This window comes from Numenius arquata, chromosome 1, assembly GCF_964106895.1.
Source record: "Numenius arquata chromosome 1, bNumArq3.hap1.1, whole genome shotgun sequence".
NCBI classification, from domain to species: domain Eukaryota; kingdom Metazoa; phylum Chordata; class Aves; order Charadriiformes; family Scolopacidae; genus Numenius; species Numenius arquata.
The window spans coordinates 20,751,240-20,821,908 of record NC_133576.1 but is presented as its reverse complement, the minus strand read 5'-3'; the positions used below and the strand labels follow the sequence as shown (position 1 = coordinate 20,821,908).

Genomic DNA, 70,669 nt, shown 5'->3' with positions numbered 1-70,669 from the left:
CGATTGGCCTTCTGGGCTGCAAGTGCACACTGCCTGCTCATGTCCAGCTTCTCGTCCACCAGCACCCCCAAGTCCCTTTCCTCAGGGCTGCTTTCTAATACCTCATCCCCCAGCCTGTATTTATACCGAGGATTGTTTCGGCCCAGGTGCAGAGCCCTGCACTTGCTTTTGTTGAACCTCGTGAGGTTCATCTGGGCCCACCTCTCCAGCCTGTCCAGGTCCCTTTGAATGACATCCCGTCCCTCTGGTGTATCCACACCGCCACACAGCTCGGTGTCATCTGCAATCTTGCTGATGGTGCTCTCAATCCCTATGTCGTTGTCGTTGATAAAACTGTTAAACAGTCCCGGTCCCAGCACGGACCCTTGAGGGACACCACTTGTCACTGCTCTCCATCTGGACTTCAAGCCATTGACTACCACCCTCTGGGTGCGACCATCCAGCCAATTCCTTATCCGCTGAACAGTCCACCCATCAAATCCGCATCCCTCCAATTTGGCAAGCAGGAGGTTGTGAGGGACCGTGTCAAAGGCCTTACTGAAGTCCAGGTAGATCACGTCCATAGGTCATCCCTTATCTACTGACCTAGTCACTCTACCACAGAAGGCCACTAGGTTAGTCAGGCAGGACCTGCCCCTAGTAAAGCCATGCTGGCTATCTTGCATCATCTCCGTGTCCTCCATGTGCCCAAGCATGGCATCTAGAAGGATCTGTTGCATGATCTTCCCAGGCACGGAGGTGAAGCTGACAGGTCGGTAGTTCCCAGGGTCCTCCTTTCTACCCGTTTTAAAAATGGGTGTGATGTTTCCTCTCTTCCAGTCCGCAGGGGCTTCACCTGACCGCCACGACTTTTCAAATATCATGGAAAGTGGCTTGGCAACTACATCAGCCAGTTCCTTCAGGACTCCGGGGTGTACTTCACCAGGTCCCATGGACTTGTATGTCTTCAGGTTCCTCAGCTGATCACGTACTATGTCTTCACTTCCAGTGGGAGGGACTTTGTCACCTTGGTCGCTAACCTGTGGGCCATCAACATGGGAGCTAGGAGGAAAGGGGTTGCCAGTGAAGACTGAGGCAAAAAAGTTGTTGAGAACTCCTCCTCATCCGTTGATACAAGTTCCCCACTGTTGCTCATCAGCGGGGGTACGTTTTCTTTGACCCTCCTCTTCTGGTTAATGTACCTCTAGAAACCTTTCTTGGTTTTTTTTTTTGCATCCCTTGCCGAATTCAGTTCTAGCTGTGCCTTGTCCTTCCTGACCTCCTCCCTACACAGCCGGGCAACATCCCTATACCCTTCCGAGGGTGCCTGTCCCTTTTTCCATTTTCTGTGTAGCTCCGTCTTGCCCTTTAGTTTGACCAGCAAGTGACGGCTCAACCATGGTGGTCTCTTGCCCGCCTTGCCCAGTTTCCTACATGTCGGGATTGAGATCTTCTGTGCTCTATAGAGAGCGTCCTTAAAGATCTGCCAGCTTTGTTCCGCTCCCTTGTCCTTGAGGGCCATTTCCCACGGGGTCCTATTTACTAACTCCTTGAAGAGTTGGAAGTTTGCTTCCTTAGAATTTAGACTCCTAACTGTGCTTCTCGTGGGCTTCAAATTTCTTAGGACAGTGAACTGCACTAGGGCGTGATCACTGCAGCCCAGGCTGCCTTCAGCTTTGACATCCCTGATAATTTCGCTAGCGTTTTTGTGACCAACAGGTCCAACAATGCATCTCCTCGAGTAGGGCTGTTAATTTCTTGTCTCCAGAAGTTGTCATCTAGGCACTCTAGGAGCTTCCTGGAGTGCCTGCAGCCAGCCGTGTTGCTTATCCAACAGATGTCGGGGTGGTTGAAATCCCCCAGCAGGATGAGAGCCTGTGACCGTGATGCCTCCTCAAGCTGGAGTAAGAAGGCATCGTTGACAGGCTCCGCGTGGTCAGGAGGCCTGTAGTAGTCTCCTACCACAAGGCTCCCTTTGTTGTCCCGATGCCTAATTCCTACCCATAAGCTTTCGACCTGTTCATGGCTATTCTTTAGCAACAACTCTTCACACTCTAGCCACTTCTTTACATAGAGGGCAACACCTCCACCCTTTCTGCCTCCCCTGTCCCTTCTGAGCAGCTTGTATCCATCGGTGGCCGCACTCCAGTCATAGGATTCATCCCACCACGTTTCTGTGATGGCAACTATATCATAGTTTTCCTGCTGTATAATGGCCTCAAGCTCCTCCTGTTTGTTGCCCATGCTGCGTGCGTTTGTGTAGATGCAGTTCAGCTGGGCCGATTGTCTTGCCACTCCTTGGGGGGGGGGACGAGCCCTATTTCCCACACGACCATGTTTAGTCCCTTCTGTAGTTGCCAACCTATTACTTCTCCTTATGACTTTGCTACTGTATGGAGGTTGGAGGGCCTTGCTCTCACCCCATCCTTCCAACCCTGATGTGTCATCCTGCCATTAGGGTCCTGAAGCATCTCTCTTGCGAGGAAAGGCTGAGGGACTCGGGTCTTTTTAGGCTGGAGAAGAGAAGGCTGAAGGGGGATGTGATCAACACCTATAAATACTTAAGGGGTGGGTGTCAAGAGGAAGGCACCAGCCTTTTTTCAGTGGTGCCCAGTGACAGGACAAGAGGAAACGGGAACACACTTGAACATAAGAAGTTCCATCTAAACGTGAGGAGGAACTTCATCACTTGGAGGATGGCAGAGCACTGGAACAGGCTGCCCGGAGAGGTGGTGGAGTCTCCATCTCTGGAGACACTCAAAACCCGCCCGGACACGCTCCTGTGCAACCTCCTCTAGGTGCACCTGCTTTGGCAGTGGGGTTGGACTAGATGATCTTCAGAGGTCCCTTCCAAGACCATATCACTCTGTGATTCTGTGATTCCTCCCGAAGCCGTAATGCTCGCGGTGGCCGACATTAGCTGTCCTCTGCTGGGAGCGCACAGCTTCCTGCTGGCAGCGTTGGCCGAGTCGAAGCCTTGCGTCTTTTCTGTTGGTTCTTTGGTGTTATTAATGTTCATTATCTGGTCTTATTCTAGGTAATCTGTTTCCATGTCAGGCCTTGGACCTCCTCGTTCTCAGGATCCTGATTCCCATTCCCGGGTGGCGAGGGGTCCTCAGGTAAATAGAAGACTTGTCTGAATGACAACAAAAGGTAACAGAAGGCTTGTCTGGCCGACAATCAGTCGTTGTGGGTTTCTCAAGGGGTCACACTCATCCCTGGGAGGTGTTTGAGGCCAGGCTGGATGGGGCCTGGAGCAACCTGGTCTAGCGGGAGGTGTCCCTGGCCACGGCAGGGGGGTTGGAACCGGCTCATCTTGAAGGTGCCTTCCAAGTCTAACCGGTCTATGATTGTATGCCAAGAGGAAAGGGCCTCCAGTGGCGCATGGGGAGGTTCAGATCGGATATCAGGATACCGGCTATTGCCCGAAGGGGCTGTCGAGCCCCGGAGCAGGCTGTCCAGGGAAGCGGTGGAGTCACGGTGCCGGGAGGTCTCTCCAAGAGGTGCAGGCGTGGGGGTGAGGGAGAGGGTCTAGCGGTGGCCTTGGCAGAGGGAGGGTTAGGGCTGGACTCGACGAGCGGCAGGGTCTTCCCCAGCCGCAATGAGTCCCTGCTTGCCAAGGGTGTGAGCTTTTCCCAGGCGGAGGCAGGCAGGCAGGGAGCTGGTTTGCGTTGTGTAGTGGGCAGGAGGCGGAGGAGGGGCGGGAGGCGGGTGCGGGTGGGTCGGGGTCGGGGCGTGGGGGGAGCAGAGCGGGGTGCGGGGCGGTGGGGGTGGTGCGGGGGGTCGGGGCGGGGGAGGCGGTGGCGGGGGGGGGGGCGGCGCGGGGCGCTGTGCGGGCTGTAGGGGGCGCTGTGCGCGCCGAACGCGGGTGGGTTCCCCGTAGCCGAGAGGGCTGGCCGCTTGACAGGGGTCCAGGGGAGAATCGGGTTCGAGTCCCACCGCCGCCTTTTCCACCCCGACCCGACCACAACCTCCCTCCGCACGCTCCCTTCTTTTTCACACACACCACCACCACACCCCTCCCTTCAGCAGCGGGCCCGCCATTTCCCTAGGCTTCCTTTTGCTGCTCAGGTACTTGAAGAAGCCCTTCTTACTCTCCTTGACATCCCTTACGTTCATAGACTCATAGATCGGTCCAGGCCGGAAGGGACCTCCAAAGGTCATCTAGGCCGACCTTCCCGCGGTCAGCTGGGACACCCCCAACTAGACCAGGTTGCCCAGGGCCTCGTCGAGCTTCACCTTGAATATCTCAAGGGAAGGAGCCTCAACCACCTCCCTGGGCAACCTCTGACGGTGTTCCACCACCCTCGTTGTAAAGAACTTTTTCCTAATATCCAATCTAAATCTCCCCTTCTCCGGCTTAAAACCATTGCCCCTCGTCCTGTCCCTGCAGGCCTTTGGAAACAGACCCTCCCCAGCCTTCCTGTAGGCCCCCCTCAGGTACTGGAAGGCCGCTACTAGGTCTCCCCGGAGCCTCCTCTTCTCCAGGCTGAACAACCCCAGCTCCCTCAGCCTGTCCTCATAGCAGAGGTGCTCCAACCCCCTGATCATTTTAGTGGCCCTCCTCTGGACTCGCTCCATCAGGTCCATGTCCTTTCTATATCGAGGGCTCCAGACCTGCACACAGTGCTCCAGGTGAGGTCTCAGCAGAGCAGAGGAAAGTGGCAGAATCACCTCTCTGGATCTGCCGGCAACACTTCTTTTGATGCAGCCCAGGATGCGATTGGCCTTCTGGGCTGCAAGTGCACACTGCCTGCTCATGTCCAGCTTCTCGTCCACCAGCACCCCCAAGTCCCTTTCCTCAGGGCTGCTTTCTAATACCTCATCCCCCAGCCTGTATTTATACCGAGGATTGTTTCGGCCCAGGTGCAGAGCCCTGCACTTGCTTTTGTTGAACCTCGTGAGGTTCATCTGGGCCCACCTCTCCAGCCTGTCCAGGTCCCTTTGAATGACATCCCGTCCCTCTGGTGTATCCACACCGCCACACAGCTCGGTGTCATCTGCAATCTTGCTGATGGTGCTCTCAATCCCTATGTCGTTGTCGTTGATAAAACTGTTAAACAGTCCCGGTCCCAGCACGGACCCTTGAGGGACACCACTTGTCACTGCTCTCCATCTGGACTTCAAGCCATTGACTACCACCCTCTGGGTGCGACCATCCAGCCAATTCCTTATCCGCTGAACAGTCCACCCATCAAATCCGCATCCCTCCAATTTGGCAAGCAGGAGGTTGTGAGGGACCGTGTCAAAGGCCTTACTGAAGTCCAGGTAGATCACGTCCAGAGGTCATCCCTTATCTACTGACCTAGTCACTCTACCACAGAAGGCCACTAGGTTAGTCAGGCAGGACCTGCCCCTAGTAAAGCCATGCTGGCTATCTTGCATCATCTCCGTGTCCTCCATGTGCCCAAGCATGGCATCTAGAAGGATCTGTTGCATGATCTTCCCAGGCACGGAGGTGAAGCTGACAGGTCGGTAGTTCCCAGGGTCCTCCTTTCTACCCGTTTTAAAAATGGGTGTGATGTTTCCTCTCTTCCAGTCCGCAGGGGCTTCACCTGACCGCCACGACTTTTCAAATATCATGGAAAGTGGCTTGGCAACTACATCAGCCAGTTCCTTCAGGACTCCGGGGTGTACTTCACCAGGTCCCATGGACTTGTATGTCTTCAGGTTCCTCAGCTGATCACGTACTATGTCTTCACTTCCAGTGGGAGGGACTTTGTCACCTTGGTCGCTAACCTGTGGGCCATCAACATGGGAGCTAGGAGGAAAGGGGTTGCCAGTGAAGACTGAGGCAAAAAAGTTGTTGAGAACTCCTCCTCATCCGTTGATACAAGTTCCCCACTGTTGCTCATCAGCGGGGGTACGTTTTCTTTGACCCTCCTCTTCTGGTTAATGTACCTCTAGAAACCTTTCTTGGTTTTTTTTTTGCAGCCCTTGCCGAATTCAGTTCTAACTGTGCCTTGTCCTTCCTGACCTCCTCCCTACACAGCCGGGCAACATCCCTATACCCTTCCGAGGGTGCCTGTCCCTTTTTCCATTTTCTGTGTAGCTCCGTCTTGCCCTTTAGTTTGACCAGCAAGTGACGGCTCAACCATGGTGGTCTCTTGCCCGCCTTGCCCAGTTTCCTACATGTCGGGATTGAGATCTTTTGTGCTCTATAGAGAGCGTCCTTAAAGATCTGCCAGCTTTGTTCCGCTCCCTTGTCCTTGAGGGCCATTTCCCACGGGGTCCTATTTACTAACTCCTTGAAGAGTTGGAAGTTTGCTTCCTTAGAATTTAGACTCCTAACTGTGCTTCTCGTGGGCTTCAAATTTCTTAGGACAGTGAACTGCACTAGGGCGTGATCACTGCAGCCCAGGCTGCCTTCAGCTTTGACATCCCTGATAATTTCGCTAGCGTTTTTGTGACCAACAGGTCCAACAATGCATCTCCTCGAGTAGGGCTGTTAATTTCTTGTCTCCAGAAGTTGTCATCTAGGCACTCTAGGAGCTTCCTGGAGTGCCTGCAGCCAGCCGTGTTGCTTATCCAACAGATGTCGGGGTGGTTGAAATCCCCCAGCAGGATGAGAGCCTGTGACCGTGATGCCTCCTCAAGCTGGAGTAAGAAGGCATCGTTGACAGGCTCCGCGTGGTCAGGAGGCCTGTAGTAGTCTCCTACCACAAGGCTCCCTTTGTTGTCCCGATGCCTAATTCCTACCCATAAGCTTTCGACCTGTTCATGGCTATTCTTTAGCAACAACTCTTCACACTCTAGCCACTTCTTTACATAGAGGGCAACACCTCCACCCTTTCTGCCTCCCCTGTCCCTTCTGAGCAGCTTGTATCCATCGGTGGCCGCACTCCAGTCATAGGATTCATCCCACCACGTTTCTGTGATGGCAACTATATCATAGTTTTCCTGCTGTATAATGGCCTCAAGCTCCTCCTGTTTGTTGCCCATGCTGCGTGCGTTTGTGTAGATGCAGTTCAGCTGGGCCGATTGTCTTGCCACTCCTTGGGGGGGGGGACGAGCCCTATTTCCCACCCGACCATGTTTAGTCCCTTCTGTAGTTGCCAACCTATTACTTCTCCTTATGACTTTGCTACTGTATGGAGGTTGGAGGGCCTTGCTCTCACCCCATCCTTCCAACCCTGATGTGTCATCCTGCCATTAGGGTCCTGAAGCATCTCTCTTGCGAGGAAAGGCTGAGGGACTCGGGTCTTTTTAGGCTGGAGAAGAGAAGGCTGAAGGGGGATGTGATCAACACCTATAAATACTTAAGGGGTGGGTGTCAAGAGGAAGGCACCAGCCTTTTTTCAGTGGTGCCCAGTGACAGGACAAGAGGAAACGGGAACACACTTGAACATAAGAAGTTCCATCTAAACGTGAGGAGGAACTTCATCACTTGGAGGATGGCAGAGCACTGGAACAGGCTGCCCGGAGAGGTGGTGGAGTCTCCATCTCTGGAGACACTCAAAACCCGCCCGGACACGCTCCTGTGCAACCTCCTCTAGGTGCACCTGCTTTGGCAGTGGGGTTGGACTAGATGATCTTCAGAGGTCCCTTCCAAGACCATATCACTCTGTGATTCTGTGATTCCTCCCGAAGCCGTAATGCTCGCGGTGGCCGACATTAGCTGTCCTCTGCTGGGAGCGCACAGCTTCCTGCTGGCAGCGTTGGCCGAGTCGAAGCCTTGCGTCTTTTCTGTTGGTTCTTTGGTGTTATTAATGTTCATTATCTGGTCTTATTCTAGGTAATCTGTTTCCATGTCAGGCCTTGGACCTCCTCGTTCTCAGGATCCTGATTCCCATTCCCGGGTGGCGAGGGGTCCTCAGGTAAATAGAAGACTTGTCTGAATGACAACAAAAGGTAACAGAAGGCTTGTCTGGCCGACAATCAGTCGTTGTGGGTTTCTCAAGGGGTCACACTCATCCCTGGGAGGTGTTTGAGGCCAGGCTGGATGGGGCCTGGAGCAACCTGGTCTAGCGGGAGGTGTCCCTGGCCACGGCAGGGGGGTTGGAACCGGCTCATCTTGAAGGTGCCTTCCAAGTCTAACCGGTCTATGATTGTATGCCAAGAGGAAAGGGCCTCCAGTGGCGCATGGGGAGGTTCAGATCGGATATCAGGATACCGGCTATTGCCCGAAGGGGCTGTCGAGCCCCGGAGCAGGCTGTCCAGGGAAGCGGTGGAGTCACGGTGCCGGGAGGTCTCTCCAAGAGGTGCAGGCGTGGGGGTGAGGGAGAGGGTCTAGCGGTGGCCTTGGCAGAGGGAGGGTTAGGGCTGGACTCGACGAGCGGCAGGGTCTTCCCCAGCCGCAATGAGTCCCTGCTTGCCAAGGGTGTGAGCTTTTCCCAGGCGGAGGCAGGCAGGCAGGGAGCTGGTTTGCGTTGTGTAGTGGGCAGGAGGCGGAGGAGGGGCGGGAGGCGGGTGCGGGTGGGTCGGGGTCGGGGCGTGGGGGGAGCAGAGCGGGGTGCGGGGGGTCGGGGCGGGGGAGGCGGTGGCGGGGGGGGGGCGGCGCGGGGCGCTGTGCGGGCTGTAGGGGGCGCTGTGCGCGCCGAACGCGGGTGGGTTCCCCGTAGCCGAGAGGGCTGGCCGCTTGACAGGGGTCCAGGGGAGAATCGGGTTCGAGTCCCACCGCCGCCTTTTCCACCCCGACCCGACCACAACCTCCCTCCGCACGCTCCCTTCTTTTTCACACACACCACCACCACACCCCTCCCTTCAGCAGCGGGCCCGCCATTTCCCTAGGCTTCCTTTTGCTGCTCAGGTACTTGAAGAAGCCCTTCTTACTCTCCTTGACATCCCTTACGTTCATAGACTCATAGATCGGTCCAGGCCGGAAGGGACCTCCAAAGGTCATCTAGGCCGACCTTCCCGCGGTCAGCTGGGACACCCCCAACTAGACCAGGTTGCCCAGGGCCTCGTCGAGCTTCACCTTGAATATCTCAAGGGAAGGAGCCTCAACCACCTCCCTGGGCAACCTCTGACGGTGTTCCACCACCCTCGTTGTAAAGAACTTTTTCCTAATATCCAATCTAAATCTCCCCTTCTCCGGCTTAAAACCATTGCCCCTCGTCCTGTCCCTGCAGGCCTTTGGAAACAGACCCTCCCCAGCCTTCCTGTAGGCCCCCCTCAGGTACTGGAAGGCCGCTACTAGGTCTCCCCGGAGCCTCCTCTTCTCCAGGCTGAACAACCCCAGCTCCCTCAGCCTGTCCTCATAGCAGAGGTGCTCCAACCCCCTGATCATTTTAGTGGCCCTCCTCTGGACTCGCTCCATCAGGTCCATGTCCTTTCTATATCGAGGGCTCCAGACCTGCACACAGTGCTCCAGGTGAGGTCTCAGCAGAGCAGAGGAAAGTGGCAGAATCACCTCTCTGGATCTGCCGGCAACACTTCTTTTGATGCAGCCCAGGATGCGATTGGCCTTCTGGGCTGCAAGTGCACACTGCCTGCTCATGTCCAGCTTCTCGTCCACCAGCACCCCCAAGTCCCTTTCCTCAGGGCTGCTTTCTAATACCTCATCCCCCAGCCTGTATTTATACCGAGGATTGTTTCGGCCCAGGTGCAGAGCCCTGCACTTGCTTTTGTTGAACCTCGTGAGGTTCATCTGGGCCCACCTCTCCAGCCTGTCCAGGTCCCTTTGAATGACATCCCGTCCCTCTGGTGTATCCACACCGCCACACAGCTCGGTGTCATCTGCAATCTTGCTGATGGTGCTCTCAATCCCTATGTCGTTGTCGTTGATAAAACTGTTAAACAGTCCCGGTCCCAGCACGGACCCTTGAGGGACACCACTTGTCACTGCTCTCCATCTGGACTTCAAGCCATTGACTACCACCCTCTGGGTGCGACCATCCAGCCAATTCCTTATCCGCTGAACAGTCCACCCATCAAATCCGCATCCCTCCAATTTGGCAAGCAGGAGGTTGTGAGGGACCGTGTCAAAGGCCTTACTGAAGTCCAGGTAGATCACGTCCAGAGGTCATCCCTTATCTACTGACCTAGTCACTCTACCACAGAAGGCCACTAGGTTAGTCAGGCAGGACCTGCCCCTAGTAAAGCCATGCTGGCTATCTTGCATCATCTCCGTGTCCTCCATGTGCCCAAGCATGGCATCTAGAAGGATCTGTTGCATGATCTTCCCAGGCACGGAGGTGAAGCTGACAGGTCGGTAGTTCCCAGGGTCCTCCTTTCTACCCGTTTTAAAAATGGGTGTGATGTTTCCTCTCTTCCAGTCCGCAGGGGCTTCACCTGACCGCCACGACTTTTCAAATATCATGGAAAGTGGCTTGGCAACTACATCAGCCAGTTCCTTCAGGACTCCGGGGTGTACTTCACCAGGTCCCATGGACTTGTATGTCTTCAGGTTCCTCAGCTGATCACGTACTATGTCTTCACTTCCAGTGGGAGGGACTTTGTCACCTTGGTCGCTAACCTGTGGGCCATCAACATGGGAGCTAGGAGGAAAGGGGTTGCCAGTGAAGACTGAGGCAAAAAAGTTGTTGAGAACTCCTCCTCATCCGTTGATACAAGTTCCCCACTGTTGCTCATCAGCGGGGGTACGTTTTCTTTGACCCTCCTCTTCTGGTTAATGTACCTCTAGAAACCTTTCTTGGTTTTTTTTTTTGCATCCCTTGCCGAATTCAGTTCTAGCTGTGCCTTGTCCTTCCTGACCTCCTCCCTACACAGCCGGGCAACATCCCTATACCCTTCCGAGGGTGCCTGTCCCTTTTTCCATTTTCTGTGTAGCTCCGTCTTGCCCTTTAGTTTGACCAGCAAGTGACGGCTCAACCATGGTGGTCTCTTGCCCGCCTTGCCCAGTTTCCTACATGTCGGGATTGAGATCTTTTGTGCTCTATAGAGAGCGTCCTTAAAGATCTGCCAGCTTTGTTCCGCTCCCTTGTCCTTGAGGGCCATTTCCCACGGGGTCCTATTTACTAACTCCTTGAAGAGTTGGAAGTTTGCTTCCTTAGAATTTAGACTCCTAACTGTGCTTCTCGTGGGCTTCAAATTTCTTAGGACAGTGAACTGCACTAGGGCGTGATCACTGCAGCCCAGGCTGCCTTCAGCTTTGACATCCCTGATAATTTCGCTAGCGTTTTTGTGACCAACAGGTCCAACAATGCATCTCCTCGAGTAGGGCTGTTAATTTCTTGTCTCCAGAAGTTGTCATCTAGGCACTCTAGGAGCTTCCTGGAGTGCCTGCAGCCAGCCGTGTTGCTTATCCAACAGATGTCGGGGTGGTTGAAATCCCCCAGCAGGATGAGAGCCTGTGACCGTGATGCCTCCTCAAGCTGGAGTAAGAAGGCATCGTTGACAGGCTCCGCGTGGTCAGGAGGCCTGTAGTAGTCTCCTACCACAAGGCTCCCTTTGTTGTCCCGATGCCTAATTCCTACCCATAAGCTTTCGACCTGTTCATGGCTATTCTTTAGCAACAACTCTTCACACTCTAGCCACTTCTTTACATAGAGGGCAACACCTCCACCCTTTCTGCCTCCCCTGTCCCTTCTGAGCAGCTTGTATCCATCGGTGGCCGCACTCCAGTCATAGGATTCATCCCACCACGTTTCTGTGATGGCAACTATATCATAGTTTTCCTGCTGTATAATGGCCTCAAGCTCCTCCTGTTTGTTGCCCATGCTGCGTGCGTTTGTGTAGATGCAGTTCAGCTGGGCCGATTGTCTTGCCACTCCTTGGGGGGGGGGACGAGCCCTATTTCCCACCCGACCATGTTTAGTCCCTTCTGTAGTTGCCAACCTATTACTTCTCCTTATGACTTTGCTACTGTATGGAGGTTGGAGGGCCTTGCTCTCACCCCATCCTTCCAACCCTGATGTGTCATCCTGCCATTAGGGTCCTGAAGCATCTCTCTTGCGAGGAAAGGCTGAGGGACTCGGGTCTTTTTAGGCTGGAGAAGAGAAGGCTGAAGGGGGATGTGATCAACACCTATAAATACTTAAGGGGTGGGTGTCAAGAGGAAGGCACCAGCCTTTTTTCAGTGGTGCCCAGTGACAGGACAAGAGGAAACGGGAACACACTTGAACATAAGAAGTTCCATCTAAACGTGAGGAGGAACTTCATCACTTGGAGGATGGCAGAGCACTGGAACAGGCTGCCCGGAGAGGTGGTGGAGTCTCCATCTCTGGAGACACTCAAAACCCGCCCGGACACGCTCCTGTGCAACCTCCTCTAGGTGCACCTGCTTTGGCAGTGGGGTTGGACTAGATGATCTTCAGAGGTCCCTTCCAAGACCATATCACTCTGTGATTCTGTGATTCCTCCCGAAGCCGTAATGCTCGCGGTGGCCGACATTAGCTGTCCTCTGCTGGGAGCGCACAGCTTCCTGCTGGCAGCGTTGGCCGAGTCGAAGCCTTGCGTCTTTTCTGTTGGTTCTTTGGTGTTATTAATGTTCATTATCTGGTCTTATTCTAGGTAATCTGTTTCCATGTCAGGCCTTGGACCTCCTCGTTCTCAGGATCCTGATTCCCATTCCCGGGTGGCGAGGGGTCCTCAGGTAAATAGAAGACTTGTCTGAATGACAACAAAAGGTAACAGAAGGCTTGTCTGGCCGACAATCAGTCGTTGTGGGTTTCTCAAGGGGTCACACTCATCCCTGGGAGGTGTTTGAGGCCAGGCTGGATGGGGCCTGGAGCAACCTGGTCTAGCGGGAGGTGTCCCTGGCCACGGCAGGGGGGTTGGAACCGGCTCATCTTGAAGGTGCCTTCCAAGTCTAACCGGTCTATGATTGTATGCCAAGAGGAAAGGGCCTCCAGTGGCGCATGGGGAGGTTCAGATCGGATATCAGGATACCGGCTATTGCCCGAAGGGGCTGTCGAGCCCCGGAGCAGGCTGTCCAGGGAAGCGGTGGAGTCACGGTGCCGGGAGGTCTCTCCAAGAGGTGCAGGCGTGGGGGTGAGGGAGAGGGTCTAGCGGTGGCCTTGGCAGAGGGAGGGTTAGGGCTGGACTCGACGAGCGGCAGGGTCTTCCCCAGCCGCAATGAGTCCCTGCTTGCCAAGGGTGTGAGCTTTTCCCAGGCGGAGGCAGGCAGGCAGGGAGCTGGTTTGCGTTGTGTAGTGGGCAGGAGGCGGAGGAGGGGCGGGAGGCGGGTGCGGGTGGGTCGGGGTCGGGGCGTGGGGGGAGCAGAGCGGGGTGCGGGGCGGTGGGGGTGGTGCGGGGGGTCGGGGCGGGGGAGGCGGTGGCGGGGGGGGGGCGGCGCGGGGCGCTGTGCGGGCTGTAGGGGGCGCTGTGCGCGCCGAACGCGGGTGGGTTCCCCGTAGCCGAGAGGGCTGGCCGCTTGACAGGGGTCCAGGGGAGAATCGGGTTCGAGTCCCACCGCCGCCTTTTCCACCCCGACCCGACCACAACCTCCCTCCGCACGCTCCCTTCTTTTTCACACACACCACCACCACACCCCTCCCTTCAGCAGCGGGCCCGCCATTTCCCTAGGCTTCCTTTTGCTGCTCAGGTACTTGAAGAAGCCCTTCTTACTCTCCTTGACATCCCTTACGTTCATAGACTCATAGATCGGTCCAGGCCGGAAGGGACCTCCAAAGGTCATCTAGGCCGACCTTCCCGCGGTCAGCTGGGACACCCCCAACTAGACCAGGTTGCCCAGGGCCTCGTCGAGCTTCACCTTGAATATCTCAAGGGAAGGAGCCTCAACCACCTCCCTGGGCAACCTCTGACGGTGTTCCACCACCCTCGTTGTAAAGAACTTTTTCCTAATATCCAATCTAAATCTCCCCTTCTCCGGCTTAAAACCATTGCCCCTCGTCCTGTCCCTGCAGGCCTTTGGAAACAGACCCTCCCCAGCCTTCCTGTAGGCCCCCCTCAGGTACTGGAAGGCCGCTACTAGGTCTCCCCGGAGCCTCCTCTTCTCCAGGCTGAACAACCCCAGCTCCCTCAGCCTGTCCTCATAGCAGAGGTGCTCCAACCCCCTGATCATTTTAGTGGCCCTCCTCTGGACTCGCTCCATCAGGTCCATGTCCTTTCTATATCGAGGGCTCCAGACCTGCACACAGTGCTCCAGGTGAGGTCTCAGCAGAGCAGAGGAAAGTGGCAGAATCACCTCTCTGGATCTGCCGGCAACACTTCTTTTGATGCAGCCCAGGATGCGATTGGCCTTCTGGGCTGCAAGTGCACACTGCCTGCTCATGTCCAGCTTCTCGTCCACCAGCACCCCCAAGTCCCTTTCCTCAGGGCTGCTTTCTAATACCTCATCCCCCAGCCTGTATTTATACCGAGGATTGTTTCGGCCCAGGTGCAGAGCCCTGCACTTGCTTTTGTTGAACCTCGTGAGGTTCATCTGGGCCCACCTCTCCAGCCTGTCCAGGTCCCTTTGAATGACATCCCGTCCCTCTGGTGTATCCACACCGCCACACAGCTCGGTGTCATCTGCAATCTTGCTGATGGTGCTCTCAATCCCTATGTCGTTGTCGTTGATAAAACTGTTAAACAGTCCCGGTCCCAGCACGGACCCTTGAGGGACACCACTTGTCACTGCTCTCCATCTGGACTTCAAGCCATTGACTACCACCCTCTGGGTGCGACCATCCAGCCAATTCCTTATCCGCTGAACAGTCCACCCATCAAATCCGCATCCCTCCAATTTGGCAAGCAGGAGGTTGTGAGGGACCGTGTCAAAGGCCTTACTGAAGTCCAGGTAGATCACGTCCAGAGGTCATCCCTTATCTACTGACCTAGTCACTCTACCACAGAAGGCCACTAGGTTAGTCAGGCAGGACCTGCCCCTAGTAAAGCCATGCTGGCTATCTTGCATCATCTCCGTGTCCTCCATGTGCCCAAGCATGGCATCTAGAAGGATCTGTTGCATGATCTTCCCAGGCACGGAGGTGAAGCTGACAGGTCGGTAGTTCCCAGGGTCCTCCTTTCTACCCGTTTTAAAAATGGGTGTGATGTTTCCTCTCTTCCAGTCCGCAGGGGCTTCACCTGACCGCCACGACTTTTCAAATATCATGGAAAGTGGCTTGGCAACTACATCAGCCAGTTCCTTCAGGACTCCGGGGTGTACTTCACCAGGTCCCATGGACTTGTATGTCTTCAGGTTCCTCAGCTGATCACGTACTATGTCTTCACTTCCAGTGGGAGGGACTTTGTCACCTTGGTCGCTAACCTGTGGGCCATCAACATGGGAGCTAGGAGGAAAGGGGTTGCCAGTGAAGACTGAGGCAAAAAAGTTGTTGAGAACTCCTCCTCATCCGTTGATACAAGTTCCCCACTGTTGCTCATCAGCGGGGGTACGTTTTCTTTGACCCTCCTCTTCTGGTTAATGTACCTCTAGAAACCTTTCTTGGTTTTTTTTTTGCAGCCCTTGCCGAATTCAGTTCTAACTGTGCCTTGTCCTTCCTGACCTCCTCCCTACACAGCCGGGCAACATCCCTATACCCTTCCGAGGGTGCCTGTCCCTTTTTCCATTTTCTGTGTAGCTCCGTCTTGCCCTTTAGTTTGACCAGCAAGTGACGGCTCAACCATGGTGGTCTCTTGCCCGCCTTGCCCAGTTTCCTACATGTCGGGATTGAGATCTTTTGTGCTCTATAGAGAGCGTCCTTAAAGATCTGCCAGCTTTGTTCCGCTCCCTTGTCCTTGAGGGCCATTTCCCACGGGGTCCTATTTACTAACTCCTTGAAGAGTTGGAAGTTTGCTTCCTTAGAATTTAGACTCCTAACTGTGCTTCTCGTGGGCTTCAAATTTCTTAGGACAGTGAACTGCACTAGGGCGTGATCACTGCAGCCCAGGCTGCCTTCAGCTTTGACATCCCTGATAATTTCGCTAGCGTTTTTGTGACCAACAGGTCCAACAATGCATCTCCTCGAGTAGGGCTGTTAATTTCTTGTCTCCAGAAGTTGTCATCTAGGCACTCTAGGAGCTTCCTGGAGTGCCTGCAGCCAGCCGTGTTGCTTATCCAACAGATGTCGGGGTGGTTGAAATCCCCCAGCAGGATGAGAGCCTGTGACCGTGATGCCTCCTCAAGCTGGAGTAAGAAGGCATCGTTGACAGGCTCCGCGTGGTCAGGAGGCCTGTAGTAGTCTCCTACCACAAGGCTCCCTTTGTTGTCCCGATGCCTAATTCCTACCCATAAGCTTTCGACCTGTTCATGGCTATTCTTTAGCAACAACTCTTCACACTCTAGCCACTTCTTTACATAGAGGGCAACACCTCCACCCTTTCTGCCTCCCCTGTCCCTTCTGAGCAGCTTGTATCCATCGGTGGCCGCACTCCAGTCATAGGATTCATCCCACCACGTTTCTGTGATGGCAACTATATCATAGTTTTCCTGCTGTATAATGGCCTCAAGCTCCTCCTGTTTGTTGCCCATGCTGCGTGCGTTTGTGTAGATGCAGTTCAGCTGGGCCGATTGTCTTGCCACTCCTTGGGGGGGGGGACGAGCCCTATTTCCCACCCGACCATGTTTAGTCCCTTCTGTAGTTGCCAACCTATTACTTCTCCTTATGACTTTGCTACTGTATGGAGGTTGGAGGGCCTTGCTCTCACCCCATCCTTCCAACCCTGATGTGTCATCCTGCCATTAGGGTCCTGAAGCATCTCTCTTGCGAGGAAAGGCTGAGGGACTCGGGTCTTTTTAGGCTGGAGAAGAGAAGGCTGAAGGGGGATGTGATCAACACCTATAAATACTTAAGGGGTGGGTGTCAAGAGGAAGGCACCAGCCTTTTTTCAGTGGTGCCCAGTGACAGGACAAGAGGAAACGGGAACACACTTGAACATAAGAAGTTCCATCTAAACGTGAGGAGGAACTTCATCACTTGGAGGATGGCAGAGCACTGGAACAGGCTGCCCGGAGAGGTGGTGGAGTCTCCATCTCTGGAGACACTCAAAACCCGCCCGGACACGCTCCTGTGCAACCTCCTCTAGGTGCACCTGCTTTGGCAGTGGGGTTGGACTAGATGATCTTCAGAGGTCCCTTCCAAGACCATATCACTCTGTGATTCTGTGATTCCTCCCGAAGCCGTAATGCTCGCGGTGGCCGACATTAGCTGTCCTCTGCTGGGAGCGCACAGCTTCCTGCTGGCAGCGTTGGCCGAGTCGAAGCCTTGCGTCTTTTCTGTTGGTTCTTTGGTGTTATTAATGTTCATTATCTGGTCTTATTCTAGGTAATCTGTTTCCATGTCAGGCCTTGGACCTCCTCGTTCTCAGGATCCTGATTCCCATTCCCGGGTGGCGAGGGGTCCTCAGGTAAATAGAAGACTTGTCTGAATGACAACAAAAGGTAACAGAAGGCTTGTCTGGCCGACAATCAGTCGTTGTGGGTTTCTCAAGGGGTCACACTCATCCCTGGGAGGTGTTTGAGGCCAGGCTGGATGGGGCCTGGAGCAACCTGGTCTAGCGGGAGGTGTCCCTGGCCACGGCAGGGGGGTTGGAACCGGCTCATCTTGAAGGTGCCTTCCAAGTCTAACCGGTCTATGATTGTATGCCAAGAGGAAAGGGCCTCCAGTGGCGCATGGGGAGGTTCAGATCGGATATCAGGATACCGGCTATTGCCCGAAGGGGCTGTCGAGCCCCGGAGCAGGCTGTCCAGGGAAGCGGTGGAGTCACGGTGCCGGGAGGTCTCTCCAAGAGGTGCAGGCGTGGGGGTGAGGGAGAGGGTCTAGCGGTGGCCTTGGCAGAGGGAGGGTTAGGGCTGGACTCGACGAGCGGCAGGGTCTTCCCCAGCCGCAATGAGTCCCTGCTTGCCAAGGGTGTGAGCTTTTCCCAGGCGGAGGCAGGCAGGCAGGGAGCTGGTTTGCGTTGTGTAGTGGGCAGGAGGCGGAGGAGGGGCGGGAGGCGGGTGCGGGTGGGTCGGGGTCGGGGCGTGGGGGGAGCAGAGCGGGGTGCGGGGGGTCGGGGCGGGGGAGGCGGTGGCGGGGGGGGGGCGGCGCGGGGCGCTGTGCGGGCTGTAGGGGGCGCTGTGCGCGCCGAACGCGGGTGGGTTCCCCGTAGCCGAGAGGGCTGGCCGCTTGACAGGGGTCCAGGGGAGAATCGGGTTCGAGTCCCACCGCCGCCTTTTCCACCCCGACCCGACCACAACCTCCCTCCGCACGCTCCCTTCTTTTTCACACACACCACCACCACACCCCTCCCTTCAGCAGCGGGCCCGCCATTTCCCTAGGCTTCCTTTTGCTGCTCAGGTACTTGAAGAAGCCCTTCTTACTCTCCTTGACATCCCTTACGTTCATAGACTCATAGATCGGTCCAGGCCGGAAGGGACCTCCAAAGGTCATCTAGGCCGACCTTCCCGCGGTCAGCTGGGACACCCCCAACTAGACCAGGTTGCCCAGGGCCTCGTCGAGCTTCACCTTGAATATCTCAAGGGAAGGAGCCTCAACCACCTCCCTGGGCAACCTCTGACGGTGTTCCACCACCCTCGTTGTAAAGAACTTTTTCCTAATATCCAATCTAAATCTCCCCTTCTCCGGCTTAAAACCATTGCCCCTCGTCCTGTCCCTGCAGGCCTTTGGAAACAGACCCTCCCCAGCCTTCCTGTAGGCCCCCCTCAGGTACTGGAAGGCCGCTACTAGGTCTCCCCGGAGCCTCCTCTTCTCCAGGCTGAACAACCCCAGCTCCCTCAGCCTGTCCTCATAGCAGAGGTGCTCCAACCCCCTGATCATTTTAGTGGCCCTCCTCTGGACTCGCTCCATCAGGTCCATGTCCTTTCTATATCGAGGGCTCCAGACCTGCACACAGTGCTCCAGGTGAGGTCTCAGCAGAGCAGAGGAAAGTGGCAGAATCACCTCTCTGGATCTGCCGGCAACACTTCTTTTGATGCAGCCCAGGATGCGATTGGCCTTCTGGGCTGCAAGTGCACACTGCCTGCTCATGTCCAGCTTCTCGTCCACCAGCACCCCCAAGTCCCTTTCCTCAGGGCTGCTTTCTAATACCTCATCCCCCAGCCTGTATTTATACCGAGGATTGTTTCGGCCCAGGTGCAGAGCCCTGCACTTGCTTTTGTTGAACCTCGTGAGGTTCATCTGGGCCCACCTCTCCAGCCTGTCCAGGTCCCTTTGAATGACATCCCGTCCCTCTGGTGTATCCACACCGCCACACAGCTCGGTGTCATCTGCAATCTTGCTGATGGTGCTCTCAATCCCTATGTCGTTGTCGTTGATAAAACTGTTAAACAGTCCCGGTCCCAGCACGGACCCTTGAGGGACACCACTTGTCACTGCTCTCCATCTGGACTTCAAGCCATTGACTACCACCCTCTGGGTGCGACCATCCAGCCAATTCCTTATCCGCTGAACAGTCCACCCATCAAATCCGCATCCCTCCAATTTGGCAAGCAGGAGGTTGTGAGGGACCGTGTCAAAGGCCTTACTGAAGTCCAGGTAGATCACGTCCAGAGGTCATCCCTTATCTACTGACCTAGTCACTCTACCACAGAAGGCCACTAGGTTAGTCAGGCAGGACCTGCCCCTAGTAAAGCCATGCTGGCTATCTTGCATCATCTCCGTGTCCTCCATGTGCCCAAGCATGGCATCTAGAAGGATCTGTTGCATGATCTTCCCAGGCACGGAGGTGAAGCTGACAGGTCGGTAGTTCCCAGCGTCCTCCTTTCTACCCGTTTTAAAAATGGGTGTGATGTTTCCTCTCTTCCAGTCCGCAGGGGCTTCACCTGACCGCCACGACTTTTCAAATATCATGGAAAGTGGCTTGGCAACTACATCAGCCAGTTCCTTCAGGACTCCGGGGTGTACTTCACCAGGTCCCATGGACTTGTATGTCTTCAGGTTCCTCAGCTGATCACGTACTATGTCTTCACTTCCAGTGGGAGGGACTTTGTCACCTTGGTCGCTAACCTGTGGGCCATCAACATGGGAGCTAGGAGGAAAGGGGTTGCCAGTGAAGACTGAGGCAAAAAAGTTGTTGAGAACTCCTCCTCATCCGTTGATACAAGTTCCCCACTGTTGCTCATCAGCGGGGGTACGTTTTCTTTGACCCTCCTCTTCTGGTTAATGTACCTCTAGAAACCTTTCTTGGTTTTTTTTTTGCAGCCCTTGCCGAATTCAGTTCTAACTGTGCCTTGTCCTTCCTGACCTCCTCCCTACACAGCCGGGCAACATCCCTATACCCTTCCGAGGGTGCCTGTCCCTTTTTCCATTTTCTGTGTAGCTCCGTCTTGCCCTTTAGTTTGACCAGCAAGTGACGGCTCAACCATGGTGGTCTCTTGCCCGCCTTGCCCAGTTTCCTACATGTCGGGATTGAGATCTTTTGTGCTCTATAGAGAGCGTCCTTAAAGATCTGCCAGCTTTGTTCCGCTCCCTTGTCCTTGAGGGCCATTTCCCACGGGGTCCTATTTACTAACTCCTTGAAGAGTTGGAAGTTTGCTTCCTTAGAATTTAGACTCCTAACTGTGCTTCTCGTGGGCTTCAAATTTCTTAGGACAGTGAACTGCACTAGGGCGTGATCACTGCAGCCCAGGCTGCCTTCAGCTTTGACATCCCTGATAATTTCGCTAGCGTTTTTGTGACCAACAGGTCCAACAATGCATCTCCTCGAGTAGGGCTGTTAATTTCTTGTCTCCAGAAGTTGTCACCTAGGCACTCTAGGAGCTTCCTGGAGTGCCTGCAGCCAGCCGTGTTGCTTATCCAACAGATGTCGGGGTGGTTGAAATCCCCCAGCAGGATGAGAGCCTGTGACCGTGATGCCTCCTCAAGCTGGAGTAAGAAGGCATCGTTGACAGGCTCCGCGTGGTCAGGAGGCCTGTAGTAGTCTCCTACCACAAGGCTCCCTTTGTTGTCCCGATGCCTAATTCCTACCCATAAGCTTTCGACCTGTTCATGGCTATTCTTTAGCAACAACTCTTCACACTCTAGCCACTTCTTTACATAGAGGGCAACACCTCCACCCTTTCTGCCTCCCCTGTCCCTTCTGAGCAGCTTGTATCCATCGGTGGCCGCACTCCAGTCATAGGATTCATCCCACCACGTTTCTGTGATGGCAACTATATCATAGTTTTCCTGCTGTATAATGGCCTCAAGCTCCTCCTGTTTGTTGCCCATGCTGCGTGCGTTTGTGTAGATGCAGTTCAGCTGGGCCGATTGTCTTGCCACTCCTTGGGGGGGGGGACGAGCCCTATTTCCCACCCGACCATGTTTAGTCCCTTCTGTAGTTGCCAACCTATTACTTCTCCTTATGACTTTGCTACTGTATGGAGGTTGGAGGGCCTTGCTCTCACCCCATCCTTCCAACCCTGATGTGTCATCCTGCCATTAGGGTCCTGAAGCATCTCTCTTGCGAGGAAAGGCTGAGGGACTTGGGTCTTTTTAGGCTGGAGAAGAGAAGGCTGAAGGGGGATGTGATCAACACCTATAAATACTTAAGGGGTGGGTGTCAAGAGGAAGGCACCAGCCTTTTTTCAGTGGTGCCCAGTGACAGGACAAGAGGAAACGGGAACACACTTGAACATAAGAAGTTCCATCTAAACGTGAGGAGGAACTTCATCACTTGGAGGATGGCAGAGCACTGGAACAGGCTGCCCGGAGAGGTGGTGGAGTCTCCATCTCTGGAGACACTCAAAACCCGCCCGGACACGCTCCTGTGCAACCTCCTCTAGGTGCACCTGCTTTGGCAGTGGGGTTGGACTAGATGATCTTCAGAGGTCCCTTCCAAGACCATATCACTCTGTGATTCTGTGATTCCTCCCGAAGCCGTAATGCTCGCGGTGGCCGACATTAGCTGTCCTCTGCTGGGAGCGCACAGCTTCCTGCTGGCAGCGTTGGCCGAGTCGAAGCCTTGCGTCTTTTCTGTTGGTTCTTTGGTGTTATTAATGTTCATTATCTGGTCTTATTCTAGGTAATCTGTTTCCATGTCAGGCCTTGGACCTCCTCGTTCTCAGGATCCTGATTCCCATTCCCGGGTGGCGAGGGGTCCTCAGGTAAATAGAAGACTTGTCTGAATGACAACAAAAGGTAACAGAAGGCTTGTCTGGCCGACAATCAGTCGTTGTGGGTTTCTCAAGGGGTCACACTCATCCCTGGGAGGTGTTTGAGGCCAGGCTGGATGGGGCCTGGAGCAACCTGGTCTAGCGGGAGGTGTCCCTGGCCACGGCAGGGGGGTTGGAACCGGCTCATCTTGAAGGTGCCTTCCAAGTCTAACCGGTCTATGATTGTATGCCAAGAGGAAAGGGCCTCCAGTGGCGCATGGGGAGGTTCAGATCGGATATCAGGATACCGGCTATTGCCCGAAGGGGCTGTCGAGCCCCGGAGCAGGCTGTCCAGGGAAGCGGTGGAGTCACGGTGCCGGGAGGTCTCTCCAAGAGGTGCAGGCGTGGGGGTGAGGGAGAGGGTCTAGCGGTGGCCTTGGCAGAGGGAGGGTTAGGGCTGGACTCGACGAGCGGCAGGGTCTTCCCCAGCCGCAATGAGTCCCTGCTTGCCAAGGGTGTGAGCTTTTCCCAGGCGGAGGCAGGCAGGCAGGGAGCTGGTTTGCGTTGTGTAGTGGGCAGGAGGCGGAGGAGGGGCGGGAGGCGGGTGCGGGTGGGTCGGGGTCGGGGCGTGGGGGGAGCAGAGCGGGGTGCGGGGCGGTGGGGGTGGTGCGGGGGGTCGGGGCGGGGGAGGCGGTGGCGGGGGGGGGGCGGCGCGGGGCGCTGTGCGGGCTGTAGGGGGCGCTGTGCGCGCCGAACGCGGGTGGGTTCCCCGTAGCCGAGAGGGCTGGCCGCTTGACAGGGGTCCAGGGGAGAATCGGGTTCGAGTCCCACCGCCGCCTTTTCCACCCCGACCCGACCACAACCTCCCTCCGCACGCTCCCTTCTTTTTCACACACACCACCACCACACCCCTCCCTTCAGCAGCGGGCCCGCCATTTCCCTAGGCTTCCTTTTGCTGCTCAGGTACTTGAAGAAGCCCTTCTTACTCTCCTTGACATCCCTTACGTTCATAGACTCATAGATCGGTCCAGGCCGGAAGGGACCTCCAAAGGTCATCTAGGCCGACCTTCCCGCGGTCAGCTGGGACACCCCCAACTAGACCAGGTTGCCCAGGGCCTCGTCGAGCTTCACCTTGAATATCTCAAGGGAAGGAGCCTCAACCACCTCCCTGGGCAACCTCTGACGGTGTTCCACCACCCTCGTTGTAAAGAACTTTTTCCTAATATCCAATCTAAATCTCCCCTTCTCCGGCTTAAAACCATTGCCCCTCGTCCTGTCCCTGCAGGCCTTTGGAAACAGACCCTCCCCAGCCTTCCTGTAGGCCCCCCTCAGGTACTGGAAGGCCGCTACTAGGTCTCCCCGGAGCCTCCTCTTCTCCAGGCTGAACAACCCCAGCTCCCTCAGCCTGTCCTCATAGCAGAGGTGCTCCAACCCCCTGATCATTTTAGTGGCCCTCCTCTGGACTCGCTCCATCAGGTCCATGTCCTTTCTATATCGAGGGCTCCAGACCTGCACACAGTGCTCCAGGTGAGGTCTCAGCAGAGCAGAGGAAAGTGGCAGAATCACCTCTCTGGATCTGCCGGCAACACTTCTTTTGATGCAGCCCAGGATGCGATTGGCCTTCTGGGCTGCAAGTGCACACTGCCTGCTCATGTCCAGCTTCTCGTCCACCAGCACCCCCAAGTCCCTTTCCTCAGGGCTGCTTTCTAATACCTCATCCCCCAGCCTGTATTTATACCGAGGATTGTTTCGGCCCAGGTGCAGAGCCCTGCACTTGCTTTTGTTGAACCTCGTGAGGTTCATCTGGGCCCACCTCTCCAGCCTGTCCAGGTCCCTTTGAATGACATCCCGTCCCTCTGGTGTATCCACACCGCCACACAGCTCGGTGTCATCTGCAATCTTGCTGATGGTGCTCTCAATCCCTATGTCGTTGTCGTTGATAAAACTGTTAAACAGTCCCGGTCCCAGCACGGACCCTTGAGGGACACCACTTGTCACTGCTCTCCATCTGGACTTCAAGCCATTGACTACCACCCTCTGGGTGCGACCATCCAGCCAATTCCTTATCCGCTGAACAGTCCACCCATCAAATCCGCATCCCTCCAATTTGGCAAGCAGGAGGTTGTGAGGGACCGTGTCAAAGGCCTTACTGAAGTCCAGGTAGATCACGTCCAGAGGTCATCCCTTATCTACTGACCTAGTCACTCTACCACAGAAGGCCACTAGGTTAGTCAGGCAGGACCTGCCCCTAGTAAAGCCATGCTGGCTATCTTGCATCATCTCCGTGTCCTCCATGTGCCCAAGCATGGCATCTAGAAGGATCTGTTGCATGATCTTCCCAGGCACGGAGGTGAAGCTGACAGGTCGGTAGTTCCCAGGGTCCTCCTTTCTACCCGTTTTAAAAATGGGTGTGATGTTTCCTCTCTTCCAGTCCGCAGGGGCTTCACCTGACCGCCACGACTTTTCAAATATCATGGAAAGTGGCTTGGCAACTACATCAGCCAGTTCCTTCAGGACTCCGGGGTGTACTTCACCAGGTCCCATGGACTTGTATGTCTTCAGGTTCCTCAGCTGATCACGTACTATGTCTTCACTTCCAGTGGGAGGGACTTTGTCACCTTGGTCGCTAACCTGTGGGCCATCAACATGGGAGCTAGGAGGAAAGGGGTTGCCAGTGAAGACTGAGGCAAAAAAGTTGTTGAGAACTCCTCCTCATCCGTTGATACAAGTTCCCCACTGTTGCTCATCAGCGGGGGTACGTTTTCTTTGACCCTCCTCTTCTGGTTAATGTACCTCTAGAAACCTTTCTTGGTTTTTTTTTTGCAGCCCTTGCCGAATTCAGTTCTAACTGTGCCTTGTCCTTCCTGACCTCCTCCCTACACAGCCGGGCAACATCCCTATACCCTTCCGAGGGTGCCTGTCCCTTTTTCCATTTTCTGTGTAGCTCCGTCTTGCCCTTTAGTTTGACCAGCAAGTGACGGCTCAACCATGGTGGTCTCTTGCCCGCCTTGCCCAGTTTCCTACATGTCGGGATTGAGATCTTTTGTGCTCTATAGAGAGCGTCCTTAAAGATCTGCCAGCTTTGTTCCGCTCCCTTGTCCTTGAGGGCCATTTCCCACGGGGTCCTATTTACTAACTCCTTGAAGAGTTGGAAGTTTGCTTCCTTAGAATTTAGACTCCTAACTGTGCTTCTCGTGGGCTTCAAATTTCTTAGGACAGTGAACTGCACTAGGGCGTGATCACTGCAGCCCAGGCTGCCTTCAGCTTTGACATCCCTGATAATTTCGCTAGCGTTTTTGTGACCAACAGGTCCAACAATGCATCTCCTCGAGTAGGGCTGTTAATTTCTTGTCTCCAGAAGTTGTCATCTAGGCACTCTAGGAGCTTCCTGGAGTGCCTGCAGCCAGCCGTGTTGCTTATCCAACAGATGTCGGGGTGGTTGAAATCCCCCAGCAGGATGAGAGCCTGTGACCGTGATGCCTCCTCAAGCTGGAGTAAGAAGGCATCGTTGACAGGCTCCGCGTGGTCAGGAGGCCTGTAGTAGTCTCCTACCACAAGGCTCCCTTTGTTGTCCCGATGCCTAATTCCTACCCATAAGCTTTCGACCTGTTCATGGCTATTCTTTAGCAACAACTCTTCACACTCTAGCCACTTCTTTACATAGAGGGCAACACCTCCACCCTTTCTGCCTCCCCTGTCCCTTCTGAGCAGCTTGTATCCATCGGTGGCCGCACTCCAGTCATAGGATTCATCCCACCACGTTTCTGTGATGGCAACTATATCATAGTTTTCCTGCTGTATAATGGCCTCAAGCTCCTCCTGTTTGTTGCCCATGCTGCGTGCGTTTGTGTAGATGCAGTTCAGCTGGGCCGATTGTCTTGCCACTCCTTGGGGGGGGGGACGAGCCCTATTTCCCACCCGACCATGTTTAGTCCCTTCTGTAGTTGCCAACCTATTACTTCTCCTTATGACTTTGCTACTGTATGGAGGTTGGAGGGCCTTGCTCTCACCCCATCCTTCCAACCCTGATGTGTCATCCTGCCATTAGGGTCCTGAAGCATCTCTCTTGCGAGGAAAGGCTGAGGGACTCGGGTCTTTTTAGGCTGGAGAAGAGAAGGCTGAAGGGGGATGTGATCAACACCTATAAATACTTAAGGGGTGGGTGTCAAGAGGAAGGCACCAGCCTTTTTTCAGTGGTGCCCAGTGACAGGACAAGAGGAAACGGGAACACACTTGAACATAAGAAGTTCCATCTAAACGTGAGGAGGAACTTCATCACTTGGAGGATGGCAGAGCACTGGAACAGGCTGCCCGGAGAGGTGGTGGAGTCTCCATCTCTGGAGACACTCAAAACCCGCCCGGACACGCTCCTGTGCAACCTCCTCTAGGTGCACCTGCTTTGGCAGTGGGGTTGGACTAGATGATCTTCAGAGGTCCCTTCCAAGACCATATCACTCTGTGATTCTGTGATTCCTCCCGAAGCCGTAATGCTCGCGGTGGCCGACATTAGCTGTCCTCTGCTGGGAGCGCACAGCTTCCTGCTGGCAGCGTTGGCCGAGTCGAAGCCTTGCGTCTTTTCTGTTGGTTCTTTGGTGTTATTAATGTTCATTATCTGGTCTTATTCTAGGTAATCTGTTTCCATGTCAGGCCTTGGACCTCCTCGTTCTCAGGATCCTGATTCCCATTCCCGGGTGGCGAGGGGTCCTCAGGTAAATAGAAGACTTGTCTGAATGACAACAAAAGGTAACAGAAGGCTTGTCTGGCCGACAATCAGTCGTTGTGGGTTTCTCAAGGGGTCACACTCATCCCTGGGAGGTGTTTGAGGCCAGGCTGGATGGGGCCTGGAGCAACCTGGTCTAGCGGGAGGTGTCCCTGGCCACGGCAGGGGGGTTGGAACCGGCTCATCTTGAAGGTGCCTTCCAAGTCTAACCGGTCTATGATTGTATGCCAAGAGGAAAGGGCCTCCAGTGGCGCATGGGGAGGTTCAGATCGGATATCAGGATACCGGCTATTGCCCGAAGGGGCTGTCGAGCCCCGGAGCAGGCTGTCCAGGGAAGCGGTGGAGTCACGGTGCCGGGAGGTCTCTCCAAGAGGTGCAGGCGTGGGGGTGAGGGAGAGGGTCTAGCGGTGGCCTTGGCAGAGGGAGGGTTAGGGCTGGACTCGACGAGCGGCAGGGTCTTCCCCAGCCGCAATGAGTCCCTGCTTGCCAAGGGTGTGAGCTTTTCCCAGGCGGAGGCAGGCAGGCAGGGAGCTGGTTTGCGTTGTGTAGTGGGCAGGAGGCGGAGGAGGGGCGGGAGGCGGGTGCGGGTGGGTCGGGGTCGGGGCGTGGGGGGAGCAGAGCGGGGTGCGGGGGGTCGGGGCGGGGGAGGCGGTGGCGGGGGGGGGGCGGCGCGGGGCGCTGTGCGGGCTGTAGGGGGCGCTGTGCGCGCCGAACGCGGGTGGGTTCCCCGTAGCCGAGAGGGCTGGCCGCTTGACAGGGGTCCAGGGGAGAATCGGGTTCGAGTCCCACCGCCGCCTTTTCCACCCCGACCCGACCACAACCTCCCTCCGCACGCTCCCTTCTTTTTCACACACACCACCACCACACCCCTCCCTTCAGCAGCGGGCCCGCCATTTCCCTAGGCTTCCTTTTGCTGCTCAGGTACTTGAAGAAGCCCTTCTTACTCTCCTTGACATCCCTTACGTTCATAGACTCATAGATCGGTCCAGGCCGGAAGGGACCTCCAAAGGTCATCTAGGCCGACCTTCCCGCGGTCAGCTGGGACACCCCCAACTAGACCAGGTTGCCCAGGGCCTCGTCGAGCTTCACCTTGAATATCTCAAGGGAAGGAGCCTCAACCACCTCCCTGGGCAACCTCTGACGGTGTTCCACCACCCTCGTTGTAAAGAACTTTTTCCTAATATCCAATCTAAATCTCCCCTTCTCCGGCTTAAAACCATTGCCCCTCGTCCTGTCCCTGCAGGCCTTTGGAAACAGACCCTCCCCAGCCTTCCTGTAGGCCCCCCTCAGGTACTGGAAGGCCGCTACTAGGTCTCCCCGGAGCCTCCTCTTCTCCAGGCTGAACAACCCCAGCTCCCTCAGCCTGTCCTCATAGCAGAGGTGCTCCAACCCCCTGATCATTTTAGTGGCCCTCCTCTGGACTCGCTCCATCAGGTCCATGTCCTTTCTATATCGAGGGCTCCAGACCTGCACACAGTGCTCCAGGTGAGGTCTCAGCAGAGCAGAGGAAAGTGGCAGAATCACCTCTCTGGATCTGCCGGCAACACTTCTTTTGATGCAGCCCAGGATGCGATTGGCCTTCTGGGCTGCAAGTGCACACTGCCTGCTCATGTCCAGCTTCTCGTCCACCAGCACCCCCAAGTCCCTTTCCTCAGGGCTGCTTTCTAATACCTCATCCCCCAGCCTGTATTTATACCGAGGATTGTTTCGGCCCAGGTGCAGAGCCCTGCACTTGCTTTTGTTGAACCTCGTGAGGTTCATCTGGGCCCACCTCTCCAGCCTGTCCAGGTCCCTTTGAATGACATCCCGTCCCTCTGGTGTATCCACACCGCCACACAGCTCGGTGTCATCTGCAATCTTGCTGATGGTGCTCTCAATCCCTATGTCGTTGTCGTTGATAAAACTGTTAAACAGTCCCGGTCCCAGCACGGACCCTTGAGGGACACCACTTGTCACTGCTCTCCATCTGGACTTCAAGCCATTGACTACCACCCTCTGGGTGCGACCATCCAGCCAATTCCTTATCCGCTGAACAGTCCACCCATCAAATCCGCATCCCTCCAATTTGGCAAGCAGGAGGTTGTGAGGGACCGTGTCAAAGGCCTTACTGAAGTCCAGGTAGATCACGTCCAGAGGTCATCCCTTATCTACTGACCTAGTCACTCTACCACAGAAGGCCACTAGGTTAGTCAGGCAGGACCTGCCCCTAGTAAAGCCATGCTGGCTATCTTGCATCATCTCCGTGTCCTCCATGTGCCCAAGCATGGCATCTAGAAGGATCTGTTGCATGATCTTCCCAGGCACGGAGGTGAAGCTGACAGGTCGGTAGTTCCCAGGGTCCTCCTTTCTACCCGTTTTAAAAATGGGTGTGATGTTTCCTCTCTTCCAGTCCGCAGGGGCTTCACCTGACCGCCACGACTTTTCAAATATCATGGAAAGTGGCTTGGCAACTACATCAGCCAGTTCCTTCAGGACTCCGGGGTGTACTTCACCAGGTCCCATGGACTTGTATGTCTTCAGGTTCCTCAGCTGATCACGTACTATGTCTTCACTTCCAGTGGGAGGGACTTTGTCACCTTGGTCGCTAACCTGTGGGCCATCAACATGGGAGCTAGGAGGAAAGGGGTTGCCAGTGAAGACTGAGGCAAAAAAGTTGTTGAGAACTCCTCCTCATCCGTTGATACAAGTTCCCCACTGTTGCTCATCAGCGGGGGTACGTTTTCTTTGACCCTCCTCTTCTGGTTAATGTACCTCTAGAAACCTTTCTTGGTTTTTTTTTTGCAGCCCTTGCCGAATTCAGTTCTAACTGTGCCTTGTCCTTCCTGACCTCCTCCCTACACAGCCGGGCAACATCCCTATACCCTTCCGAGGGTGCCTGTCCCTTTTTCCATTTTCTGTGTAGCTCCGTCTTGCCCTTTAGTTTGACCAGCAAGTGACGGCTCAACCATGGTGGTCTCTTGCCCGCCTTGCCCAGTTTCCTACATGTCGGGATTGAGATCTTTTGTGCTCTATAGAGAGCGTCCTTAAAGATCTGCCAGCTTTGTTCCGCTCCCTTGTCCTTGAGGGCCATTTCCCACGGGGTCCTATTTACTAACTCCTTGAAGAGTTGGAAGTTTGCTTCCTTAGAATTTAGACTCCTAACTGTGCTTCTCGTGGGCTTCAAATTTCTTAGGACAGTGAACTGCACTAGGGCGTGATCACTGCAGCCCAGGCTGCCTTCAGCTTTGACATCCCTGATAATTTCGCTAGCGTTTTTGTGACCAACAGGTCCAACAATGCATCTCCTCGAGTAGGGCTGTTAATTTCTTGTCTCCAGAAGTTGTCATCTAGGCACTCTAGGAGCTTCCTGGAGTGCCTGCAGCCAGCCGTGTTGCTTATCCAACAGATGTCGGGGTGGTTGAAATCCCCCAGCAGGATGAGAGCCTGTGACCGTGATGCCTCCTCAAGCTGGAGTAAGAAGGCATCGTTGACAGGCTCCGCGTGGTCAGGAGGCCTGTAGTAGTCTCCTACCACAAGGCTCCCTTTGTTGTCCCGATGCCTAATTCCTACCCATAAGCTTTCGACCTGTTCATGGCTATTCTTTAGCAACAACTCTTCACACTCTAGCCACTTCTTTACATAGAGGGCAACACCTCCACCCTTTCTGCCTCCCCTGTCCCTTCTGAGCAGCTTGTATCCATCGGTGGCCGCACTCCAGTCATAGGATTCATCCCACCACGTTTCTGTGATGGCAACTATATCATAGTTTTCCTGCTGTATAATGGCCTCAAGCTCCTCCTGTTTGTTGCCCATGCTGCGTGCGTTTGTGTAGATGCAGTTCAGCTGGGCCGATTGTCTTGCCACTCCTTGGGGGGGGGGACGAGCCCTATTTCCCACCCGACCATGTTTAGTCCCTTCTGTAGTTGCCAACCTATTACTTCTCCTTATGACTTTGCTACTGTATGGAGGTTGGAGGGCCTTGCTCTCACCCCATCCTTCCAACCCTGATGTGTCATCCTGCCATTAGGGTCCTGAAGCATCTCTCTTGCGAGGAAAGGCTGAGGGACTCGGGTCTTTTTAGGCTGGAGAAGAGAAGGCTGAAGGGGGATGTGATCAACACCTATAAATACTTAAGGGGTGGGTGTCAAGAGGAAGGCACCAGCCTTTTTTCAGTGGTGCCCAGTGACAGGACAAGAGGAAACGGGAACACACTTGAACATAAGAAGTTCCATCTAAACGTGAGGAGGAACTTCATCACTTGGAGGATGGCAGAGCACTGGAACAGGCTGCCCGGAGAGGTGGTGGAGTCTCCATCTCTGGAGACACTCAAAACCCGCCCGGACACGCTCCTGTGCAACCTCCTCTAGGTGCACCTGCTTTGGCAGTGGGGTTGGACTAGATGATCTTCAGAGGTCCCTTCCAAGACCATATCACTCTGTGATTCTGTGATTCCTCCCGAAGCCGTAATGCTCGCGGTGGCCGACATTAGCTGTCCTCTGCTGGGAGCGCACAGCTTCCTGCTGGCAGCGTTGGCCGAGTCGAAGCCTTGCGTCTTTTCTGTTGGTTCTTTGGTGTTATTAATGTTCATTATCTGGTCTTATTCTAGGTAATCTGTTTCCATGTCAGGCCTTGGACCTCCTCGTTCTCAGGATCCTGATTCCCATTCCCGGGTGGCGAGGGGTCCTCAGGTAAATAGAAGACTTGTCTGAATGACAACAAAAGGTAACAGAAGGCTTGTCTGGCCGACAATCAGTCGTTGTGGGTTTCTCAAGGGGTCACACTCATCCCTGGGAGGTGTTTGAGGCCAGGCTGGATGGGGCCTGGAGCAACCTGGTCTAGCGGGAGGTGTCCCTGGCCACGGCAGGGGGGTTGGAACCGGCTCATCTTGAAGGTGCCTTCCAAGTCTAACCGGTCTATGATTGTATGCCAAGAGGAAAGGGCCTCCAGTGGCGCATGGGGAGGTTCAGATCGGATATCAGGATACCGGCTATTGCCCGAAGGGGCTGTCGAGCCCCGGAGCAGGCTGTCCAGGGAAGCGGTGGAGTCACGGTGCCGGGAGGTCTCTCCAAGAGGTGCAGGCGTGGGGGTGAGGGAGAGGGTCTAGCGGTGGCCTTGGCAGAGGGAGGGTTAGGGCCGGACTCGACGAGCGGCAGGGTCTTCCCCAGCCGCAATGAGTCCCTGCTTGCCAAGGGTGTGAGCTTTTCCCAGGCGGAGGCAGGCAGGCAGGGAGCTGGTTTGCGTTGTGTAGTGGGCAGGAGGCGGAGGAGGGGCGGGAGGCGGGTGCGGGTGGGTCGGGGTCGGGGCGTGGGGGGAGCAGAGCGGGGTGCGGGGCGGTGGGGGTGGTGCGGGGGGTCGGGGCGGGGGAGGCGGTGGCGGGGGGGGGGCGGCGCGGGGCGCTGTGCGGGCTGTAGGGGGCGCTGTGCGCGCCGAACGCGGGTGGGTTCCCCGTAGCCGAGAGGGCTGGCCGCTTGACAGGGGTCCAGGGGAGAATCGGGTTCGAGTCCCACCGCCGCCTTTTCCACCCCGACCCGACCACAACCTCCCTCCGCACGCTCCCTTCTTTTTCACACACACCACCACCACACCCCTCCCTTCAGCAGCGGGCCCGCCATTTCCCTAGGCTTCCTTTTGCTGCTCAGGTACTTGAAGAAGCCCTTCTTACTCTCCTTGACATCCCTTACGTTCATAGACTCATAGATCGGTCCAGGCCGGAAGGGACCTCCAAAGGTCATCTAGGCCGACCTTCCCGCGGTCAGCTGGGACACCCCCAACTAGACCAGGTTGCCCAGGGCCTCGTCGAGCTTCACCTTGAATATCTCAAGGGAAGGAGCCTCAACCACCTCCCTGGGCAACCTCTGACGGTGTTCCACCACCCTCGTTGTAAAGAACTTTTTCCTAATATCCAATCTAAATCTCCCCTTCTCCGGCTTAAAACCATTGCCCCTCGTCCTGTCCCTGCAGGCCTTTGGAAACAGACCCTCCCCAGCCTTCCTGTAGGCCCCCCTCAGGTACTGGAAGGCCGCTACTAGGTCTCCCCGGAGCCTCCTCTTCTCCAGGCTGAACAACCCCAGCTCCCTCAGCCTGTCCTCATAGCAGAGGTGCTCCAACCCCCTGATCATTTTAGTGGCCCTCCTCTGGACTCGCTCCATCAGGTCCATGTCCTTTCTATATCGAGGGCTCCAGACCTGCACACAGTGCTCCAGGTGAGGTCTCAGCAGAGCAGAGGAAAGTGGCAGAATCACCTCTCTGGATCTGCCGGCAACACTTCTTTTGATGCAGCCCAGGATGCGATTGGCCTTCTGGGCTGCAAGTGCACACTGCCTGCTCATGTCCAGCTTCTCGTCCACCAGCACCCCCAAGTCCCTTTCCTCAGGGCTGCTTTCTAATACCTCATCCCCCAGCCTGTATTTATACCGAGGATTGTTTCGGCCCAGGTGCAGAGCCCTGCACTTGCTTTTGTTGAACCTCGTGAGGTTCATCTGGGCCCACCTCTCCAGCCTGTCCAGGTCCCTTTGAATGACATCCCGTCCCTCTGGTGTATCCACACCGCCACACAGCTCGGTGTCATCTGCAATCTTGCTGATGGTGCTCTCAATCCCTATGTCGTTGTCGTTGATAAAACTGTTAAACAGTCCCGGTCCCAGCACGGACCCTTGAGGGACACCACTTGTCACTGCTCTCCATCTGGACTTCAAGCCATTGACTACCACCCTCTGGGTGCGACCATCCAGCCAATTCCTTATCCGCTGAACAGTCCACCCATCAAATCCGCATCCCTCCAATTTGGCAAGCAGGAGGTTGTGAGGGACCGTGTCAAAGGCCTTACTGAAGTCCAGGTAGATCACGTCCAGAGGTCATCCCTTATCTACTGACCTAGTCACTCTACCACAGAAGGCCACTAGGTTAGTCAGGCAGGACCTGCCCCTAGTAAAGCCATGCTGGCTATCTTGCATCATCTCCGTGTCCTCCATGTGCCCAAGCATGGCATCTAGAAGGATCTGTTGCATGATCTTCCCAGGCACGGAGGTGAAGCTGACAGGTCGGTAGTTCCCAGGGTCCTCCTTTCTACCCGTTTTAAAAATGGGTGTGATGTTTCCTCTCTTCCAGTCCGCAGGGGCTTCACCTGACCGCCACGACTTTTCAAATATCATGGAAAGTGGCTTGGCAACTACATCAGCCAGTTCCTTCAGGACTCCGGGGTGTACTTCACCAGGTCCCATGGACTTGTATGTCTTCAGGTTCCTCAGCTGATCACGTACTATGTCTTCACTTCCAGTGGGAGGGACTTTGTCACCTTGGTCGCTAACCTGTGGGCCATCAACATGGGAGCTAGGAGGAAAGGGGTTGCCAGTGAAGACTGAGGCAAAAAAGTTGTTGAGAACTCCTCCTCATCCGTTGATACAAGTTCCCCACTGTTGCTCATCAGCGGGGGTACGTTTTCTTTGACCCTCCTCTTCTGGTTAATGTACCTCTAGAAACCTTTCTTGGTTTTTTTTTTGCAGCCCTTGCCGAATTCAGTTCTAACTGTGCCTTGTCCTTCCTGACCTCCTCCCTACACAGCCGGGCAACATCCCTATACCCTTCCGAGGGTGCCTGTCCCTTTTTCCATTTTCTGTGTAGCTCCGTCTTGCCCTTTAGTTTGACCAGCAAGTGACGGCTCAACCATGGTGGTCTCTTGCCCGCCTTGCCCAGTTTCCTACATGTCGGGATTGAGATCTTTTGTGCTCTATAGAGAGCGTCCTTAAAGATCTGCCAGCTTTGTTCCGCTCCCTTGTCCTTGAGGGCCATTTCCCACGGGGTCCTATTTACTAACTCCTTGAAGAGTTGGAAGTTTGCTTCCTTAGAATTTAGACTCCTAACTGTGCTTCTCGTGGGCTTCAAATTTCTTAGGACAGTGAACTGCACTAGGGCGTGATCACTGCAGCCCAGGCTGCCTTCAGCTTTGACATCCCTGATAATTTCGCTAGCGTTTTTGTGACCAACAGGTCCAACAATGCATCTCCTCGAGTAGGGCTGTTAATTTCTTGTCTCCAGAAGTTGTCATCTAGGCACTCTAGGAGCTTCCTGGAGTGCCTGCAGCCAGCCGTGTTGCTTATCCAACAGATGTCGGGGTGGTTGAAATCCCCCAGCAGGATGAGAGCCTGTGACCGTGATGCCTCCTCAAGCTGGAGTAAGAAGGCATCGTTGACAGGCTCCGCGTGGTCAGGAGGCCTGTAGTAGTCTCCTACCACAAGGCTCCCTTTGTTGTCCCGATGCCTAATTCCTACCCATAAGCTTTCGACCTGTTCATGGCTATTCTTTAGCAACAACTCTTCACACTCTAGCCACTTCTTTACATAGAGGGCAACACCTCCACCCTTTCTGCCTCCCCTGTCCCTTCTGAGCAGCTTGTATCCATCGGTGGCCGCACTCCAGTCATAGGATTCATCCCACCACGTTTCTGTGATGGCAACTATATCATAGTTTTCCTGCTGTATAATGGCCTCAAGCTCCTCCTGTTTGTTGCCCATGCTGCGTGCGTTTGTGTAGATGCAGTTCAGCTGGGCCGATTGTCTTGCCACTCCTTGGGGGGGGGGACGAGCCCTATTTCCCACCCGACCATGTTTAGTCCCTTCTGTAGTTGCCAACCTATTACTTCTCCTTATGACTTTGCTACTGTATGGAGGTTGGAGGGCCTTGCTCTCACCCCATCCTTCCAACCCTGATGTGTCATCCTGCCATTAGGGTCCTGAAGCATCTCTCTTGCGAGGAAAGGCTGAGGGACTCGGGTCTTTTTAGGCTGGAGAAGAGAAGGCTGAAGGGGGATGTGATCAACACCTATAAATACTTAAGGGGTGGGTGTCAAGAGGAAGGCACCAGCCTTTTTTCAGTGGTGCCCAGTGACAGGACAAGAGGAAACGGGAACACACTTGAACATAAGAAGTTCCATCTAAACGTGAGGAGGAACTTCATCACTTGGAGGATGGCAGAGCACTGGAACAGGCTGCCCGGAGAGGTGGTGGAGTCTCCATCTCTGGAGACACTCAAAACCCGCCCGGACACGCTCCTGTGCAACCTCCTCTAGGTGCACCTGCTTTGGCAGTGGGGTTGGACTAGATGATCTTCAGAGGTCCCTTCCAAGACCATATCACTCTGTGATTCTGTGATTCCTCCCGAAGCCGTAATGCTCGCGGTGGCCGACATTAGCTGTCCTCTGCTGGGAGCGCACAGCTTCCTGCTGGCAGCGTTGGCCGAGTCGAAGCCTTGCGTCTTTTCTGTTGGTTCTTTGGTGTTATTAATGTTCATTATCTGGTCTTATTCTAGGTAATCTGTTTCCATGTCAGGCCTTGGACCTCCTCGTTCTCAGGATCCTGATTCCCATTCCCGGGTGGCGAGGGGTCCTCAGGTAAATAGAAGACTTGTCTGAATGACAACAAAAGGTAACAGAAGGCTTGTCTGGCCGACAATCAGTCGTTGTGGGTTTCTCAAGGGGTCACACTCATCCCTGGGAGGTGTTTGAGGCCAGGCTGGATGGGGCCTGGAGCAACCTGGTCTAGCGGGAGGTGTCCCTGGCCACGGCAGGGGGGTTGGAACCGGCTCATCTTGAAGGTGCCTTCCAAGTCTAACCGGTCTATGATTGTATGCCAAGAGGAAAGGGCCTCCAGTGGCGCATGGGGAGGTTCAGATCGGATATCAGGATACCGGCTATTGCCCGAAGGGGCTGTCGAGCCCCGGAGCAGGCTGTCCAGGGAAGCGGTGGAGTCACGGTGCCGGGAGGTCTCTCCAAGAGGTGCAGGCGTGGGGGTGAGGGAGAGGGTCTAGCGGTGGCCTTGGCAGAGGGAGGGTTAGGGCCGGACTCGACGAGCGGCAGGGTCTTCCCCAGCCGCAATGAGTCCCTGCTTGCCAAGGGTGTGAGCTTTTCCCAGGCGGAGGCAGGCAGGCAGGGAGCTGGTTTGCGTTGTGTAGTGGGCAGGAGGCGGAGGAGGGGCGGGAGGCGGGTGCGGGTGGGTCGGGGTCGGGGCGTGGGGGGAGCAGAGCGGGGTGCGGGGCGGTGGGGGTGGTGCGGGGGGTCGGGGCGGGGGAGGCGGTGGCGGGGGGGGGGCGGCGCGGGGCGCTGTGCGGGCTGTAGGGGGCGCTGTGCGCGCCGAACGCGGGTGGGTTCCCCGTAGCCGAGAGGGCTGGCCGCTTGACAGGGGTCCAGGGGAGAATCGGGTTCGAGTCCCACCGCCGCCTTTTCCACCCCGACCCGACCACAACCTCCCTCCGCACGCTCCCTTCTTTTTCACACACACCACCACCACACCCCTCCCTTCAGCAGCGGGCCCGCCATTTCCCTAGGCTTCCTTTTGCTGCTCAGGTACTTGAAGAAGCCCTTCTTACTCTCCTTGACATCCCTTACGTTCATAGACTCATAGATCGGTCCAGGCCGGAAGGGACCTCCAAAGGTCATCTAGGCCGACCTTCCCGCGGTCAGCTGGGACACCCCCAACTAGACCAGGTTGCCAGGGCCTCGTCGAGCTTCACCTTGAATATCTCAAGGGAAGGAGCCTCAACCACCTCCCTGGGCAACCTCTGACGGTGTTCCACCACCCTCGTTGTAAAGAACTTTTTCCTAATATCCAATCTAAATCTCCCCTTCTCCGGCTTAAAACCATTGCCCCTCGTCCTGTCCCTGCAGGCCTTTGGAAACAGACCCTCCCCAGCCTTCCTGTAGGCCCCCCTCAGGTACTGGAAGGCCGCTACTAGGTCTCCCCGGAGCCTCCTCTTCTCCAGGCTGAACAACCCCAGCTCCCTCAGCCTGTCCTCATAGCAGAGGTGCTCCAACCCCCTGATCATTTTAGTGGCCCTCCTCTGGACTCGCTCCATCAGGTCCATGTCCTTTCTATATCGAGGGCTCCAGACCTGCACACAGTGCTCCAGGTGAGGTCTCAGCAGAGCAGAGGAAAGTGGCAGAATCACCTCTCTGGATCTGCCGGCAACACTTCTTTTGATGCAGCCCAGGATGCGATTGGCCTTCTGGGCTGCAAGTGCACACTGCCTGCTCATGTCCAGCTTCTCGTCCACCAGCACCCCCAAGTCCCTTTCCTCAGGGCTGCTTTCTAATACCTCATCCCCCAGTCTGTATTTATACCGAGGATTGTTTCGGCCCAGGTGCAGAACCCTGCACTTGCTTTTGTTGAACCTCGTGAGGTTCATCTGGGCCCACCTCTCCAGCCTGTCCAGGTCCCTTTGAATGACATCCCGTCCCTCTGGTGTATCCACACCGCCACACAGCTCGGTGTCATCTGCAATCTTGCTGATGGTGCTCTCAATCCCTATGTCGTTGTCGTTGATAAAACTGTTAAACAGTCCCGGTCCCAGCACGGACCCTTGAGGGACACCACTTGTCACTGCTCTCCATCTGGACTTCAAGCCATTGACTACCACCCTCTGGGTGCGACCATCCAGCCAATTCCTTATCCGCTGAACAGTCCACCCATCAAATCCGCATCCCTCCAATTTGGCAAGCAGGAGGTTGTGAGGGACCGTGTCAAAGGCCTTACTGAAGTCCAGGTAGATCACGTCCAGAGGTCATCCCTTATCTACTGACCTAGTCACTCTACCACAGAAGGCCACTAGGTTAGTCAGGCAGGACCTGCCCCTAGTAAAGCCATGCTGGCTATCTTGCATCATCTCCGTGTCCTCCATGTGCCCAAGCATGGCATCTAGAAGGATCTGTTGCATGATCTTCCCAGGCACGGAGGTGAAGCTGACAGGTCGGTAGTTCCCAGGGTCCTCCTTTCTACCCGTTTTAAAAATGGGTGTGATGTTTCCTCTCTTCCAGTCCGCAGGGGCTTCACCTGACCGCCACGACTTTTCAAATATCATGGAAAGTGGCTTGGCAACTACATCAGCCAGTTCCTTCAGGACTCCGGGGTGTACTTCACCAGGTCCCATGGACTTGTATGTCTTCAGGTTCCTCAGCTGATCACGTACTATGTCTTCACTTCCAGTGGGAGGGACTTTGTCACCTTGGTCGCTAACCTGTGGGCCATCAACATGGGAGCTAGGAGGAAAGGGGTTGCCAGTGAAGACTGAGGCAAAAAAGTTGTTGAGAACTCCTCCTCATCCGTTGATACAAGTTCCCCACTGTTGCTCATCAGCGGGGGTACGTTTTCTTTGACCCTCCTCTTCTGGTTAATGTACCTCTAGAAACCTTTCTTGGTTTTTTTTTTGCAGCCCTTGCCGAATTCAGTTCTAACTGTGCCTTGTCCTTCCTGACCTCCTCCCTACACAGCCGGGCAACATCCCTATACCCTTCCGAGGGTGCCTGTCCCTTTTTCCATTTTCTGTGTAGCTCCGTCTTGCCCTTTAGTTTGACCAGCAAGTGACGGCTCAACCATGGTGGTCTCTTGCCCGCCTTGCCCAGTTTCCTACATGTCGGGATTGAGATCTTTTGTGCTCTATAGAGAGCGTCCTTAAAGATCTGCCAGCTTTGTTCCGCTCCCTTGTCCTTGAGGGCCATTTCCCACGGGGTCCTATTTACTAACTCCTTGAAGAGTTGGAAGTTTGCTTCCTTAGAATTTAGACTCCTAACTGTGCTTCTCGTGGGCTTCAAATTTCTTAGGACAGTGAACTGCACTAGGGCGTGATCACTGCAGCCCAGGCTGCCTTCAGCTTTGACATCCCTGATAATTTCGCTAGCGTTTTTGTGACCAACAGGTCCAACAATGCATCTCCTCGAGTAGGGCTGTTAATTTCTTGTCTCCAGAAGTTGTCATCTAGGCACTCTAGGAGCTTCCTGGAGTGCCTGCAGCCAGCCGTGTTGCTTATCCAACAGATGTCGGGGTGGTTGAAATCCCCCAGCAGGATGAGAGCCTGTGACCGTGATGCCTCCTCAAGCTGGAGTAAGAAGGCATCGTTGACAGGCTCCGCGTGGTCAGGAGGCCTGTAGTAGTCTCCTACCACAAGGCTCCCTTTGTTGTCCCGATGCCTAATTCCTACCCATAAGCTTTCGACCTGTTCATGGCTATTCTTTAGCAACAACTCTTCACACTCTAGCCACTTCTTTACATAGAGGGCAACACCTCCACCCTTTCTGCCTCCCCTGTCCCTTCTGAGCAGCTTGTATCCATCGGTGGCCGCACTCCAGTCATAGGATTCATCCCACCACGTTTCTGTGATGGCAACTATATCATAGTTTTCCTGCTGTATAATGGCCTCAAGCTCCTCCTGTTTGTTGCCCATGCTGCGTGCGTTTGTGTAGATGCAGTTCAGCTGGGCCGATTGTCTTGCCACTCCTTGGGGGGGGGGACGAGCCCTATTTCCCACCCGACCATGTTTAGTCCCTTCTGTAGTTGCCAACCTATTACTTCTCCTTATGACTTTGCTACTGTATGGAGGTTGGAGGGCCTTGCTCTCACCCCATCCTTCCAACCCTGATGTGTCATCCTGCCATTAGGGTCCTGAAGCATCTCTCTTGCGAGGAAAGGCTGAGGGACTCGGGTCTTTTTAGGCTGGAGAAGAGAAGGCTGAAGGGGGATGTGATCAACACCTATAAATACTTAAGGGGTGGGTGTCAAGAGGAAGGCACCAGCCTTTTTTCAGTGGTGCCCAGTGACAGGACAAGAGGAAACGGGAACACACTTGAACATAAGAAGTTCCATCTAAACGTGAGGAGGAACTTCATCACTTGGAGGATGGCAGAGCACTGGAACAGGCTGCCCGGAGAGGTGGTGGAGTCTCCATCTCTGGAGACACTCAAAACCCGCCCGGACACGCTCCTGTGCAACCTCCTCTAGGTGCACCTGCTTTGGCAGTGGGGTTGGACTAGATGATCTTCAGAGGTCCCTTCCAAGACCATATCACTCTGTGATTCTGTGATTCCTCCCGAAGCCGTAATGCTCGCGGTGGCCGACATTAGCTGTCCTCTGCTGGGAGCGCACAGCTTCCTGCTGGCAGCGTTGGCCGAGTCGAAGCCTTGCGTCTTTTCTGTTGGTTCTTTGGTGTTATTAATGTTCATTATCTGGTCTTATTCTAGGTAATCTGTTTCCATGTCAGGCCTTGGACCTCCTCGTTCTCAGGATCCTGATTCCCATTCCCGGGTGGCGAGGGGTCCTCAGGTAAATAGAAGACTTGTCTGAATGACAACAAAAGGTAACAGAAGGCTTGTCTGGCCGACAATCAGTCGTTGTGGGTTTCTCAAGGGGTCACACTCATCCCTGGGAGGTGTTTGAGGCCAGGCTGGATGGGGCCTGGAGCAACCTGGTCTAGCGGGAGGTGTCCCTGGCCACGGCAGGGGGGTTGGAACCGGCTCATCTTGAAGGTGCCTTCCAAGTCTAACCGGTCTATGATTGTATGCCAAGAGGAAAGGGCCTCCAGTGGCGCATGGGGAGGTTCAGATCGGATATCAGGATACCGGCTATTGCCCGAAGGGGCTGTCGAGCCCCGGAGCAGGCTGTCCAGGGAAGCGGTGGAGTCACGGTGCCGGGAGGTCTCTCCAAGAGGTGCAGGCGTGGGGGTGAGGGAGAGGGTCTAGCGGTGGCCTTGGCAGAGGGAGGGTTAGGGCTGGACTCGATGAGCGGCAGGGTCTTCCCCAGCCGCAATGAGTCCCTGCTTGCCAAGGGTGTGAGCTTTTCCCAGGCGGAGGCAGGCAGGCAGGGAGCTGGTTTGCGTTGTGTAGTGGGCAGGAGGCGGAGGAGGGGCGGGAGGCGGGTGCGGGTGGGTCGGGGTCGGGGCGTGGGGGGAGCAGAGCGGGGTGCGGGGCGGTGGGGGTGGTGCGGGGGGTCGGGGCGGGGGAGGCGGTGGCGGGGGGGGGGGCGGCGCGGGGCGCTGTGCGGGCTGTAGGGGGCGCTGTGCGCGCCGAACGCGGGTGGGTTCCCCGTAGCCGAGAGGGCTGGCCGCTTGACAGGGGTCCAGGGGAGAATCGGGTTCGAGTCCCACCGCCGCCTTTTCCACCCCGACCCGACCACAACCTCCCTCCGCACGCTCCCTTCTTTTTCACACACACCACCACCACACTGCCCTTCTCGCCCACAACCACGCACTGCTCGCTCACCCTCAACTTCTGCTCCAGGACACCACCGCTCCCACCTCTCTCTCTACGCCCCTGCTCTCCACCGCCTCACACCCCAACCTGCACTGGGGTGGGGGCTTAGGCCTCCCTGCGGGCACCTCCCTGCCCTGGCCCTTGGGGAACTGCTCCAGCTTCCTCTCCGAACAACTCTCCAGCCTCTCCAGCTCTCGCTCCATGGCAGCACAGCCGCCTGCTGCGTCACACACCCCTCCCGGCTCTGTGCCATCAGCAAACTTGCGGAGGGGACGCTTTCTCCCCTCATCCACGTCACTCATGAAGCTCTTGTGGAAGACTGGGCCCAGGACTGACCCCTGGGGAACACCGCTAGCTACAGTCCTCCAGCTGGACTCTGCACTGCTGATCCCAACCCTCTGAGCTCGGCCATCCCACCACTTCTCCCCCACTTCACTGTCCACGCCTCTAACCCAGAATTCCTCACCCAATCCAGGAGGATTTTAGAGGAGGTCGTGCCAAAGCCTAGCTTAAGTCCAGGGAGATAATGGCCACTGCTCTCCCCTCATCCACCCAGCCAGCCAGGCCACCACAGAAGGCTATCACATTGGTCCGGCATGACTCCCCCTTGGTGTATCCGTGCTGACCAGTCCCCATAATTTTCTCCTCTGCATGCTTAGAGATGACAGATAGGAGCCGTTCCATCACCTTTCCAGGGACGGCACCGAGGCTGACCGGCCCATAGTTTCCTGGGTTCTCCTCCTTGCCCTTTTTCAAGACTGGAGTGACACTTGCTTTCCCCCGCTCCTCAGGCACCTCTCCTGTTCTCCCGGACCCCGCAGAGGGCTGGGGTCGGGGCGCAGCGGGGTAGGTGGTTGTGGATGCTTTGGGGCGTGAGGGAGCAGAGGGGGATGCGGGGCGGCGGGGCGCTGTGCGGGCTGCAGGGAGCGCTGTTCGCGTTCCGCGCGGGTGGGTCCACGCAAGCCGAGGGCTGGCCGCTTGACAGGGGCCCTGGGGTTCAGGTTCGAGTCCCACAGACGCCCTTTGCCCGGCGCCCCGCGGACCTCGCTTTGCCTCTCGCCAGCGCCTCACCGGCGCCGCACGCCCAGCTTGCCATTCCCTCCTTAAGGTGCCGTTAGCCCCAGCCGTGAGCCTTTCTGCTCTCTTTTCTCTTGCCTCCCCTGCCCGCGGGAAAGGTCAGGCAGCCGCAGGCAGAAGGGGCGGCGGGCTGCTGGCATCCCACTCAAGCGGTTCCATGTCTTAGATTTCCCCCACTTCTCCCTGAGACAGCAATGCCCTCCGGACTCGCCACGCCGCCTATGACCAAGACACCCCCCGAAACGTCCCCGTTCCCCTGGCCGCCCCACTAATGCAAATGCCGGAGGCGGTGCCTCCCATCATGCCCTGCGGGGTAGGCGGCTGCTCCTCCTCAGTGGATGCCGTCACCAAGATGGCGGCGTCAGCGGGAAATTCGAGTGTTGTTTGTCGTTCGCGGGTGTGAGGAGGTAGGTTGGACGCCATGGACGCCTTGGCCTGTATGAAGTCTCTTCTTCTGGCAGCCTCGCAGTATCGGGCCGCCAAGACACCGCCCAACGCGGCGCTCCTGCAACGCAGCTTGGAGGTGAGAGCGGCGCCGCTCCTGGGCCGCGGTGGGAGGGGGGCGCGGCGCAGCCGGGAGTGTGGGGGTGGCCGTGGTGTCCCCTCGGCTTGGGGCACGGGTAGGTTTTCCCGTGGCCTGGCCTCGCCTCAGTGGGCTCTACTCCGCCATCATCGCCCTGCGCGGCCGCAGCGCCGCCGTGGCCTCGGCTGACTCAGCCCCTGGCTGCCCGCGGGGCCTCGCTGGCGCCGGCCCGGCCGGACTCGCTGCATCCCCCGTGGGACGGCGGCCGGAGACGAAGAACGCAGCCCGGTGACCGATCGCCAGGGAGGCCGTCGGAGAGAAGAAACGGTTCGGTGTTTAGCGATATCTCTGCACCGTTACGATGGCCTTTATCGTAATGCTGTAGGGTGTTTTGTGTGTGTTTACGGATGTGTGCAGTATGTTTATAAGCACAGAGGCTGAGCGTATAACGTGCCTTATGAAGGATTTTCTTTTTTTTCTTCATATCTCCTAAATTCTGCCCCACAAGGATCATTTATTTTCACAACTTAAAAATAGAGGTTGAATGATGAAGTGCTTTTGTATCTGGCGTTTCGTGCAACACCTCATAAATGGTGTTTGCTGGGAAGGGGTAGGCCTGTCCCTACCCCTGACTGCCCGGCAGAGCTTTGTGCACAGGTCTTGCCTTGGTGCGGCAAGAGACTGGCACGTTGGCTTAGTTGCTTAATCTGCACGGTACCTTTTCCAAATACAGATTTTTTTTTAAATTCTTTTTTTTGTAATTGCTAAAGCATAAGAGTTAGTATTCAGCCTAGCTTTCTTCTCCGTATCCATTGTAAAGAGGTATACAGGGGATATGCAAAACCAACTTTCTGTTCTCTGTTACACAAGCGTAATGTGTGTCTGCCTGTATTGATGTGCAGGTGCATCATTTTAGGCATCTCGTCATATGGGCTTTCCTGAACTTAAGTTCCATTTTTTCCATCTCAAGCACAGCGTGCTCCTGAAGCAGCGCTACCTCCTATTGCTTATTCTTCCTGTGGAGGCACCTTTGGTTCCTGTCCACATCTCTAGAAAGCAGGCTGTTGAGCTTAGCTGAAGGCTTACTACTAAATGTTTGTGTTAAGCAATCTGTTTGTTTGTTCTTTCAAAAATAAATAAGCCCTATCTTTTATCTATGCCAAAACATATGTAGAAGTAATAATCTGGTATTAATTCTGCTCAACGTGTGAAGAAATACAAAGTGGTGCTGTACTACAGCTATGAGTTTAAAAAAAATGCTGTTACTATGATTGCTGCCAGCAGGCAAAGAAAAGAAGCCCAATTATGCTTATAAACGATCACACCATAAACTTGGTACTTTGCAAGAGTAAAGGGAACACATACGTAAGAATGAAAACCAGTTTTCTTTCAAAACTTTTTTTTTGCAGCAAATGTGAATACAAATGTCCTTTTACAGTGGCACTTACATTCTTGGTTTGTCAAATATAACAAAATACATTTATTACAACTCTGTGCTTTAACATATGTATTAAATACTTTGTTTCAGCTGAGTAATTGAGGTTGCTTTTCTCCTTTCATCTCCAGGTTATCTCTGGACTGAAGCTTACACGATTATTTGCTTCAAACCAGATTCTACCAAGTGAATGTCTCAGTTGCCTAGTAGAACTCCTTGAGGACGCTAATATAAACCCATCTCTAACCTTGTCTGTGGTTACTTTGCTATCACAGCTAGGTAAGGTTTGCACTTGAACTTTTTATCTTTGGTATGGGAAAGGGAAGACAAGACAGGTGCTAATTCTGTGGCATGGGTGACAAACTTCTTGGAAAAAGCGTAAGGTGTGAACGATGAAGTGTTTTTCATTGTAATGGAGTGCTTGGCTAAGCTACCTGACTGTATGTACAAAGGCAGATAAGACGTAACATCACCATGAGAAGCAGATTTTAAGTCATCACTGTGAAATGACAATGATTGTGCTTGTCAGAATTTGTTTCCTCACTGGGCAGAGAGAGGAATTATTCTCTTGTCCTTTTGGACTTCTGGAGCTTGAAAAGACTACCTTTTTTAATGAGGTGAAGAAACCTGCCTTGGGGATGCAAAGGTAGGGAGAAGCCATGTTACATCAACAACTGTCATCATCTCAGTTTACTTCTCCCATTGGAGCGTTTGATAGGTGGCAGTTTGGGCTCTACAATGGCCTGGGCCTGTGTGCTTCAAGTTTCCCAATTACGGAATAGGTTCTACTGCCTCTTACTCGTTTCTTGAGATGCTTTTTTTTTTTTTTTTTTTCTTTTTCCATTTCACAGAAGTGGGACTTCATTGTCTAGGGAACTCTGTGCTCACCATAACCTATGTATGTAGGTTACATATACAGGGGGAAAATTATGCCTTCACTGCTTAGTTTCTTATCATGTAATTATTCAAAAGTCGAATCCTTTATGATGACCTCCTGCTTTTCTTATCTGATTCTTGGAGTTTTTAGCCTCCTTGAGCTTCCTTTTAGGTTTTTGAATGTTACTGTAAAATTGTATTTGTTACTGGGGTTCTTAACTATCTTTTTCCAACCTGCTGGGTCTGGAAAACTTTAGGAATTAGTCTTCCTCCAACTGATCTGTTGCTATACTTGTCATCCTTGTTTGCTATATCTTTTACCAGGACTGCTTAAGCAGATGTGGGTATTTTTATTTGACTATCACTAGATAAGCCTATCAAGTGCCCACCATGGCATGAAGCAATAAACTGAGATCATTGATTTTAAGTTTTAAGGCCTTTTAAGAGCTGGTTTCAAGATATCAAACAGAACTAAAACTTTGTAGGTAGGAGGAAGACTGTTTTTTTGGTGTCCAAGCATCTTAAGGAAAAGTATTAGTGTTTCAATTAACTGTAAATTCAGAAGTAAGGTACAGATGCAAGTGCATAGAAGCTGTGATTTATTTGTAGTTATTTGTGAAATATATATGAAAAACTGGTCAAAGACTTTGGCTTCTGCTTAGATTGGTAGCTAATACAACAGTTGCTTTTATTATTAGTTGAAGTTTTTGTTAATAATTCTTAAATTCTAGCTTTAGACAATGAGATTAGAGAAGCTCTTCAGGACACCTACAATCTGACCAGCGTGCTAGCAGGAGTGGTTCGTCGAAGTTCTACTAATCTTAGTGACCCAGTCTTATTAAAGGTAACAGGAACTAATGCTTAATAATATTTGGCTACTGTTACATAGTATACATTATATTCTATGCTTATAATAACTCTTTAAAAGCTCTATCTGAAATAATGTGTTGAGGAAAAGTTGATTTAAGCTGTATAATTTATTTGCTGTATGGGGCTAGTATGACAGGCTTTTAACACTGCATAGAGTTATTTGTATTGTCTCTTTAATCTTGGTTGTGCTTCTCACCTGCTCTAATTAATTAAAAAAAAACAAACGAACAAACCAAACAAAAAAAATGTTTTTGAAATTATTTCACTGCTTGAGAGCTTGGAAGGTTTTTTTCCAGTTAAGGCATTTAGTTATTTCTCCTAGTGTTCGTAACAAAAGCATCGAGATTATTTTATCTAATCAATACTTTGACAAGTAATTGTGAAGGAGTGAAAGGAAAGCTGTGGTTGCCAGTTCTCATGGAAGGTTTAGAGGGCACGTATGCCTCCTTCTATCTGGTCAGTGCTGTGTGCCAGTGAATATGAGGTGGCTGTGCTAAGGGAAGCTTACTTCTTAGGAGCCAAGTGCAGATGGTATTGCTTTTTTTTTTTTTTTGTGAGCATTTGATACTTCACAGTCTGACTTCACCTATTTTAAACTGTCCCTCCTGTAAGTTGAACAGTAAAGTTGGGCAAAATTTTCTTTATATTATTTTTTTAATATGCACATGTTTTCTCATATGTGGGTCTGAGGTTTCAGCAAGTACTTGCTGGCTACCTGTGGTCACTCAGAAAATGAATTTGCTAGCAGTTCTGTTGTCCTTAATCTGTGGAAAATGAGTCAAGCATCCAGTAAAGAACGCTTTTCTCACAGCTTGCACGTTTCTCAAAGCAGTAGGAGTACCAGAAGACTTAGGGATCCAGGTGACTTGCCAGTCAGTGGGAGCGATGTTGTAGTTATCAAATAGATCGAATTAGAAGACCTTTAAGCTCTTAGATCAGCTATTTACATGATGAGATTTTGTTTCAGCTGCTATCCTATGCTGTGTCATGTTTGAGTATATTAACTTCACGTTAACTCAGTTATGTGCTGAAAGAATGCTGTATGAAGGACTTAACTACCATCAGATCTGCTGGCAGTCTTTACAGCACACCTGTTTCCTATAAAACACTTCCTGCAAGAGGTTGCAAAGTGCTTTTTGGATTTTGGTGAAACTTATAGATCTTTCAATAGGACAAAGCCCCTCTCTCGCTGACAGAATGGAGAACTTGATAAGGAAAACAGGAGAACAGGATGGGCTAAAATGGTAACTCCTCTGTCAAAATAAAACCTTATTCATCTGGGCTTTTAGGAAGTACATCAGCGTGGTAGGACATTACTCAGTGTGCTTGCAGCAGTTCATATAATTGCTATGTTACAGTCTGATTAAAATTAATTTAGTTGTGATGTCTTGTTATTTGTCCTTTCAGTTTCAGCCTTTGTAACTTGTAACGTTCTTCAGTGAGATGCTATAGGAAATACATATGTGAATAGCTTTTTATTTCCTCAGAGTATTCAGTTGCTGCAGAGGCTAACCTACAATGTTCCAGTCTTTTGTGCTGGTGCCAACATCGATGAATTAATTTCATTTCTAGTGCATCATATGTAAGTGTGTACTTAGTTGTTTTTTTCTTATGGGAAATATCTAAGTTTCTAAACTTTCTGAAGGCCACTCGCATATTGCACTAACCTGGTCTCCAGAGTGAATTGTTGCATTTTTGCTTTGAAGTTAACACTTCTCTTTGAAAACCATGTTGTTACCGATTGTCAAATGCAGTGATAGTGGGATTTTGGGTGATTGAATATGAATTGTCCTCTTAGCCCACACCCACACTCCCAGGAGCAGGGAGCTAACAAAGAGTTAACCACGAGAAAATTCCTGCCTGTCATTAGGAGCAGATTTAAGATAAGGTTAATATGAATTCTGTGCAAATGCCCTTAAGATGTCTAATGACTATTAAAAGCACCTGAAATAACGGACTTCTGATAACATTGATCCCTGATACTGTTTTTTTGGTTTTTTTTAAAGATGTGCTCAGTTAAAAACTGCCCACACCATGAGGATTGAAATCTGATATTGCTTTGCTTGATGGAATGGTGTCTAATTAAAAAATAAAACCAAAAAAACCCCAAAATAAAATAAAAAGTCCCTCAACCCACAAATTTTTGTAACTAACTTCTGGATGCTTTAATAAAACCATCTTTGTTTAAATTTCTGGACTTTTCTTTTAAGTCAATCCACTGAAGACGAGTTAACGATACCGTGTTTAGGACTCCTGGCGAATCTCTGTCGTCACAACTTATCTATTCAAACTCAGATAAAATCTTTGGTAAGAGTTTTGGTTTTGTGGCATGATCCTCTGGTTTGAGGGCAAAAGAGGGTTGCTTCACTTTGGGGCATTAGCTTAGTATCTTTTTTTTTTTTTCTTTTATTTACACAATAATAACCTTGACCTGTATGTTCTGCAGAGTTGGCAGTGTTTCTCCTGTACTGGAGAAAATAACTAATAGAGCAGGAAGCTGAGTATTCTCTTTCCTTCTCAACATTCCTTTGTTGTTGCACTGGCAATTTCTGCAATTTCTGTTGCATTCAATTTCTGCAACTGTTCTCTGCTAATGAAAGGTGAATTTAACATTTGAGCATTCCTCCTTACAAAAACCAAATGTTGTTAACATAGAAAGGTGTAGTTGGATTTTTGATAAGCTGCATTAACTTTGGCCAAGAAAGATTTGTCTTTTAAAAGATAAATCAATAAAATATGACAGATCTTGAGGTCAGGCCCTTGAATCTTCAAATACACATCCATACCTGAGCTACTCAGTTCCTGTCTCTTCATAAATCAGTGCAAACATAACTTATTTTTGAATTCATAAACACAAATTCATCTACATGGTAGTGAATATTCTACTGTTTACCTTGGAAGAAAGGCAGAACTATTGTGAGATCTGATCAGTGAGCAGAGGAGGAGTGGGGGATCAATTTTCAGTAGTTATTTTCTATTAGAGACTTCTTTAGTCTCTAATAGCAAAATTACTTTCTCATTTTTCCTTAAAATAATGATGGCATTTCTTCCTTGGGTTTGTTTCTTTCTTTATTTTTCCTTATACAGATTCAACAGAGAATTTATTTATTGACATCAACACCAGTATTGTGCATAAGAACACAGAAATACATTTCCTAGAGAACAGTTATCATTCTAATACATTTTTATATTATTATTCGTGATTTGTATGGCATATTTATAAATATGTACAATCTGTAAGTTTGGTGTTTTTACAGAACGGAATAAAATTTTTAATACCTATGTTTCTCCTTTTTTGCTTTAGAATAATGTGAAGAGTTTCTATCGTACCTTAATAAATTTCCTGGCCCATAGTAGTTTGACTATGGTTGTTTTTGCACTTTCAGTATTATCAAGCCTTACTTTAAACGAAGAAGTAGGAGAAAAAGTAAGTGATACTTTGAAGACTGTTCTATTCTCAAGTTGTATATAAAATTAGTAGTCACACTAGCAAAATAAAATTATTATTCCTAGTAAGTTTTAATACAGCTAGTTATAATAAGCAAGAGACCCAGCAAAGAAAAAATATGCCCATATATAACTTTCTTCTTCCTTTCAGCTCTTTCACGCTCGAAACATCCATCAGACATTTCAGTTAATATTCAATATAGTTGTAAATGGAGATGGTACTCTAACAAGAAAATACTCTGTTGATCTACTCGTGGATCTTCTGAAGAACCCCAAAGTTGCACATTATCTTACCAGGTATGGCTTCACTTTAGTTGAAGTACAGGATATTTTTCCTAAGCTCTTGTTCAGTTCCTTTGCTTTATGCTATTTGTATTCTGAACCAAACATTGGAAAAAAATCTCTAGATGCTTTTTGAATGTTGCCAGTCGCTTATAACTGCTGTACCTGAAACTAAAGGATTCTTATATTACTAGTTTCACACAGAAGTGTGAATCAAACTCTTGTGTTTTCATTGTCACTTAAGGAATGTGTAACGGTTGTGTTCAAGAGTTCTTTGTCTGGACAGTATTGGTAGTCAGACAACTTGATGAGGAGCTATTTTCCCTTTTACAGGCCTATGTTATCTTGAAGTGCAGCAGTATGGTTGAAGTTGTAATAATTTTAATAGAGGGCGTTAACAGAGTAGTTCTGTGGAGAGCTTGACTAGTGGTTCTGGAAATTCAGCTAGTAGAATTTAGCAGTAAAATCTAGCAGTACATAGCTGGAAAATCTTAGCTTATTTTAAGGAATTTGTTTTCATTCTTACAATATTTTTAAAGTTTTAATCTTATTTTAAATAGAAATTACATTATCAAAACTGTCACTGTATTTGAACTGTTTGGGGGAAGAAGGAGAACAGGGCACATGCATTCGTCACTGTATAAATGTATGAGTGTGGTGAAATTCCAATTTTTTAAAGTTGTGTTTGTTTGGGTTTTTTTCTCCTCTACTTATGCTGTAGGTATGAGCACTTTACCTCATGCCTTGGTCAAGTATTAGATCTTCTTCATGGAAAGGATCCCGATTCATCATCTAAGGTATTTATACTTTTTCAGTTTAAGGCTTAGAGGATACAACTCCTAATCTAGTTCCACTTCTGAAGTCTTAAGTAGGTTCCTTGTGTACAAGGGTTGATAATGAAATACATTGACTTCAGGACTCTTAAGTGACCTGTGGTATTCACCAAGGTTACATTTTCTAGTTGTTCAGAAGGCTGTCAGGTTGAATTTGTAATGGTTGGGGTTTTTGCCAGATTATACATATCTGCTTTCAGGCAACAGACATAAAGACAAAATGCCAACATAAACACCTTTTGTGCTTTGGCTAATAAGAAATGTTGGGATCTGCCAGAAATGCAGTGTGTACCCCACTTCACTGGCTAAAACTGGAATTAATACTACTCAGACTTTGAACTGAGCATCAGGGAGCTATGATGCTAAATTCAAAGACTTAAGAATAAGTTATTTCGTATTAGTCAGACAAACTGATGCCACATTTGGTTAAGCAGTTAATTATTGCATTCATCTTTGTCTCACTACCACCTCACGTAAATGAAACATTGGCTATCTGTTGCTAAAGGCTAAAATACGAAATGTTGGGAAGACATCTGGATTAAACATATCTGTGAAAATTCTTAAGCTTTTTCATAAATGTCTTTCACATCATAGTAAATAATAAATGCTAATGTTTGTGTATGTGATTTTTTTGTTGTTGTTGTTTATTGGTTCTATTTAGAAAGACATTGACAGGGAGCTTTCCTCTGTCTCTGAATACATACATGTGCATCCATTCGTGTCTCAGTATTTTCCCTTCCAGAGCTTTCTTCATTCTGAGTGTATACACGTTTCTACTGTTTATTAGATTGCTAGCCAGCAGTCATGCTTTTTGAAAAAGAGGGGAAAGCAATACACTGAATACTAACCGTCACAAGCCTTCACCAGTCCAGTGAACTGTTTCTGCTGCTGACTTGGTTTTTAAGGAAAGAAAACTATTACTCATAAAACTTAAGTGCTAAAAGGAGTTGCATAGAACTTGCATATCTCTTTAGTTTTGCGCTATGGGAGTTGCAATTTCTGTATAAGTACTTGATTTAAAAGCATTTGAACTCTCATTCACTTCACGCAGATCTTAGAGCTGCTGCTTGCCTTCTGTTCTGTGGTGGAACTGCGTCATACCCTGCGGCAGGCAATACTGGAACCATCTGGCTTGCCAGTCTCTGGAAATACCAGATTTGTGAGTCGCTCAAAGACTTTTGAACCATCTGTTACATTGGTGCGCTTCTCAAACCAACCATTGGAAGACTCTGAAGACTGTGCAGTTCTAGCATTGCAACTATTCAAAGAGATTTTTGAGGTACCGAGACTGATAATTGAGCTTAAAGAGCTTCTTAGCAGTTATATTTTTAATTTAGTTTTAAACAACTCTTAGCATTTTATTTGAAAAATAGTGTGTAAAAATACACATGAAGTAAAATTCTTTGTGTTCCAGAATTTCCGTACTTTGTGAAACAACTTTTCTTTTAAAGATATGCTGTATTTTAGAAATATGTTTGTGTTGAAGGTTAAGTGGAAGATATGGGCAGTTAATGAAGTCATGAGGCAGATACAAAGCTATCAAAGAATTGCTTTCTCAGACTTGTAGAAGTGAGGAGGTTTCTGCTGTTTCTGTGCTCTTTGTTAAATTTCCTCCTTCAGTATGATAATGATAAGCAGTCTTAAACCTGAAATAGCAAGGTGCTGGGAAAACTAGAAGGCTGGTGGAGGAGGGGTAGAGTAGGCTCGGCTTCCTTGTTCTGTAATTTTAAATATTGACATAAAATAAAATGTCTTTATTACAGGATGTTATTAATAGTGGGAACAGTGCCTCAGCCGAACACTTTGTGGATCTTTTGCTGCCTGTCCTTCTTGATCATCTTCAGATCCCAGAACAGATTGTGGATGAGCTATTGGTGAAGAAAAAGTGTGAAAGAATGGTTAAGGCTATTGATCTCCTGATGAATATCCTTTTTATGTGCTTATGGGTAGTTAATTTATTATTCCTCCGTCGTGATCTGCTCTAAGATGTGAGAAGAAATGTCCATCTTGGGTCACTTTAATAGCTTTTAATGACAAAAACTGCCCTAGTTTTACTTAGGACTGGTCATCTTGAAAGACCAGAAGTAGCTTTCTAATTGCTGTGAAATTATTTGGTCATGTAGTGGTGCAGGATAAAATGTGGTGGCCATTCAACAGTATAGAAGCACTTTGCAGATCAAAAATGAAGATCAGTGTTTTCTGTTGAAATTGCAAGGGGAGTTTGGGTTGCCATCTTCTTGATCAGTATAGTATTTTTTCCTAGCTAAGTCAAGTCTAGCTCCCAGTGAAATATGATATAAATTTAGATCAGTGAAATAAGGAAAAATAATGTGGAATGATATAGTTTTACACCCCTCTTGGAGTCCTTAGTGTTCAGTGTCATGTAGTAAGAAGGACATGATTGCAGGACATAGTCCTGCATCTAAGCAGAGTTCTGCAAAGAAGTCTCTCTGCTAGTTCACTTCTAGATAACTAGTTCTTGTGTTAAAGACTGATTGATCACTGCTGCTTGTTCATCATCTTTCTTTACGCTACGCATTTTATTGTGGTTTCCCTTAGCTGTCTGTTTCCATGTAAGTGTGTGCTTTAATTGAAAAGTGAAGCATGACTTAAGTGGCTTATATAGTTGGATTTAAAAGCATTTTTGAAGGCTCTTGTGCTTTGATACACTAACTTTTGTGTCCTTTATTATTAAAAAAGGTTTCCTTTTGGTGCCGACATCTAAGCATAGGTATACTACATTTATTCTTAACTCAGTCTACTGCTCTGTAGAGATGACGTACTGAAAATGCATGCCTTGAAGGTACTGACTGCCAGCCAATGCACGTCTCTAATAGAACACCAGTTTACCTATGGTGGGATTGATACTGGTTTTGGGACAAAAGTAGTGGACTCTAAAATGTGGTGAGCATGCAAATTTACCTAATTTAGCAAGACTTGTGTGCGAGTTGTGATACTGTTCCAATGGAAAGTATAGTGTAGTTGAAAGTACCACTTAAATGCATTTAAATCAATAGGTTTTTAAGTCAAACTTAGTGGGTTTTGTGGCAATAGAAAGTAATGTCGCTGGTCAGTTCAGTAAGTAAACCTAGCTTAAACGTTCAATACTGTTTTCGGCATGAGCTGAAGATCCATTTATGTGTAACAGCAACCTTAAACCTCATGCAGTAGCTCAAGCTTATCCAAGTTGTAGTTTGTGGCACCTAATGTTTCATCTTGATTTTATGCAACCAGAGTTCAAAAAATATCACACATCAGTGAGGGAAGGGGGGAATCATTGCACTGAAAATGGAATATACATTCTTTCAGCTCAGTGTCATTAACCTGAATGTCGATATACCTAAGAGTTACATGGCCAAAAAAGCAGTGTAATATAATTGACCTATGATTAAATGCTCCTCACTCTCCACTTGAAAGTGTTTTTTTGGTCTTCACTGTTGCCATCCTTGGCATGCTGGAGAAGCTCAGCAGCGTGCCCAAGGAACTCAGTAATCTCTCTTGATATTGGTGGTGGTGTGTTGCTAGTCATATTTAATTTCATTGTGATGGTGTTTATTCGTTCTTTGAAATTAGCTGAATTTATTCATCAGTGCTGACTTGAAAAATCTCTTTTTTTTTTTCCCCTCACCTGCTTTGCTTTCTATTTGTATGTTTAAAAGCAAACTTGCTGCTGATATTATTTTGAAAACACTTGATCTTATGAGCCAACTGAAGCAGGATGTACCTGGTATGGAGGTCAGCTTCTACAAAATTTTACAGGTATGATTTTAATATGTCTTAAGAATAAAATGTATCTGTGAGGGAAAGTGTCACTGTACTGTAGTAGTTTCAGTTCTGAATGTTTTGCATGCTTATCTCTGAAGTGGTAAAACTTCTAGGAAAACATACTCCCCTGGCCCCAATTCTTAAAGCTTGTTTCATTGTTAACTCTTCTAAAAGAAGAGCAGTTTGCTTTTACTCCGATCACTTATTTCAGTAATGCATGTACACTCATACTTCAGCAGACTCGTAAGAATTATCCTTTTAAGGCTGTGTGAGGATTGCATTTTAATGGTAGCAAACTAGAAAAAAGTTACCACAACCATATAATTTTGTGGGGTTAGTCACTATTAAATATATATATCTAACTTGTGACTTCGCATAGTCAAAAGTTTCTGGTAAGTATTGGTCAGGTGGTACCTTATCAGTTTACTTTGTAGATGGAAAAGTAATCCAGACAGTCAAACATGTCATGCTGTTTTGGAGGATTTTCTTTCAAGAATGGCAGTTGTGTAATTTAATGGGTAGAAATGAGAGTTTCGGAGTCCTTAGAAAATCCTTATAAAACATAAGCTTGTGACTTTTTGTGATGAAAATCAAGCACTTGAAAACTTGAAGGAATTAATCTTGGAATCATAGAATGGTTAGAGTTGGAAGAGACCTTCAAGATCATTGAGTTCCAACTCCCCTGTTGTTCGGAGAGGAAGCTGGTGCAGTTCCCCAAGGGCCAGGGCAGGGAGGTGCCCGCAGGGAGGCCTAAGCCCCCGCCCCAGTGCAGGTTGGGGTGTGAGGCGGTGGAGAGCAGGGGCGTAAAGAGAGAGAGGTGGGAGCGGTGGTGTCCTGGAGCAGAAGTTGAGGGTGAGCGAGCAGTGCGTGGTTGTGGGCGAGAAGGACAGTGTGGTGGTGGTGTGTGTGAAAAAGAAGGGAGCGTGCGGAGGGAGGTTGTGGTCGGGTCGGGGTGGAAAAGGCGGCGGTGGGACTCGAACCCGATTCTCCCCTGGACCCCTGTCAAGCGGCCAGCCCTCTCGGCTACGGGGAACCCACCCGCGTTCGGCGCGCACAGCGCCCCCTATAGCCCGCACAGCGCCCCCCCCCCCCCCCCCCCCCCCCGCCACCGCCTCCCCCGCCCCGACCCCCCGCACCACCCCCACCGCCCCGCACCCCGCTCTGCTCCCCCCACGCCCCGACCCACCCGCACCCGCCTCCTGCCCACTACACAACGCAAACCAGCTCCCTGCCTGCCTGCCTCCGCCTGGGAAAAGCTCACACCCTTGGCAAGCAGGGACTCATTGCGGCTGGGGAAGGCCCTGCCGCTCATCGAGTCCAGCCCTAACCCTCCCTCTGCCAAGGCCACCGCTAGACCCTCTCCCTCACCCCCACGCCTGCACCTCTTGGAGAGACCTCCCGGCACCGTGACTCCACCGCTTCCCTGGACAGCCTGCTCCGGGGCTCGACAGCCCCTTCGGGCAATAGCCAGTATCCTGATATCCGATCTGAACCTCACCATGCGCCACTGGAGGCCCTTTTCTCTTGGCATACAATCATAGACCGGTTAGACTTGGAAGGCACCTTCAAGATGAGCCGGTTCCAACCCCCCTGCCGTGGCCAGGGACACCTCCCGCTAGACCAGGTTGCTCCAGGCCCCATCCAGCCTGGCCTTGAACACTTAAAGGGATGGGGCATCCACAGCTTTCCTGGGCAACCTGTTCCAGTGTCTTGCCAGCCTCACCGTCAAGAATTTCTTTCTAGTATGTAATCTAAATCTCCCCTCTTACAATTTAAAACCATTACCTCTCATCCTATTGGTACACTCTCTCATAAAGAGTTCCTCCCCATCTCTCCTGTAGGCCTCCTTCAGGTACTGGAAGGCTGCTATAAGTTCTCCCCGGAGCCTTATCTCCTCCAGGCTGAACAATGCCAGCTCTCTCAGCCTGTCCTCATAGGAGAGGTGCTCCAGCCCTCTGAAAATTTTCGTGGCCCTCTGCTGGACCCGTTTCAACAGGTCCATGTCCTTCCTATGTTGAGGACTCCAAAGCTGGACACAGTACTCCAGGTGGGGTCTCATGAGGGTGGAGTAGAGGGGCAGAATCACCTCCTGCGACCTGCTGGCCATGCTGCTTCTGATGCAGCCCAGGATGCGGTTGACTTTCTGGGCTTCCAGTGCACACTGCCAGCTCATGTTGAGCTTCTCATCCACGAGTACTCCCAAGTTCTTCTCCTCAGGGCTGCTCTCCAGCCGTTCCCCACCCAACCTGTATTTGTGCCTGGGATTGCCATGTCCAAGTTGCAGGACCTTGCACTTGGCTTGGTTGAACTTCATAAGGTTTGCACAGGCCCACCTCATATGTGTCCAGGTCAGTAGTCTCTTCATCTGTTGTGTTGGCTTTAATGGGAAAACATGTTTCTAAATGGTCCGAAGTGCAAACTCTTTTTAAAATCACTCCTTTCCATTGACTTCAGGCTTAGAAACTTAGAATGACAAACTTTAAGAAGGTAGATTAAGTTTTGAATAAAACATTTCTGTGCTTATGGGCCTTGGTATTGTGATGTCTGGGTAGTTTGGGGTTGGTTTTTTTGTTTTGTTTTTGTTGACTGTTAATACCTTGTTTTGACTAAAGTAGTTTCTTTTTTAGGATCAACGCTTGATTACACCTTTGACATTGGCTTTAACATCAGACCACAGAGAGCAAGTCCAAATGGGACTTAGAATACTGTTTGAGGCTGCACCCTTACCAGATTTTCCTGCCATAGTGTAAGTTTATTTTTGTGATAGTCTGGTAGCATTTGACTTTTTTATGGACTTAGTGATATTCACGTTTCTTGGTATCCTACTTTCAGTTCATCAGAGAAAGAACTTTCTTCTTATTTGCAGTTAAGAGACTGTAGTGGTCTTGGAGGTCAAAGGAAGTAGTTCAGATGCTGATGGTATTCAATTAACATCAGATCCTAGAGAGCATAGTAGTGACTGAATCTGTCCCTCAGGGTTCACTTGTCTGAAGTCTGTGCTTGGAACTTTCTAGTTGGAGTGTGTCTAATATTCCAACTGTCAGATTTCTCTCTCTACTGAACTTTGTCTCAGGTGTCACCCTTCAGTTCCTAAAGCTTTGCTTACCCTTTTGCAGTAACTTCCAAGACAGAGCAGAATAGGATAAGACACAGGCAGGTGACGGTTCAGGTCGTATTTAAGATGGTCTAAATAGGGGGAAAAACATTGAGAAGCTCTATTTGATGAAGTCCATATTTCTGTAGGTGTAATAAAATAGAAAAAAACAATCTTAAATTGTATCATGGTCTTTGCAACCTAGAAAACGAATCTGAAACTTCTTCCCTTTTTGTTAGCAGAAGTTTTTAAAAACAAAAATGGGAGTTGGTTGAAAGGACTTCCAGATCAGATGCCTTTTGTGGATATAGGAAACATTTTTATAATAGCCAGTAACAAATAGTCTGGCTGGAAGAATGAAGGATCTGTATAATCCAATATGCCTGGAGTTATACAATGGAATAGCCAAATAACATGTCTATAAATGCAAGTTAAAAATAGGCTTTGTTTACTTAGGAAGCAATTGAGACAGCATTTCAGTGAAGTGGTTGGGATAACTTAGTAATTAAGGAATTTATCAAGAGGAAAAGATTTTTGGCTGATGCCTCAAAAATTAGCTCTTTTGACTTATTCTCTGATTTGGAACATGTCGTTAGTAGCTGCCTTGAAAATACCAACCACAAGTTACATACGGACACTGGAATATAGGTACTGTAATTACTTCTGTCTAACTTTTTGTCTTCCCTTCCCTGTAACTGATTGCACTTTTATATGCATACTTAAATTGGTTAAAACTTACAAAATGAAATGTGTTATACTTAATATAGTATCGTAAAATGACATCACAGGCAAGGAAAAGCTACGGTTTATTGGTAGAGCTCTACCTTTTCATAATTCAATCTTCTTATTTTTATGCCTGTCGTGGTTTCGGCCGAATTTACCGAAACCAGGGACAGATGGCCCTTCCCCTCCCCTCCCCTCCCCCCCCCCAAAAGAGAGAGAGAGGAGAGAAAGAGATAAGGAGATTCAGAAGTTTAGAATGAACTAAACTGCTTTAATGAAGACTTAATATTAAAATAAAAAATAAAGAAGAAAATAATGAAATAGAGACGATATATACAAAACCGTATCAAGCTCCCAGGATGACAGTCACATCACCGGCAGGCACTGGGGAAGTCCAAGACTGGACTCAGCGACGGATGGGAACTGGATTCCAGCTCCAGAGTCAGGAACACACGGATCAGGATCAAAGGCAGATGAGCAGACAGAGTCCTCTCTGGACTCGCAGGAAGGGGGTTGACCCTTTGATCCCTCAGCTTTTATACTGAGCATGGGGCAGATGGGATGGAATACCCCAGTTGGTCAGGTTTGGGTCACCTCTCCTGTCCACCCCTCCCCACCGATGTGACCCCTCTACGTTTTTCCGTTTCCGACCCTCTTAGGGGGCAAATAACGAAAATGGGCTGACCTTGGTTGTTATAGCAGTAAGTATAAGCAAGGGCCTCCCTGCATACCATTCCTTGGCATGGAGCACAAACATTGGCCTGATCATTCTGAGAACGAGCAGTTTTCTCCACAATATGCCATTAATTTCAGAGAGTTAGAGGAGGCCTAGCTAGGATGTAAAGTTACAGAACAGAAAATTGGTTTGGTTTTACTTCAAACCGGGACATTGCCTAATAAAAATTCTTACTAAATACCTTCTCCATCTTCCTAAGTACAAACAGTGGCCTAGTTATGATGAACAATGACATGTGAAATAACCTGTTTCTCAGGCTAATAAGAGACAGATGATGTGTTCTGCTCAAGAAGAGCTGAACACCATGCCCTTTCTCACCATGGAGTGAGATACTGCATTTGTTTTGAAAGGTTAACCATGACAGGCTTTCTTCTTTTTTTTTTTTTTTTTTTTCTACTTTCTGTATCTGTGTTCGGGTTGAGCATGTGTCTGATACTACGTCTTAATGTTATGTGATAATTCAAGTGTGACTGTTCTGTACTCTCTTTGCAACAAAAGAGAAGTTAATTATGTTATGAAATTGTTCTCATCTTCAATCCTTGCAATTATATTTGTAGCAAGTTGTTTCATAAATAGCATTTATGTTTATACAGGCTTGGTGAAAGCATTGCAGCAAATAATGCTTACAGACAACAAGAAACAGAGCGCACATCAAAAAGAATCCAAATGCAGTCACCCGTGACCAATGTTAATTTGGTGAGGTGTTCTTCATCCTGCCCTTCAAATGATGAATCCACAACTTCAAATATTCAGGAATTAATACAAAAACTTCATTCTGGACTAGAGGTTAGTAGAATTTATGGACTCTTGTTAAATATTTGGCCCTTTTTTACTCAGGTGGGGGGGACGAAAATTAAAATCCAAGCGTCAAGCTGTAGTGCATGTATCAGTTGAGTTCAGTTTAGGTTCCTACCTATTTAAATGTGCTCCTTTTACTGAGCTCCTGAGCAGAAGTCAATGATGATTCTTTGTGCTACATCAGAAGCTGAGCTCCTTATTGAAATCCCTTTCTCCAGTGGGGTTGCCCACACTCTTCTAGCTGTCAGATGTGGAGGCAGGTGGCAGATATAGTCGCAACTGCTTAGATCTGCTGGGACACATACAAGGAGCCCCCTCACCCTCCAATTTCTAAGAAATAGGCTGTGACAAAATAGAGATGATATGCTGCTTTAGAACCAGAGTATGGTGCATGTCTTACATGGGTAAACACATACAAATGTTTCCCTTTTCTTGCCTGGAGCTGACTCTTTATCGTTTGCCGTTCAATTCTTGTGGCCTTCTTGGAAAGGCACTATTATAAATTCAGAAGAAAGTTGTTGCTTCCCTCTGCAGCAAGATGCATTGTGAATGAGGCACTCAGGCCCTTCTTTATGAGCCGTGCTGTCAAGTATTGAATATATTTCCTCTTTCTCTTCTGTTCAAAGCAAGTTAGTTGCTTTGTAGCTGCTTTAGACTGAATGATGGATTACTGTTCTGTTTTCTTTTGCCTTAAAAGAATGCTATGCAAATTGGGAAAATTAACAGAAAGTGCCTGATAATGGCTTGATATCTGTATTAGCAGCATTGCCTTAGCTTTGCAACCCTCCTCTCTTTGTTGTAACTTTGATAAAAATGAAACGCTGCCAGATCTAGTCAGCTGCTAGAATAATAGTGAAAAAGGTCAAGTGAATCTTCATTGGCTTACTTCATACTCTGCCACTGGATTCTCCCACTGATCATCCTCTTCAGGATTGCATGTGGCAGTCTGTAGGTGCATTGCTGTGCATATATTAATGCAAGTCCAAGCAGCCACAGGTGCCTAACGGCACTGGTGCAGCAGCTTCCAGTACTGTGACAGATTGTAAAAGCTACTTTGATTTTTTTGAGGGGAAAAAGTTGTTGATGAATTGAGTGAATTTTTTCTTAGACCTTCTAATTAGTAGAACTTCCTTTTAAAAATCAATATACGCATTCATTTAAAATATCCAGTACTTCATTTCTGTGTGCGTTCCCTGTGTTTTGTGAAGCTCAAATGTACGTAAAAACATAAGTGAGAAAATATTCTTAATAGCGTTACTGTACAGAGAGGGTGAAGGGAACTTACAGAAGCTTTTCTGGTAGTAATAATATCTAAAAGGACATAAGAAATGACAAGTTTGCATGCAGGAAGAGAAACTCTGTGTTTCCTACTTGAGGGACAGGAAAATGAGCTGAGAACTGGAGCTATGTGGAGGCTACGGTTAATATGCACAAGAACTTCTAACATAATGGTTCAAACTGGTGCAGAGGTGGTAGCTTTTCAGTAGGCGTTCATTGTATGAACAGCTGGGATAGCTTGCACTTGGTCATGCATCAGCATATATGAAGAGCTGCTCAAAACTGGTGTTATAGTAGCACTGCCTAAGAAAAAACACCCTGACATCGCCAAGTAGCATTTTCACTTGACTCGGGCATATATTTTAATAAACACTTAGGACTTGTTGTACCATATACAGTAAATTTCTTTTAGTAAATCAATGCATTAACATAGTAAATTCTGTTCTGAATAGTGTCTTTTCCTGAACCTTTTCTGATAATCTGTATGTTGAGAAGGCCACAGAGTATGAACAAGGATTTTTAGTCATGTGCATTTTGTGCTGTTAATATTAGGGCAAATTATTTTAGGTGTCCTCTCTGGGGACTGCTAATTCTCCAGCAAAGACTAGACCAAGGGGAGCTGTTTTAGCTTAGTTTGGTTTAAGTTACATTTTCATAGTGCTGAACTGATAGTCTTCCACAGATGAATTCTTTTCAGCCTGAATAGTTCAATTATTCACAAACTTTTCACAAGAGTCAGGTGGGTGCGTTTGAGCAGACAGTCTCAGATATAAAAATAAGAACTCAAAAAAGCTAGTCGACAGACGGAGTTCACAAAGCTACTGAGCTCTTTAGGCACACTTTGCCTGTCTAAGCGAACACAAATTTATAGTAGCAGTAATTGGAAAACATTTCCACAGATGAAGGAGCCAGTCACCAATATGAGGATATCTGACATAATGGATGTCTATGAGCAGAAGCTGTCGGCATTAGCAGTGAGTACGACCTAATGTGTATGGGTACATTACTGTCAGAACATGTTAATGACAAACGTTCTTGTGTGTACAGTCTAAAGAAACTAGGCTGCAAGACCTTTTGGAAGCAAAGGCAGTAGCTCTGGCTCAGGCCGACAGGCTGATGGCTCAGTACCGATGTCAGAGAGCCCAGGCTGAATCCGAGGTAAGTAGCAGAAGATTCCTTCAGGGACTCTGGGGTGGGGCCGAGTAATAACTGGCTGAGTAGCTTTAACACTGTTTGCAGGTGTTGAAACTCTATACTGCATAGCTGTAAGCTATGCTTGCAAGTTAGAGCAGTCTTTTTCATCGTGAACATCCTGTTTTCCTTTGGATTGTTCTTTGGAACAGTTTTCTTTCCATTATAGGGAAGTATGTCCTTTCCCTTATAGGAAGTCAACAAAACTAACCTACTGTACTGATTATTGTTTGTTAGCCATTAGTGTTAATTTAATGGTAGTCATCTTGAAAACTAATAAAGCCACTTACGAAAATTTTATATTGTATTTGATGGTACATGTAGGACTGTTTCTTGTTCGTGCCTTTTAATCACTTGCCAAAGCTGAACTTTTCAAATAAGACTTGCTTCTGTGGGGTATGTGTTTGAGGTGTGCATTGAAAACTCAGAATAATTTCTCTTCTATAAAGGTTATAATAAAGATCGGGCTGCAGATCACTAAATTCATAGCTAAAATGTATCATCTTTTACTTTTTTTCTTCCCCCTCACACAGTCTATAAAGGCAGCTAAAGGAATTTAGAGTGAACATAGTAATTTGTAGTTAGGTGAGAAAAATCCATTTCCTAGGGTAGCTGATGGTGTTTTAGTGTTAGATCTGTGGCCTCAAATAGGCCTATTACAAAGTGACTTATGAAGCAGAATTGCTTATAACCGTGGGGGCTTTTTGGTGGGGGTGTCTTTCCACTCAAAGGCAAGAACTCTTGCTGCAATGCTGAAGGATGCAGAACGAAAAAATGAAGAACTTAATGATTTGCTGAAAGCTCAGCAGGTAGAATCTGAAAGAGCACAGGCTGATATTGAACAGCTCTTTCAACACAACAGGAAATTACAAACAGTTGCTGAAGAACACGAACTACTGAAAAAATCCGATGTCGATCTTCTTCAGAGGTAAGGCGTGTAAGACCTCTAAGCAAATACTTCCTATACAAAGAGTGATGAAGCCCTTTACTGAGCTAAGCACACTAGAAGGGCAGCATTACGTACTACTTCATGTTTTTAAGTGAAAAATTAATTTATTTTTTTTTTTCTCCTATATGCTGGTTGATGAGGTTAACTTAAGTCATTCAAGAAGTTAATATGTTAAATGGAGTGAGAACTAAAGCTGTATATGTTGAAGGTCAAGTTCAGGAAACTTTGTATAAAGGGGAGCGTTATTCTCTACAAAACAGAATTTAAAAAGCTTAGTGTTTATTAGTATTATACGATGCTCTTGGCTTTTTTCTTTGATCATATATGTTGTCTTGATGAAATGGCATAAATAGTCTGAAGAAGCAGCCAGTACAGTATGCTTACATAAGGTAGGAGCATCTTTGATCACTTATGTAGCAAATTTGACTGAAATTAGGTAAAAGTGAGGTAGGGAGGAAGGAGGCACCTTCTGTGCCCCAAATTATTTATAAACATTATTTCTTTAGAATCTTGAGCTAAAAAAAGGACACGTGAGATACAAAATGTACATAAGGATAGAAACTATTTATGAAAATAGAATATGCTGTGGAAGAATAAAGGCTTACAAGAGCTTTGGCTTTTTAACTCGCATGAGCTGGTCTCGTCACTAGGTGTCAGCAAGGCAAAGAAGCTAATAAAACTGAGAGCAGGTTTCTTGTTTAATAAGGGGAGGAGGCATTATATTAGACGATTTTGAAGGCATACTGCTTGCTGCCAATAAGGGAGTCATTGAGGGAGGCTGTATAAGAGTTCTGGCTGTTACGGGGTTTCTTGGATAAGTATCTAGTATGGTTGTTGTGGAAGTCCCTCCTTTTTTTGCTTGAATTGTATGCAGCCATAGACTCAGTGAACATGTATATGACTAATTTCTGTGAAATGAAACAGCCTCAATCTAGTATCTAATAGTTTTAAACTTTCTGAAGTAGGATTAAAATAGGTTTCTGATCCTTACAATGTGTTTATAAAGCAAAAACTTGATTTCTGAACAATCTGCACACTTAAAATGTACTGTTCCTTAAAAACGATCAGGTGACTGACATCAGGGGAGAGAATTTTCCTTTTGGAAGGAAAGTAGGAAAACATTTGCTTACAGCATGACATCTGCCTCAAACTAACATTAATTGCACATTGCATTGCCTTCAGTATGTTCAGTTTCAGTATCACCAGACAACTGGAGGTCATAGATTGACTCAAAGGGTCCCTTAAAAGATGAGTACAAATAGCTAATTTATAACAGTTTGCGTATGTCAAATTTCTGAAGGCATCTGTATGTTTTGTCAGTTCCTAAGAGTTTTCTACTGGAGGAAAGTTGCTTCCCGATTGTTAATAATTAAAGATATGTGAGGGATCCACTGAAGCTTGCTTTGGTTTTGTAGGTTTTTTTCCCTTCCTCCAGGTATGTTTATTTAAAACAAACACACACCCCCAAAAAACCCAGCACCCAAGCAATAAATTAACACCAATAAATCCTCAACCAAACAACACCACCTCCCCCCAAAACATCTTGCTTTTAGCTTCAGTGGAATGGTTGCACAGATGATGTCAAGTATTTTTAGTTGAGAAACTATTAAAGTAAAAGCTTTTCAAAAGCACACTTTTCAACCATAATCCCCTAATTCATTTGTAGGTATGAAACAACTGAAAGACAATACAAAGATCTACAGATTACATTAAATTCGCTAAATAAACAAATGGAAGCAATGGAGAAACTAAATGAATCACTCAAGCAGCAGAATGACAGGTAAGTTCAATTCAGGCTTTTTAAAGCAAATTAAAGACAAACAGTAAAACTAAATAGCTCTTTAGTCTCAATTTTTCAATTCTGCTTTAAGCAACGTCTGAGAAGTGGAGGTAGAGGAAGCAAATGATGCTTCAAGGATTGCTTTATATGTGTATGTTAAATGAAAATCTGTAGTAGTGGTGTTTATTTTGTGTACTCCTTTATTGGTTGGGGGCAGGGAGGAAAACCCACAGACTTCAGCGGCAGTAGGAATTAGAGTAATGAAAACAATCCAATTCTTGCATGCATTTGGGGGGTGAGGAGGTGTCTTTTGGTGGTTGCTGAATTCTTAGATGCTGTTATCATCCAAAGATTTTAATGTATTCCCTTTTAGCCTGCAAGGTTTCTCTGCTATGTTATCAGATTGGGAAAAAAACCCCAACCCTACTAAACTGTTTTTAAAATTATATAAGAAATAGTGATGGTTGGTATTCTGTCTGTGATATAAAACTTAATTCCTCAACCATAAAACTATCATTACTTATGTCTTCTTGAGGACTAATTATGATTTATTTTTTTTCCTTTTTGGTGGCTTAAAATAGAGACCTAATGTACCTTTCACCAGTGTAACTAAGGGAATAGGATTCCTATTTGAGAAGTCTTATTTAATACTTAATATTGCAGACTATACTTTTGAAATATGCTCATAAGCAGGCCTTGTATTCACTTTAGAAACAAAATGCTATTCTTACTTTTAATTGCAAAGTTCACTTCATCCTCCCAGGTTCTTGCCTTGTCAGTAATCGGAGCAGTCCAAATCACTGCCTTGAGTTCTGATTCAAGTGTATTAGTATGAAATTTTTTCCGTTAGTTTGCTACTGAATAAATTTGGACACTTACTTTCAGCCAGTTTAATTGGGGAGATACCATGATGAAAACTGCCCCTTTTAAAAGGCAGGCTGGGGGAGCAGTTATTATATCGATATTCTTGAACTGCCATGAATAAAATGGAAGACCAGGAAAATACACTCCCCCTTTCTCTTACTAGAGGCTGCAGCTTAGAAACTGGTAGATAATAAGTGGATAAAGGAGTAAACGAGTGACAGTAGATGCCATCTAGGCAAGGCAAGTGGCAGTTAGAATATGCCTTAGAAATTAGGTTAGCTAGTAATGGAAAAAGGAGATAGCTTCACAGAGTATGAAGTGCTCACGTTACAGCTGTAGTGCTGGTAGATGACAGTACCTAGGTATTAAATGGTTGTGGAAACTAAATATTATCCGAACTAGTGAGGACTGCAGCAGACCTATGTATGTGATACGAGAATATCTTATGAAATGATCGGTTTTGCTGAGTTTTATGTGACAATGTGGAAGACGTTCAGAATGGTATTGGGAAATCTTTATGCATAGATGTGCTTGCATGGCTAATACCTGAAACTGGTTTTACTAATGGTATTGTTGATTCAGGAGCATGCTAAAAGCCCAGCATACTCATTCACTAATGACAGTGAATTTTGACTCAGGTTGAATGACAATTTCAGTTCTATCATGGTATTTTGAATGCTTTGTGGCTGTAATCAAAGGCAACAGATTCTGGTGTTTAAGATCCAGGTATGAACCTTTTCAGTAGTTTCAACCTTGTGTCTGATCAGAGACGGGAAATTACTATTTCATGGCAGGGGAGGGGGGGAGGAAATAGAATCTGTCTGTAGTCACACCCTGAAAATTCATAGGTTTGTTGATTTGAAGCTCCCAACAGCAATTGGAAATGATACAAAAATCATTCTAGCTTACGACACAAAAACTGTGGCATATGTCACTTTGATCATTAAAATTTATTTCTCTGCAATTTTAGGACTGCTGCACAGTTGGTAGAAACTGAAGATCACAGAAAAGAATTACAGCAACAGCTACAGGAGAGAGATGGCAAAATAGCAAGTAAGTCACTTACCTAGGTGTTGTTATTAAGTGTTCTAGATAAGCAGCTGTATCTTACTAAGTAATTTGTACATCTTAAAGTTAACCAGTGATTTGTAATTTAGCAGTGGAATGAAACAAATACAGATTTTCCGTTTTCTGAAAGGATACCTTAATGTCACTTCCCGGACTGCATGGACTTCACTGAATCTCTGCTCAGCATCGTATGTCGCTCCACTATCTTTTCACAGCATGTCCACTAGAACTATTTTTTGTAGGAACTGAAAATTACTCTTCTGCAAATGACTGGAAGCAGCTACTAAAACTTAGCAGTAGGTGGCACTACTCAATAACTGAATTACTAGCAGCCATGTTGAGTTAAAAAAAAAAAAAAAAGTACTTATTTCCCACATAATGCAGTATCTCTTTTCTGAGTTTGGCAACCCATCTTTTAATATGTTTGTTTTCTTAAGCCTTGCAACAGAAAATAAAAGTTCTGGAAGAAAAACTGAAAGCTCAGCAGAAAGAAAAAGCAGATACGGAACAAACTATAGTTATTCTTAGAAAGGAATTAAGTAAAACTGAACAAGCAAGGAAAGAACTGAGTATCAAGGTAAGGAATTATTTGCACCTGCATTCTAGAGACCGGAATTTTATCTACATAACTGATAGAGTTGGTAAATTAGTATTTCAGTGGTAAAGTGGCTAAAGAAAGTAGAGCAGTCAATATAGTGGACAAGAACAAATTATGTCGGCTTTAATTTTATACCTTTTGAGTTTTGAGTAGTTGAGCTTGAATTTAAGAGGAAAGAAGTTAGGGTTGGGTTCTAATGAGGCTATATGAGGCAAGGTGTGTGAGTACATAACACCGGGAAAAAAACAAAAACCCATAGTGCAATACTAAATAAGAGAATACAGCACACTCTTCTTTAGTAGTTTTGACTACTGTAAAATGTGGATTGGCTTACTTTCATCCCCTTTCTTGTGCCCTGTAATAAGGTACATATGCTGTATATGTACGTATCAAAATGCATCTGATTTTGGTCTTTGAAATTCTATTAAAATATCTATTTTTATCTCTAAGAAAAATAGTGTCCTTTTTCAAAACAGAGACCAGTTTGGCTATACTAAGTTAACCGGGTAATGTTTAAAAAACCACAAAATCCCTAAAACTTCAGTGCAGCCTGTATGTCCTTGCCTCTAAGCTCACAAGGTGGAAATTCATTTATAAATGCAAACTGATCAGCAATTGCAAAGTGTGCAGTCTGGCAAAGCATTTGCTGTATTTCCATTCCCTGGAAGCAAAGTCTAATGTCTCCAGGCAATATTATCCACTGTATAGCAAATATTTCCCTTGTTCACGGTAAATATTTACTGCTGCGGAGCTTGAAATGAAATGTGGATGGCTTCACTGTGAACACTTCTGCTTAAATAGGACAATGATAACATGGGGTTGGTGGTTTCCCATAGTATCTAATGTTTTAAAGTGTGGCAATAGCTGTAATCATTCATGTGCACCGAATGTATAGCTGAGAGAGATATTTCTGAAACAAGCTTGTAATTTTAAGACGATGCTTTTTAATTATTTGTTTAAATTCACTGCCAAGCCACTCAACTTTCACTGTATTGTGTATATTTTTCAATTGATAATGGAGGAAATGATAACATTTTCTTTCTGTAGGCATCTTCTCTGGAAGTTCAAAAATCCCAGTTGGAAGGACGCTTGGAAGAAAAAGAAGCGCTTGTAAAACTGCAGAAGGAAGAACTGAACAAACATTCCAATATGATTGCAATGATTCACAGTCTAAGTGGTGGCAAGCTAACTGCAGAAACAGTGAACCTCACTTTATAGGGCTCTATTGTTATGGGTTTAGTATTTTATACATATGTATGAATATATGTAAAGATTTTTAAACTTGAAGCTTAAAAAAAATATCTAAAAGTAACTTAACTATCAATTGAGAAGAAAAAGTAGTAGTTCTGGAAGCTTTTGTCTAAAAAAAACTGAGCTACTGTATAGCAAATAAGTCTTCTGATGGTCTTGGTAGAACTATTATTATCTGTAGTGGGAGCTGAATGCAACTTTTGTTGGTGACTAACCTTCCTAAATATATATAGGGAAATATAAAGCAAACTAGGAGTCACTGTCAACTTTTTTGGTCTTTATATTCTTCTATTGGCTGCCTGGCAGTGTGCTACATAGGTTAAGTGCTTTTATAGTTTAATCTTGTTAATTTTGACTCTTCTGGATGCCATTACTATTTTTGCAGGGTTGCTTCCTGATGTCTAAAGTACAAACATAAAAATAAAATGGATTTTGTCAATTAGAACATGTTACACAGAGAGCTGCGTTTATCAGAGTATTGGTGCAAGTGCTTCATCTAGTAAATATGTGGAGGCGTTTCTCATTATGAGGAGATATGAATTTAAGCAAGTAGAACACCACATCTGAATGACTTTTCAGCAAATAGCATCAATTAGGGAAAGCGTGCTAAAATGCAATACATGAATGTACAAATATTTCTTAAATACTAGATAATACTTTCCTAATCCCACAACACTTCCTTTCATTTTTAAGAAAGATTTGCACTTTTTTGACAGTCCCATCTGGTGCATGGTAGCTATTGTCAGCATTTTCACTTTCTGCTGTACACCAGCAGATTTTCTTATATTGTTCATAATATAACTATTTAGCTGATCTTGGTGTTTTTAAAAATGTACTTCCATATGAGAGACTAGTACTAGAATTTGATGCGTGGTTTTGAGTGGCAGAATGCTGTCCTTAGTTTACATGTGACACGAATAACATGTGCTTTAGCAGCTGGCAAAATTATTTCCTTAGTATCTGTACTTTGATAGAACTACCAGAGTTTGGGGTGATCTAATATATATCTTTCTGTAGCATTACTGCCTTTATTTGTATCTAATTTGTAATTGCTGATCTTAAAATACTGAGATTCTTTGATTTTTCAGTTGTGTAATAGATGTCTTACTGAATCTGTTCAGCTTGTGTCTAAGTACAGCCTTGTACATTCTGTTGGAATTATACAACATCATATGAATTATATCTATTTTAACCTGTTCCTAAAATATGTTTTTTGTAACTTAACCACAGGGAAGACTTATAGATGCTGTTCTGGTCTTTTGAAGATGAGGGGAATAAAAATAATAATAATTGCTCTATCTTCTGTGTTTTATGTATTCTCTTAAGTGAGGTAAAATTATAGGGATGACTGCCAACTTTGTGCAAAATACATGCAGTTTGGTTGCCTTTCTGCATGAAATACAGTTATTGCTTAGGAAGCTAAAAAAATGTTATCAAAATTGCTGAAGTGAGTTTGGTTTTGCTACAGTTTTGCAAACTCAATTGGGAAAGAGATCTTCATTAACCATAGATTTTTACTTCAGTTTAATGAGTTAAGGAATTTGAGTATCAAAGTAAATTTGCAGACATGAGTTCATTTCTATTTAAGTCTCTTGTCGTGAGGAAAGGGTAAGTAAATGGTTTTTGCTCCCGTTCTGCCAGAAACTGCTTGTAGGAAATGTCAAGCGTGTTACTAATTAAACTGATA

General features: G+C 49.1%; 1 protein-coding gene across 1 annotated transcript; it reads left to right on the top strand.

Annotated features, from left to right (window-relative positions):
• The first annotated feature begins 43,042 nt into the window (after positions 1-43,042).
• Positions 43,043-70,279, top strand: CIP2A (cellular inhibitor of PP2A). Its single transcript, XM_074148968.1, has 21 exons — positions 43,043-43,144; positions 44,711-44,858; positions 46,187-46,299; positions 47,813-47,907; positions 48,536-48,632; positions 49,630-49,752; positions 49,924-50,069; positions 50,776-50,851; positions 51,939-52,166; positions 52,651-52,810; positions 53,650-53,791; positions 54,547-54,646; positions 57,280-57,398; positions 59,799-59,991; positions 62,181-62,255; positions 62,329-62,439; positions 63,204-63,400; positions 65,088-65,201; positions 67,036-67,118; positions 67,571-67,710; positions 68,779-70,279. Exons 1-21 carry the CDS (start codon positions 43,043-43,045, stop codon positions 68,947-68,949), a joined length of 2,733 nt encoding a protein of 910 aa, XP_074005069.1. The 3' UTR covers positions 68,950-70,279.
• The last annotated feature ends 390 nt before the right edge of the window (positions 70,280-70,669 follow it).

Coding starts and splice junctions, on each gene's coding strand:
- CIP2A (XM_074148968.1), top strand. CDS start 43,043: ATGGACGCCTTGGCCTGTATGAAGTCTCTTCTTCTGGCAGCCTCGCAG. Junction 52,811..53,649: donor GGCTATTGATCTCCTGATGA/ATATCCTTTTTA, acceptor AACTCAGTCTAC/TGCTCTGTAGAGATGACGTA. Junction 67,119..67,570: donor GAGAGATGGCAAAATAGCAA/GTAAGTCACTTA, acceptor TGTTTTCTTAAG/CCTTGCAACAGAAAATAAAA.